Raw genomic sequence first — 72,089 nt, 5'->3', positions numbered from 1 at the left:
AGAAGTGCGGATCTAACAATATTCAGTTTAGGATGGAATTGTAGCATAGACCATTTTTCGCTGAATATCTATCATGGCAGCGCAAAATCTGGCGACTGAATATGTGACTTCTGGGCTTTGTCCTGTAATAATAGGGAGATGTTATGTTGTTCTGAACACCCAGGAAACTTATATAAGATGGGTTGGATAAACCTAGTTTGAATGTCTATATAATACTGGCAATGAAGAAGGGCATGCTCTGTTGTTTTCTGCTGCCCTGCTTGTGATATTTGTCCACTGTTGGAAGCTGGATGTTCTACTAAAATGGCCTCTTGGTCTGCTCAAACAGAATTCCCTTGTTTTTTCACTGTGATTTCTTTTGTTTTTGTTGCTGCTTACATTATTTTTAGTTTAAGGGGTCTCTCTCTCTCTCTCTCTCTCTCTCTCTCTCTCTCTCACACACACACACACACACACACACACACACACACACACCCCATCCATCCATCCATCCATCATTGAGGAAAGAATCATCTATGTCTTCTTTTATTTCCAGAAAGTGAAAAGAGCAATAAGTCTGAAGATGACACATTTGATGTACTTCCTTTCGCTACAGCTCAACTATATAAAAAATAAATAAAGGCTGAATAATTCTCTCTGATCTCATTAGATATGTTTCTGAAAACAGTTGGTTGCAAACTTATCAAAAGCCTGGGATGTCTTAAAAACCAATAGCAACACAGTCCCATACTCAGTTAAAAAGCCCAAAACAGATTAGGAAGGTTGTTGACTAGTAAGAGATGAGCGATATGAAAGGTCACAGGCTGCAGTGGAACCATTCTCTGGCATGTTGTTTCTGCCCACATTCCTGTATTCAAAGATATAAATGCATTTTGTGAACATTTTTTTGTGTGCTTGATAAATAATGCCTTCCTACTTTTGCAGCCTCATCCACAGGTTGCTAAAATTGGAGGGTGTTCTTCAATGAGATGCTTTGGGAGGGGCAGATGGAAATTTAATTCTTTTGCAGGCATGTGCATGTGTGGGGCTTAAGTGTAAATGGTGAGGGCAAGAGCATTGTTCAGTCAGCAGCCGGTGTTTTCGGAACAAAGCTCCATTATCTCCCTTATCCCACAATGCACCTGAAAGAACTATCATAGCATGGCATCATTCCAAGTTTGGTATCGAGGGGAAATGTGGTGATTCAGCTGGCTGCCAAGGAGAATGTCTGACAAAGAGAGAAGTTTTTTTTTTAAAAAAGAGGTGCTTCTACCCACTTTTAATAGTAAATACCTGCCTCTGAATTTTTAAAAACTTTTCTCTGCCCTACCTTAGGAAAAAACAACAACAAGACTCCCACTCATTTTCACCTGCCTCTTCTGAAATCAATGCAGATGTTCCAGTCAAAAAACTTTGGAACAATGCTATATTTAAAAAATGCAAGCAGCTGTGCTGATTTGTTAGAGGCATAAAAAGTTTCCAACCAGGGATTGTTACAGAATACTAGACCAGCTAAAAATCACATAGCAGATATAACATTCAAATGTTGCAGAACTTCTCCACTTGTTTTAAACAAGTGGTTTGTTTTAAACAAAAAATAAGAATAGGTCAGGAGAAGAGAAAAATATGTTGCTAGTAAAGGTCATGGAGGAAGCAGTGATATGGGGTGGTTGTTTTATTTGAATTGGAAAATTTGCTTCGGAAAATGTTCAGTTTGAATAGGATTTTTTCCCGATGTTCTAGAGAGTGATATAATTTGGCATGTTCGCTTTACTTGCATTTGGCAAACAAAGCTAAAAACCTTGAGACTGTCAAACTTGCCTAATATTGCATTTACTGTTGATGTCCATTTAGTGTAGAAATGAATTCATGAAATGGAAAATAGTCTGTGGAAAACTGAAGAATTCAAGTTGTTCCTAGGCATAATGGGGCAAATAAATAATAGGCGCTCTTCTGAAATCATAAAAGCCTGTCATGAGCCAGGAGTCAGCTTTCCCTGCTGAACAGCAGCCTGAAGGGGGAGCAGGTGGAGTGACTCCGCCTGCATCTGATCAGCCTACAAGGACACAGAGGAGAAGGCGCTGATGGCAATCACCTGGCTTCAGTCTTCTTAAGCAGAGCTTCCAGCAGCAGTCTAGTGCTGGCAACAATGCTTGTAGTTCCTGGCCCTAACTTGCTGCTTCCTGCTCGTCTTAACCCTTGACCCCATGATCATTGGATTCCCTGACCCCTAGCCCATCTGACAACATGGTTCACCCAACCCTAAGACTGGACCTGACTTTGGATGCTGACTCTGCCTCCAGGCAAGTGCACCTCAGAGACTCTTCAGGTTGACTGGCCTCCCTTGACTGGCACCTTATTGCTCAGCAATGAGACTACAACAAAGCCAGGGCTTATGGGAACTCCATGTATTCCTTGTAAGGTAGAGAACAGAAGCAAAAAAACCCCAACCGCTCCCTAGTTCAGGGACTGGAAGGTTGGCGTCCTCTAGAAGTTGATGGACTACAACTCCCATCATCTGTGACCATTGGCCATGTTGGCTGAGACAGATGGAAATTAGAGTCCCATGATGTCTGGAGGTCCACAGGTTCCTTAGCCCTTAACTAGACTAGTTTTTGTACAAGCCGGGAAGCCTGGAGATGAAATTTAAATGGCACTCTAAACAAAAAACAGCACCACTGCTTGCGGATGAAATTCCTCCCCACATAACATTTATTTTGCTGTCTTTATATCCCATCTGTCAAGGAACTCATGCCGCATACATAGGATTCCCAGGTGTGTTTCCATTCTCAGCACCAGCCATACATTAACTTCAGCATTGTTTACCACATTATATGCATTTCAGACCATGTTCTGGGATCATAGAACAGGTGTGAGCATACTGGTGCCTGCTGATGGCTGATAGGCTTCCCAGATGCATCTGGCTGACCTCTGTGAGAGACAAATGTCGGAACAATTGGGTCTTGATCTGCAATACTTAAAACAAATTAGCCGTGCAGTTGTTTAAAGGTCTTGAATATATAATCTTCATTTGTAAATTCAAGACACATTGGTGGATCACAGGGATTCTAGGATATATTTATTTTTTTAAAAAGAAGAAAATATTGCAAACCTGGCTGGCCTGTCTTTGTTGTAGTAAATCACATGTAGTAAATAGATCTCATTCTTTACATTTGTCAGTTTCCCACCCAAGTAAAGCACGCGAGTATACAGACAGAAGAAAGATGTGCATTGATTGTAGTGTTGGTTGTAATTTTATATTAGGTAAATGTAGCTGTAACTTCGGCTGGTTGGTTCAAATCGATGTATAAATCTATCCTACTGCGGATATCTTAGCCTCCTCCTTACTGCAGTGACTCTCTGCAGTTGGAGTTTGTGTTCTCTGTCTTCTTTCTAACCCACAGCATGCACTTCTCCTCAGCCTTACTCAGCTTGGGAGGCCCTGATCTCAATCAATGAATGGCTCACATTGTGACAGAACATCAGTGCAATGCCTTTCTGCCTTTTGATGATTTTGAGGGGTGACAAATGACTGACCAAACAATTGTCTGTTTTGGCAACCTTTTTTTATTCCCCAAGACCCTTTCCTTGTGTAATTTATGCAGCATCCTTTGGCTTAGTGTCATGGGTCTTGTGGCATCAAGGGGGCAAGGGCAGTCCTGGAAGGATCTTTCAGCAGATGGTAAGGAGCAGGAAGACTTAAAGCCCCACTTGTGGACATCCTAGGAGAGGAGAGATAGCCAAGTGAACTGGCCATCACCCTGCCTCCTCAGAGTGAGGTAGCCCTGGCAACTGGGAAAGTGTGTGAACCAGAATTGGACAGTGAGCCGACCTAGCAGACTGAGGGCCCATCTCCAAGGAAGCTCTGTTGGATGTGCTGGTGCAGGCAGACCCAGCCCACTTTCAGGAATGCCCACGTGCTAGCCCACTCCCATCACTTGGGATGAAAACTGTACAAATAACTGTGCCCACCCTACTCTTCAGAAGGAGAGTGAAGGGGGCATGTCAGGTGTTGAGACAACATCTTAGCTTGCACCTTTGTCCCGTAGAGCCCTGCTTCTGAACTGCAGAACCTGTATCTTGATCTGTGTTTCAACCATGTACTGGCTTGTGGAGTGAAGCCTTCAAGAATCCCTGGGCTGAGAGTCTGCGTACTAAGAGTGGGAGCCAGGACACTTAGGCTGAAATCCTCTGCACACTTGCTTGCTTGAATTCAGTGGGACTTGGCTCTGAGTAAACATGCTTCGGCATGTAACTGAAGAACCTTACAGGCCTGTTTCCACCCTTTCCACTTTGATCTGCCCTTGAAAGCAAGAGTGCGTACCAATGCCTTGTTGTTATCTCAGCCGACTGGCTCAGACTCTTCCTTGTGGATCCCTGCATGGATGGCATAAAGGCTTGACATGTCAGGCAGCAGCCGAGTGCCCATATTCCACCAGGGAGCCCACTGCCAGAAGCCCCCTGGACTTGTCTTGGTGATGGAGGAGGTATCTTGCCTGAGGGTGTTCCAGAATCTGGAGGTGATGTTGTACTAACTTTCTCCTCCATCACTTGGAATATGAATGGACAGTCACAGAAGCCTGAGGATTTTGTCCAGAGTCTGTTAGCCTCTGATTAAGCCTCTATTTTGCAGCAAATTTAATTTTGTGAAAGGAAAGCAGCCTAGTTTTTCAGACATGTGCATTCAACTTGTGAAATTCTCTAATTGGGTGATCTCCATCAAAGTGCAGCCGTTAAGACATTCCCCATATGCCATTTTGGGTGCTGTTCCAGATGCCATCATAAAGTATTCAGGATCTTGTGGAACCATGGTGTTAGGAAATATGGTTATATTCCACTCATAAATTTCTTTAAAAATTGAAAATTATTTTTATCCACTCTTTTGACCCAAACATCACACAGATGTGTTCTTTTAAAACAAATTGGTTGGTTATTGTAGGGCGTGTGGCAAAACAGATGGCAGAAAAAGCCATGCTGGATTTTGAAGTTGAAATTACAACGAGCAGGGTTCGTGCCAAAGTGAGCTTGTACATTTCCTTCATCTGAAGTTGCTAGTCCCCTTGAGTCAGAGACATCATTACTTTCCCATCACCTTATGCAGAGCTATGGGTAAGATGATGGCAGACACTTTTGATAGAAAATGAATTCCATTGTGAAGCAACAAAATTAGAAAATTGCTTTGGTGTTGGCTACCAGGGGCAGCGGTATTTCATGGAAGTCTACAGAGATGTTAATGCCCTGATGAATGGCGGGTTTTTTATGAGGCTAATTTGGATGCAAATGCTTGGGAATCCTATTACACCGTGGTTACAATGCTTTAACAGTGTGAGATTACAGCGACAGAGCATTTCAGAACTGCCCATCTGAGGGCTCAGGTAATGATTCTATTATGATCCAGAATTATTAATGTGGGGAGACTATTATTATGCAAATCTGTGGCTGTCAACTGATAAAAAAAATCTAGGCTGATTATGCTGCAATTTCAAAAGAGAATCAAATAGAGCATAGTTTTTGTGTTGTTGCGAAAATTAATGTTGGAATACATTTGTGTCAGGGATACCTGAGTCTGCATGGTAGGCAGCCATTTTATGTAAAGGCCTGTTTGGAAATCAAAAGGATTTCCCTTAACATAGAAAAGGAATGAGATATGGAATGAATACCTTTTGTTACTAGGCAAGAAGGTACAAGGCAAAGGCTGGAAACTGGGTAGGGTTTGGGAAATGTCATCTACCTAGGACACCATTTGAAGAAGGTGTGCAATTATGTTCATCTTCTATTGTAAACACGATTCTGCCTCAGAAGCACCTGCTCAGCATTGGTTCTACTCAGTAGAACTTCTACTCATTGAATATCTGTTGTTAGAAACAATGAAATAGACCTCTGGACTAAGTATGACTACAGGGCCATCTTTACCCGGGGCTGCAAGGGGTGCGGGGAACCCGGGCGGTGAATTCTGGGGGGTGCCCAGTGCCTGCCGCTGAAGATGCCTAAGCTCTTAACTATCTACCTGTTATGAAATAATAAATAATTTTGATCAAGCTAGAAAAACAGAATACATATATACCTAGGTGTTACCGAAATGTATACCTACTGTTTCACTAAACGACTTTCAAGTTTGTTTGCTCATTTACCAAAGACACGTCATGCCAGCAGCGGCGCTTGTCATTCTCAATGGTGCAGTGCACGCAAAATTAACTCTTACATCAAAATATTATGTTATGTTTTTGTACTGAGCTGCTATGCAGCAGCGGGGTCAGTGGCACCTTTCACACGACTGATGTTTCTCCTAAGTAGGTTCCTAAACAATGCTTACAAGTTTAAGTGTAGTGGTGTTAATTTGGGGGCTAAACTAAATTTGGGGGTGCTGGGCGGATCTTTGCACCCCGGTGGCGCATATGCTAAAGACAGCGCTGTATGACTGTTACTGGTGACTGGAAGACCTCTCTTATGTTCTTTTTTGAATAGCTTCTAGAGGGATGTGTTTGGCTATCCCTGAGCTAAAAGAATAAACCAGTGTGGTGATCTTCAGATGATGTGAACCACAACTCCCATAATTCCTCACTGTCCTTGCTGGCTGGGGATGATGGGATTTGTAGACCATAATCTTTGAAGGGCTACCTCTGCTTTAGTTGACACCTCTTTAATCTGTAGGTCATTTTTGTGTGTGTGAACATTCAATGCAAGATGGGATTATTTTCTTACCAGGACTAAGAAACTGCTATGAGTAGTTCTTTTTTTGAAGAAAGCAGGCCATTTGCATTGACGTTACAGTTAGTCTGTCATCTGCTCCCCCCCCCCCCGAGGACAGATGATTCCTTTCTATTACATGCTAATGCCAAGAATCTGACAATGAAAAGTCTTAGGACACAATCTGCATAACTAGACAATCATTCGGATATGATATTTTGAAGCATCGCAAGAGCTTAGGAGATCTGCTTTTCAGTTCAACAGAAATAAACACAGTGATGTTCAGCGCCAGCTCCATCAGAAGAGCAGCTGCCATCTGGGAAGAAAATGGAGAATCAGGTTGGCGCATTTCTGTGCGTTATGAATAATGTTCTCAGGAAGCATGCAAGTGACGAAAGTTCTCAGGAAACAATTTAATGGTAGTTCATTGGATGCAGTCCAAAGCCTCCCAATTAAGAAACAATAACACTTCACGAGAGGCATACTGACAATGTGGTAATGTGCCAAGCCCGTGCTTTTGACATATCTTCTTTCTTTTGTGGGTTGGAGTGTGGGGTGAGCAGGGAGGGAAAGTAGCACTTGAGTGGATGAGGGAACACAGGAACATTGGGAGCTACCTTGTTGTTGTCGTTTAGTCGTGTCCGACTCTTTGTGACCCCATGGACCAGAGCACGCCAGGCATTTCTGTCTTCCACTGCCTCCCGCAGTTTGGTCAAACTCATGCTGGTAGCTTCAAGAACACTGTCCAACCATCTTGTCCTCTGTCGTCCCCTTCTCCTTGTGCCCTCCATCTTTCCCAACATCAAGGTCTTTTCCAGGGAGTCTTCTCTTCTCATGAGGTGGCCAAAGTATTGGAGCCTCAGCTTCATGATCTGTCCTTCCAGTGAGCACTCAGGGCTGATTTCCTTCAGAATGGAGAGGTTTGCTCTTCTTGCAGTCCATGGGACTTTCAAGAGTCTCCTCCAGCACCATAATTCAAGAAGCTACCTTATACTGAGTCAAAGCATTGGTCTATATTGCTCAGTATTGTCTACAATGTACATTGACTGACAGTGGCTTTACAGGAGTATCTCCCAGCCCTACCTGTAGATACCAGGGAATGAACCTGGGACCTCCTGCATGCAAACTCTACTGCTGAGCTATGGCCCTTTCTCATGGTTGGTCAGAATTTCTGCTTGGGAAGATGTGGGTGGTAAGAATTGCAAGAACTGGTCAGAATCATCGAGTGATGATACTTGATGGTCATCCCCCCTCATGTGAAAGAAGGTCACTTTTGAACTGATATTCACTTACCTCATTGTACAGGGCAGTCCGAGAGAGATCCCAAATGCTCCAATAATGCACAAAACTGGATGAGTAGCAGGAGCATTTACATAGAATCATAATGGCAAAGCTCACATGGGGAAATGTGCCAAGACTCTGGACCGGTCCTACTGTTAAGGCAGATTGAAGAGGCTATCTCAGGTGGCTGATTTTGAGTGCTATGAAAGGGCAGCAAATGGTTAAATCATTCTTTGCAATGCAATGGGGGGGGGGGAGGTGCTTGTGGCATTGTCTCCCCACAGCACTGTAATTGTATAATCCTTGGGCCTTAAGCACTTTCAGTGTAGGGAGAAGGAGCATCATTTGCTGCTTCCCCTCAGGCGGCAAAATGTCTTGGTCCCAGCCTTGCTAGAGAATACCAGGGGAAAGCTAGCTTTTCTAAAGGTAATGAATGCTAACAGTTTGCACATTCAGTCCCCAATGGACTGACCAGCCTTTATTTACCTTTAGGCAGGGCTATTCCCGCCTCAGGTACTTTTACTTTGTGTGTTTGGAAACTAAACAAAACCATACTGGAATTCAGAGGAAGATTTCTTCATTTTCCAGTGTTTTGGCTAATGTGACAGAAGGAGCAAAAATGTTACTCTCTCCATCTCTAGTCTTTTCATCTGCAAGGCTTACTATATTCCAATTAAGGACACTGTTAGGAGCCTGACCTGCAGTGACTAGGTGCTTATTAAAAGACTTTGGTTTCAGCCCCTGACTGTGATAATACGGGATAATTCCCCCCGCCCTTAAATGCTAATAAGAAACCATTTTCATCCAGAACTTTGAAGTTACGTCTGCTGTGTAGATATGCAATTTTCTAATTTAATGTATAATCACCAGCCTGGTTTCATAACTTGTTTGAAATGTCAGCTTTTCTCTGGCGTTTGTTGCCCCATCTTTAATATGTGCCAGATCACAGGCAAGTCATAGGTACGTAGGGACATGGGAAACTCTCTGATATCAACTTGGACCATTGGCCTTTCTAGCTCAGGACCGTCTGCACTCAGTGGCAGCATCTCCCCAGGGTTTCAAATAAGATATGTTCGCAGCCCTACCAGGAGATGCCAGGGGTTTTGAACCTGGGACCTTCTGCATGCAAAGCACATGTTTTACCACTGAGCCACAGTCCCAGCTCAGTGGGCTACCTTGGAAATCTAAAGAGTAAACCCAGAAAATCCAGGTGTGAAATTGTCATTACCATCTTTCACATGGAGAGATTAGCAACCTGAAAATATTTAACATTAGTACTGTACATTCTGGAGAAAGATCAGGCTGCAATTCTATGTAAGTTTACCTGGGAATAAAGTCCATGCTTCTTAGTAGATACAGGGTTGTGCTTTCAGGCTTTCTTGGAGAGAAAGATGAGAAGAAAGCATAGGTAATTAAGAATTAGTGAAGGTTTTTTTTTTAAAAAAAGACATGCAGATCCCATGACTAAGGCAAGCAGTACATTTGTACAAAAACTCCAAACAGCAATATATTTTCGCTGTGAAATAGCAGTGGGAGGGAGTAATTCTCAGGAGAGAAGAGAGAGGCATGGGAAGTAGCTTTTGACCTCTTTCACCATCTCAACTTACTTCCAAATCCAGATGCCTTCTCCATGATCACAACCCATAACTGGAAATCTGCCTGGGAGAGAAAGCGGCTGGAGGTGGTGGTTGCAAAGGCAGGGCAAAGATTCCAGGAAAAGTTAAGCAATCTTTCCACCCAGTATTTCCCCTCTGCAAATTGCCCACTCCAGATGTCACCTTGCAGAGAAGTACCGGTAGCCATCAAGATATCAGTGCTACCTGTCATGCATGATTTAGGGTTATCTAAAATGGGTTATCTCCCGCTTGGACTACTCCAATGCGCTCTACGTGGGGCTACCTTTGAAGGTGACCCGGAAACTACAACTAATCCAGAATGCGGCAGCTAGACTGGTGACTGGGGGCGGCCGCCGAGACCACATAACACCGGTCTTGAAAGACCTACATTGGCTCCCAGTACGTTTCCGAGCACAATTCAAAGTGCTGGTGTTGACCTTTAAAGCCCTAAACGGCCTCGGCCCAGTATACCTGAAGGAGCGTCTCCACCCCCATCGTTCTGCCCGGATGCTGAGGTCCAGCGCCGAGGGCCTTCTGGCGGTTCCCTCATTGCGAGAAGCAAAGCTACAGGGAACCAGGCAGAGGGCCTTCTCGGTAGTGGCGCCCGCCCTGTGGAATGCCCTCCCATCAGATGTCAAAGCGATAAATAACTACCTGACATTCAGAAGACATCTTAAGGCAGCCCTGTTCAGGGAAGTTTTTAATCTGTGATATTTTAGTGTATTTTTTGTTTCTGTGGAAGCCGCCCAGAGTGGCTGGGGAAACCCAGCCAGATGGGCGGGGTACAAATAATAAATTATTATTATTATTATTATTAGTTGAGATTCCTGCATTTGGTTTGGACTAGATGGTTCTCAGGGTCCCTTCCAACTCTACAAGATGATTGTGTAATGTGTAGCTCTGGCTTAAGGTTCCTTCCTGATGCTGACTTTGCTGTGTGGTGATGTGTTTTTTTATTTTATTTTATTTTATTTTATTGGGTTTTATAAACAAGAATGATGTTATACAGATAAGTATACCAAGTTTTCTCATGTCATTTTTATTTCACAAAAAAAGCATAATAAATTTGGAAAAATATCTACAACATATGTTTCATTATTAGTGGTCGATGTATGAGTTCTTGGTTTATCAATTGGTTTAAACAATTAGGAGGAGGAGGAGGAGGAAGAGGAAGAGGAAGAGGAAGAAGAAGAAGAAAAAGGGGGGAGGGAGGAGTGGCGGGTGGGGTGGTTATGCTTCTATTATTCTACTTAGTATGTGTTTTGACAGGTGACTAGCATGCTAATTCTGAGTATTCATAATTCACAATCCACAAATTATAGTGGGGGGATGGAAGTGATCTCCATGCTATTTTTCTGTGCTTCCACACAAGGAGCAGGATTGGCATGGATGAAGAAGCTACTGTTGCACCTAGATTGTTACACCTATACAGTGATGGTAATTCAACAGAAAGTATATTGATAAGAAGCATGAAAGACTTAGGACGTCAGATGAGTACATTCCGTGAATGTAAGCCTACCACTCCCATAATTAGCCCATGTTTCCATATGGCCCATCACCAGGAGAGACCCTGTCTGAGTCTCCTTTCCCAGAGGAATCAGGATGTGGCAAATTGGCTTCCGCTCAAGTGTGGGAGCAGCGTTGCTAGTATGCGATTGAAACCCACCTGCAAAATAGCGACAGTCTGGTTAAGCAGCCCTAGTGAAGTGCTTGAATTCCATCAATACAAATTAATGAGTCTTTCCTCTGGATTGTGTCCACCGTTAATTTACTGCTGTCTGCTCAATGGTCCATTATTGGCCCATAATAATTCATGTAATTGTCAATTGGGGTTTCTTAGGAAGAGCTCTTTCTCGAGAGCTGCTTACTCTTCTACAGCAGGGTTCTCATTTAGCACTTCCTCAACTCAAGCATGCGACGGAAGTAATGAGTAATTGGGCTTCCAGTGATTGTGCTTCTAAGACTGCAGCTGAGCAGTGTACCTATAAACACGAGCAGCGTGAAGCATGAGAGAAGCTGTTGATCTCAACGTGTACGGCTCATGCGTTTAAGGGTGGATGTGCGCTTGCTAAATGTGAGCGGAAACTTGTAAACAACTGAGCAAATGAGCTGAATGGTGTCCTACATGTTACTGAATGGCTACATTTAGAAAGGGACCATTTGCGCTGCTTCTCAAGCTGCCTCCTGTGCACCAGAGAAAGGGGTTTTGGAGGAGAAAAAATCGACACGTTATTTCATGTGCTTTCTTTTATCACAGTACGCAGCAAACAGTGCATCCCCGTTGCAGGTTGGTCCACATGGAAAGCCTCCAACATATATTTGGTTTATAGTCTGCCATATGAACAACAGCAGCCATCCAGGCTAATCCGGGAGCCTGTTGAGCAGGAAGGGAGATCTGCCTGCAAGATGATTCCATGTTAGGACACCATCGCTTTTAGCAACGTAGGAACACATGAAGTTGTCGTGTACTGATTCATACCATTGGTCCATCTGGCTCAGTACTGTCTACAGCTCTTCATAGTTTCGGGCAGGGAATCTTTTCCAACTGTCCCTGGAGATGCCAGGGATTCAACCTTCTGAGATGCTCCACCACCGATCATCCTCCCAAACACTTTCCTGTTCATTTTGAAGCGTAGAACCTGACAGACACAACAGTGACTCCCCAACTTAACATACTTGTTGTGAGTCTGTGCAGCTATGGAGCCAGAGGTGGAGCAAGCCAATTGGGCGCCTGAGGCGGTGTGCGTGCCCTGCACCCAGGGGCGAGCCAGGGCAGGGCAGGGCCAGGGCAGGATGCTCCATGGGGCCTCCGAGGAGTCTGCCTGCCTCCTCCCACTCAGCCACCCTACAGCTGAGAGGGAGGTGGCGGGCAGACCGTTTTGGGCAGTGCGGAGCCTGCGGGCACTCTGCAGGCCCTACGGTGAGTACCGGCCAGCATTTTGTCACCCCCCTCAGTGGATGGCCTGCCCCCACCCCCTTCCTCCACCCCTGTATGGACCCTCAAATATTTGGCTTTTTGTGAGCAGAAAATTAAACCAGATATGTCCTTCACTTCTGCAGCAGTGTTTGGAGACATGTGTTTCCCACCCACATCCATCAGACTATGGAATTATGCCTATAGTGAGCCATCTGCCAATTGGGTGCGGCATTAAAATACCTGCAGCAGTGTAATAGAGACACCATTATGTTGTCTCAGGCAAAGAGCTAGCTGCCTTTTGTATAACTGGATTACTTGGTAATAGGGATTCGTGGTCCATGTTTTCAGAGTTAGCTGAAGATTCTTGCCCAGTGGCTGGAGTGAGTTTCCCTAATGAACATGGATGAATGGTAGCTGGTAGCGACAACATATCCACCTGTTTGGTTGAGGAGTGGAAAGATACAGCTAAGAAGTTTTAATGTAACCAGTGAAGGAAATAGAAATCTTAAGTTTTGCAGGAGGCTGGGATATAAGCAGCTCTATTTAAGAGTGTGCTTGCGAATGCATATTGCTTGCTTTGTGGAGAACAGATGCTGCTTTAGAGATGAACACGCTGGAGAATCGCAATAGTGGATAGTTTGTCAACATGGTGCTCTCCAGATGATGATGGACTTCAACTCAGATTGATTTCTCCTCATAAATAGGAGACCACAACTACCATACTCATCCCACTGTGCCCTAACTTTCCTCTTAGCATGGTCATTTCAGTTCTTCATTCTGGCTTGAACATCTGTGGAGTGTCCCCATCCTGTTCTTGACACGTGTTTCCAGGTATACAAGAATATTCTTGCAATCACAGTAATGCTCTGGGGGTATCATTCCAGTCCTGCCCTCTTCCCCAGATCCCTTGTGTTCATGGCACCACTTCTTTCTAATTTTCTTAGGTACATTTAGCAATGAGCAATGCCATTGTTCATTACATGGCAAAATCTCATTCATCTAAGCATAAACAGAAAACAGTTTTAAGATCAGCATATCAATAAAGCATGATACAGCAGGTAGAGATCTCACCCTCTCACATTCAAGGGAAGTAAGAAGCTGCCTATGAAAAAAAAAATCCTTCAATTGCCCCCCCTTTTTTGGGTTACTCATGTATAATTGGAAAATTCATTGGAATCTTGCTAATCTTATAGGAAAGCTAACTTGCCCTTTTAATTTGCTAGGTGACTTTGAGAGATGCTGTTGTGTAACCAATGTGATGGCATGGAAGCCATACATATTTTGCCTATGTTTTCAGCGTGTGTGACATACACATTTGCAGAAGTCCCCCCCCTTTTTAATTTCTTAAAGCGATCAGGTGCCCATGACCCTCATTGCTAAGTTTCCCACCAACTTTCATTTGCTGCCCTTGTAAATCACAAGTATTTTGCCCTTAAGCTGCCTACTTGCTCAATGCAAGTTTTCTGGCAGTTGCACTCGCTTTACCAATAGTTCCTCCCCTACAAGCTTAGTTCACCTGGTGCTAGATACATCATTTGTGAAATGTGGCCAACCCACAACATTGCCATTTTACCTCTCCTCAACTGCTGATTAAACAGCTGAGGAGCTGCCTCGCGGTTTGCTGTCTCTGAGGCACCAGGCTATCAGTCACAGAAAGGAGAGGGGCGTGTCTGTGGACAGCGTGGAGGCAAAGCGAAGGGTGACTTGCCTGAAAGGACACAATACTAGAGTACTAAACATCTTCTGGTTTGGGTGGGATAGTTTTGTGGGGCACAGCCCCTTTCACACCACATTTATCAGAAATTTAACACCCAGAACAGGTGGAGGAGAGGAAGTCCTTTTAAAGGGCACCACATCCTTGTTTTCTTTTCCCTTACATTTCCCCCCAGGAACTAAAATCTTAACAGCATGTTTTCTGAGCAGCAGATGGTCTCTGGCAAGCTGACAGCATGGAAATCTTCGGTTGTATGTCAGCTAACATCACCCCACCCCATCCCATCCTACCAAATGTGTCCTGTTATAATACATGGCTATTAAGCACACACAGAAGTTTTAGTGGTGCCTTATGTCCACAAAAACAGCAGCACACCTCTGCTGACTCAGGTTTACATGTACGTTAGAAGCTCAACAAAAGCAGATTTCACTTGTGGCACTTAAACAACTGTTGAGCTGTTTTCTCCTGCTGCTGATTTGTGTGCACGCGAGAAATGTAATTTTAAAATGTGCTTTCGTCAGGTTTCAAAATTATTGTATTTACAAGGACATTTCAGCTTCCGTGTGTGTGTCTCCTGTGAACAGATGCATTCCACCCGGAGCTCAGTTTCAGCCCTGCACCCAATATGTAGAGTTGAGAATACCCCTACCCAATGTTTTAATCTCTCCTTGCTTTGCAGAGGGAAAAGCTTTGTCTCTGTTTTGCTGACACAGATGTACTTCATGGGCCCTCGGGCTTTGCTTATTGGGGGGGGGACATTTCTCCTCTCTTCTGAAACAGATATACATGGGGTACAGGTTTGTCAGTGTGACAAAAACACCTTCATGAAGAGAAATTTAAATGTAAGAACATTCTGTTCTGCACACTGTTTAGAGTCTCTGTGTGACAGGGAAAAAGACGGTTTTTTACTCTTAATTGAATCCAGAGAGATACAATGTATTGGGGTACAGTTGGCAGTCTGCCACAGAGCCGTAAAATGGAAGGCATTGCTGTAGAGAGATGACAATGTCATTCAGTTATGGCAATTTGCTGTAGAATTCAGCTTTTGTATATCATTCAGGGGAATCTGAAAGGTCAGAATGTAATAGGCCCATCTGTGGTCATTCAAGTTATTCTTCCTGGTCCATAAGTACAGGCCAGTTCCTGTGAACATTGGGAGGAGTGCAGGTTGAAGAAACGCCACGATGCACTTGTAGCAGTGAAACTGGATGCCTTCATCTGCCCCAGCTGCAATAAAACATGTCTCTCCCGTATTGGTCTCTACAGCCACAGTAACTCTCCAATGGATTGATTTCACCCCCATGACACACTTTTCCATTGTCTCTCAAGACAGATGGATGCCAGCAACATGTATCTTGGGTATAGCACTGCAGCAGCACTCAGAGATACCCCTTCATGTGAAGTTCAGCTGAGAAAAACCCAGGAATCCCCACTAATCTTATCTATCTTGGTAAGTTTTGAGGACTTTGAAAAGCAACGATTTAAATATGGGATATGCATGCTGATTTAACCTAGTTGAAATACAAAGTTTCCTTTCCTTTCTTTCTTTTTTAAGGATAGGACTCAGGATTTTGAAGTATAATTAAGTACAGCAGCAGAACAATGGAATTACATCGCTAAATGTGTGATATTCAGCCCACAACTGATAATGAAGCCATAATATCACACATTATGTGCGTAGAAGGAGAAAGCGACTCTTATTGCTATTACTAGACGGAAGGCTAGGCCTTTGCAGCTTTGCTGAAAGCCTGCTTAAAGAGGAAATAAATATATAAATAGCAGAGAATCATTAGCTGATGGAGATAATAGATATAACACTGAAGCATTAATACAGAAATCACTGCTTGGCAATTGGTGTGCATTAAATCCACTACGAAGCTGGTTGCACTTCAATTTCAGAGATGCTGATAACAAGGCACCATATTCCTCTACGTGAAAAATGTGAGATATCACAGCAGCCAAACGCTACAATGCCCTGATGGAGCCTTTAGTTAAAGCATAATGCAAAATGCTTCTTGCTTAAGTGGTCTAGAGGATAACATTAAAAACAACTTTAAAATATTTATATTCCAGGGAAAAAAAAAAAGGAAAAATGAAGAGCCAGAGAAGTACTCTTGGGTTATATATGCTTATAGCTCAAGAAAAAAATGTAGGAGAGAAGTGAACTTTCGAAGGCAAATGCTAGCATAAAGAACAGAGCTTGACATTTATACATTTTAAACCAAATTGTCAGTGGCATAGGAAAATAAATTAATCCCTTAAATCTTGCATTCTGGCTCACCAATGGGGGGGGATCTCAGTGCACAAATTGGGGAACAGGTCACGCAGTGCCTTGACTTGTGCCTTTAATCACAGCTAGTTCCTTAACAGATTGTGCCATGCCTACCTCTCCAGGTGCTTGCTTTTGGTTTATTTGTTTTCCGTCTCTTCTCTGCATTCTCTGTCTTTGTACATGGTGTAAAAATGACTTGCAACGTCTCTCTAGGCCAGATTGGCATCACTTTTTTTCTACATCACCCTTGGGCTAGTATGCAGACTGCAGCATTCGAAGATCTAAGGGCAAGCCTAGCGTTCACCAAGTTTGACACGAGTTGTGTGTGCTTCAACCTTAATTGGTGTGCAAAAACCAGGGAACACAGTCTGTTGCTAGGTATAGTTACAGCCCTGCAGGATCTTGCCAGGAAAGGGTGGGCTTCAAAACTGGAGCCTCCTGGTCTTTTCTGTCCCATGTGGTGAGGCAATCACACTAGAAGAGTAGAGATATAAGGGGGAGATTTTGCATTCTCCAAGGTTCCAGCATGGATCCAGAGATCCTAGCTCCCCAACAGGCCCCCTGACCTTTATTTCTGTATTCAAAACTATTTGTATACTACCTTTCATTTCAAATAAATACCAAGGCAGCACACTGAGCAACAACTCAACAACATGTAATAAAATATAACAATACCAATAAAGCAACAGTAAAACCTTGGCGTTGGTTTCCATAGCCAGAGAAGCCAGGAGGCGGTCAGGAAATGCTTTGGTGACATATCTGGAATCACCCTACGTTAATGTAATACGCAATTTGGTACATTATTTTCACTAATATGTGCATTTTAATGCACACTTCACCCTTGCATATACATTTTGGTAGCGATTACTAGGCAGGACAACTGCACTGCAAAATTTGGAGAAGTGTGAATCTTGAATTGCGGCTGTCCTTTGGTTCATGAATTATTTCAGAAAGTGCATTCTCAATATAATTTCTCCGCCATCCGTACTTTCACCTGGCTACTCTATGCAAGTGCATTCTTATATGTTGCTAAAAGAGATGTACATCAGTTCTTATCAAAGACCCCCCCTCCTTTTTAAAGCACAGCTATTTCTGGCTGGCTGATGAAAAGCTCTCATGTTTGTTAATGAAACAGCTCTGCTCCCGTTTCCATTAAACAGGTGAGTTGAGCCGTATCAAAGATGGGAGCAGGGAGCAGTTATTTACTCGGCGGCACACACAATGCTGTGTACTAATCACTAGCTGAGTGCAAACCAGGGCTAGAGCTAATGTTTCCTGTTTTTCTCCTGTAATGGAATGGAGCGTGTTTGCACCTAGATGAAAACAAATCTGTGCTTCAATAACCTGGAGGACTTTTAATAAATAAAAAAAATTCAACTGAAGTACATCTATTTACTGCTGCCTCTCTGAGGTGTACAGCTGGTGTAGAATGGTTGCTCTTTAATTTAGAGGGTTCAACAGCACAATGCTGCAGCACATGTACTATTCATGTGAGCAGTGTAATTACTCTCCGGTAGACTGTTGGACTTCCCATCAGCCCGCCCCCACCTTTTGGGCTATGGCTAGGGATGATGGGAGTTGTAGTTCAGTAGCACCTGGAGGGCAGTACATTGGGTACCTCTGTAGTAGCAGACTATACACAGCCGCAGTGGTGTCTCCCATGAAGGGAACACCAGAAGAAGGTACTTTAGGGAAGTTTATTCTAAATTGTTCCACCTGTCATGCTAGCTCTGATTCTGTAGGACTTTCAACTCAATGTAAATTTCCTCTTCTTGTGTGCTGTGGTCCTGATGAAAATCAGGCCATTCAGGTCAGCTATTAAATAAGATTGAAACAAAACCGAACCGAGTGATGAACTTAGTGTAGCATGGGCTGCTTAATTCTTAGTCTTTGTTACTACTATTAACCCAATTGCTTTAGTCAACTGGAAGGCAAAATTGCTCTGGATTCCTACCCTACTGATGGAAATATTTGGCATATTAATTGGTAGAGAGACTTTCGTTATGTGTTTTCAAAGGACTTGCTCAGATACTGGGCAACAGTCATGAAGAACATTTTTCGTTCAAGAAACTCAGCTTTATTCTTCTGCATGGTCCTGCTTATTTGGTTCTGCATGACCTATAACATGTTATGGCTTTCCAGGTCAAGACAATCAGAACAAGGTTTAAGAAGCTAAACCGCCTTTCTAAGCCACTCAGTAGCTCCTGGGTCAACTGTATGGTTTCCAAAGATAATTCCCCTCTCCTTTGAGTCTAAAATAGGCAGAACTGCCATCCAGTATGCATAGAGCATCTTACTCAGTGCTCCAGGTATACATTAAATAAGCTTTCTTTGATTCTCACAGCATGGCCTGCCTTGACACCAGACTTGAAGTTATTGAGTTGGCTCAAAAAAATGTACTTTATACGATCTCTGTGACTCCATTATGTGTCTTCCACAGACAGAATGGAAGAAGAGAGAATACTTAAAAAGAGTCTCCCCAGGAAGAGACAATCTGTTTGAAGTCTATGTATTTGATAGTTGAATAGTGGGAATGGAGAAAAACTTGGGAGTACGTACAGGCTGGGGAAAAGTGTGCACACCGACAAAATGTGAAATATTTATGCATTATTTTGGCAAAAAGCTTTCTTGCCCATATTTTATGTTCTGATGCACAACGTTAGGGATAGCGCATTTCCTCAGTTTCCCTTGTATAAACACAGATTCAAATATCTGCTGTACTTCCTTTGTTTTCTGTTACCACCAGTTCACTCAAAATGCTTTCAAAACGTCCATGTATGGCTTAAATGTGACATGGACACCAACAGTAGAGACAAGAGGAACTTTAAATTAAGATTGTTGGTTTATTAAATGAATACTGTGGACATAAGGAACATATACTGGGCTCTTAAAGGTGATTGTTCCCAGTTTCTGAAGAATGAAGAGTCACTGTTGCTGACACCAGCCTCTAAGTGGCTTTTACCTCAGGCTAATCTCCCTAAACCTTCAACCCAGTCCAGCTACTGGGGACAATCTGCTTCTGTACACCTAAGCTTTTCTGGTTATACTTCTGGCTGCTTGTGCAGTTTAGCCAACTTAACAAAACACACTTGTGTAACCTTCCTCTGCCAATACTTTTACACAGGGCAGCTTCTTGGACCCACACAGCCTCTGGATCCTTTATTCTGATCTTCACCTGTCAAGTAATTAATAGCACACTGGGTACTAATATAAATTCCTTAGTTTTTTCCTAAGCTAGTCTCTGGTCTAATTCCTCACATTTTTCTCATCAACTTTATTTCTGCCTTTTGTTTTAATGTCCCTGAACAATTTAGCAACAGCAGTCAGCTTGGCCACCTCACTGGCTCATTGCTAACTCTAGATCATATATGAACAATTTAAATAGCAGAGGTCCCAACACCAACCCTTGGGAGACTCCAATTTCTGCGGTATAATGCCCATTTATTCCCACTCTCTGCTTCTGGCAACTTAACCAACTCCTGACATACAAGAGGCCTTGTGTACCCTCTTGTTCCATGTCTGCTATGTTACTCTTACAGATTTCTTTCTTTCCAGGCTTTAACCAATCTTTATTACTCCTGTGGAAGGGAGATTGTTTCTGATTCCCCAAATATCATTTTAGTGGCTATAAGCATATTAAGTATAAAATAAAATAAAAATACCTACCTTTAAAACTACCAGTATCCTTTAAATAGTGCCTCTTCTCCAATACCCACAGGGTATAATCCAAGTACATAACTAAGAACACGATAACTCTGATAATCATCCCCAAATGCATAAGAACCCTAGGATATTCTCAGCAGACATGTATAAAATCTATATCCCTCCATTTCATATTTCCAACATCCTCTGTGCTTATTAACCTTACAAATTCTGTTTAGGTTTTTTAAATAGTAAATACAGTGGTACCTTGGGTAACATACTCTTCAGGTTACATACGCTTCAGGTTACAGACTCCACTAACCCAGAAATAGTACCTCAGGTTAAGAACTTTGCTTCAGGATGAGAACAGAAATCGTGCTCCAGCGGCGCAGCGGCAGCAGGAGGCCCCCCTTAGCTAAAGTGGTGCTTCAGGTTAAGAACAGTTTCAGGTTAAGAACGGACCTCCAGAATGAATTAAGTTCTTAATCCGAGGTACCACTGTACAGGGATGGGCAAATCTGTCAATTTCACTTCCTCTCTATCTTTCATTTTCCCACTCCACTGTTCAGTTCAGTTCTCCTCATTTTTATCTACATCAGTTGGGAAAACCCACCAGCATTTTAGTGCTAATTTTTCCTAATATACACAATTTTGTATGCAATGTTGGTTGCACCGATCTTTGCAAAAGACATTTCCCTTATATTGTATGCTATTTTCACTATTATGTTCATTTTTATGAACCTTTTTAGCCTTTATTTCAGGGAACTGCAAATTTTGAAAGATGACTGTGTTTCAGTTTGCATATTGTTTCAGAGAGTGCAAATTAGGTAATCATTACAGTAACAATAATTTTATTATTTGTATCCCGCCCACCTGGCTGGGTTGCCCCAGCCACTCCAGCATTTATAAAAACATAATAAAACATTAAATTAAAAAAAACACTTCCCTATCCCCGAAGGGCTGCCTTCAGATGTCTCCTAAAGTTTGTATAGTTACTCATCTCCTTGACATCTGATGGGAGGGTGTTCCATAGGGAGGGTGCTGCTGCTGAGAAGGCCCTCTGCCTGGTTCCCTGTAGCCTCACTTCTCGCAGTGAGGGAACCGCCAGAAGACCCTTTATGCTGGGTCTCAGTAGGTTCACCTATACATGCAAACTGAGTAGAATTTCTCTCCATCCCTAGTTAAATATCATAACTCTACATTGTGCTTCATTTAGAGTTGGAGTATAAATTTCTCTGTAGCTTGTACTTCTAAGGGGTTAGATTTTGTCTAACCATCCTTTGCCACTATTCTAGTGAGTCTTACTTTCTTGTATTAACCCAAGTCTCTCATCATATTACCAGTGGCGTAGCGTGGGTTGTCAGCACCCGGTGCAAGGCAAGTAATTTGCGCCCCCTAACCCGTGGATTTGCGCCCCCTAACCCATGGATTTGCCCTAACCCCAGATGTTGCGCCCGGTGCGGCCCGCCCCCCCTGCACCCCCCACGCTACGCCACTGCATATTACCATGAAACAACGGTCTTTTCTTTCGATTTTTATTTATTTATTTCCCTCATTCAATACCTCTCCAAATCCATTATTATTTGACGCAACATCTCATTAATAAAATATGTAATTTGAAAATATGAAAACATGGACCTTTGCCCAGATGTGTGCCTGCTCTTTATTAAATTTATTATACAATGTTACAGTGTCATCTTCAAATCTATAAGCATTTTGCTTCAGTTCAGCCATAATTCAAAGATTCCAAATATTGATCGGTATTGAATGCACTGTGGTGCATCATGGTATCTAAAGGGGAAATTCCAGGGCTGAGTTTAATTACTAGCCAGTGCTTTCAAAATCCTAATTGATTAGCTGGTAGCTTGTCAGTTTTTTCTATACTTTCATATGCATGGCCATTATCCATAGTAATACATCTAAGGCCACTGTAGCTTATTTGGCCCTGCCCCTAGCATTAAATCCATGATGGCTCAGGCCTGTCCCACTGCTTCCGATTGTGTCCCTTCTTGATTTAGGCTGTATTCAGATGTGGGGGGTAATTGTGTTCGTTTTACTTGTTAAAATGCTAGCGCTTCTGTCCTTCTCAGAGGCTGTTCTTCTCAGAGGCTGAGCTAGCTGCTCCGGTGTCCGGAGCGGTGCATGTGCTGTGCACCCGGGGTGGGGCTAGCTGCCCACGGGGGCGGGGCAAGCATCCCAGGGGGGCAGGGCGGCGATGTCACCCCCCTCAGGGATGACACCCAGGGTGGACCGCACCCCCGCACCCCCTTCCCTGTCAGTGCCTAATCTCCCAACTTCACTTCTATACAGTGGTACCTCGGGTTACATATGCTTCAGGTTACCGACTCTGCTAACCCAGAAACAGTACCTCGGGTTAAGAACTTTGCTTCAGGATGAGAACAGAAATCATGTGGCAGCGGGAGCGGGAGGCCCCATTAGCGAAAGTGGTGCTTCAGGTTAAGAACAGTTTCAGGTTAAGAACAGACCTCCAAAACAAATTAAGTACGTAACCCGAGGTACCACTGTATGAGATTACCTTGTGTTGTGGAACTGTGGCTTTTTGAATATGTCAGCATGTCACGCTAATTTTAAATGGTGGGAAAGAATTGTATGCATGTATACCACCCTGAATTTTGCCATTGCAAAATGCCCATGATTTTCTGAGCTAACGGGGTTGCAAATGGATGTTTTTCTGGAAATAATTAGCATGGAAATGAGTACTAAACTTCCACTAGATTCTCAGAAGTAGGAGTGTGTTTTTTTTTTGTCTTATGAAAGATCACATGAAATGAGCATGTAAAGAAACATTAAGATGGAATAAAATGACATCTGACTACAGCCCTGGAACCCCGAATAGGCAGGGTTGTGGCTCTGTGCTATTCTAATATAGGTCAAAAATTATTCTTAAGAGTTGAACCACCTTGTAATTCACACAGTTCACACAGTTTTATGGACTACTAAAAGATTTGGTACAGCCAACCCCCACTTTTTGCCTAGCCATAAAACTACAGTTTGCCAGCTTTTTACTGTAGCTTTAGATTAAAATCTTATACATTATATAGCAGTAAGTCCTACTGATCTCAATGGGATGTTAAACAGAAAAGGGGGAGGATGCATTGTAGGCATTATACTAATTTTAATTGAAAATATTCCTCTCAGCCAAGATCATTTAAGAAATATGTAGCTATCTTTAGAATATTCCTAATAACTGACTCATAATTATAATGTTCTTAAATCCCTGGATACCTTGATATCTTAGTGCATTTTGCATTAAACTATCCTTTCATTCTCTGCCCTTAAATTCCCCCTGAAACACCATCCTAATCATTCTGATTTATTTTTAAAACCTGTGTTTTAAATTATCAAAGAATAGAACAACATCGGCCACAACAGTGGTTTTAAGGGACAATATCTCATTCTGGCAACTGATCTTAATGTCATTAGCATACAAATGAGGCCATAATTTCTTCACCTCAGTTCTTCAGTCCATGTGTATCATGATACTTGTGTAGCTAGAGGTTTCAATTACTAGTGTGAAGAGGAGGTGATAAAGGGCATTTTCTCCTTGCAACTATGGCCGTACAAAACTAGTCTGACAGATTGCAAGGATACAACCTTTACTGAAAATTAGATGATTCAAGATTCCTCCCACACACCATTAATTAAATACTTGACACAGTGAAAGATTCTGGGGGCAACAATGTGCATGAATTCAATGACCATGTCACATGTTGATGCATATATAGTTAATTTCAGTTTGCGACAGACTGGAGGATAATCTTGAGTCTACTAAAAGTTTTGGGCACCAGTGAGATACTTGATAAGCATCCAAGAATGATCATTTTAGTTATATATCTGGAGCAGATATGGCTGACATGCATAGCATGGAGATGCAGTATTGTCTACAATTATCTAAATGCTTGGGAAATGATAATAAATACCACTTATGAGAAGACAACAAAGTTTTTGTTTTCTGACCATTATAAGAACAGCTTTTCAACATTGTTTTTTAAATTCACACCTTTTATTTAATGCAGAATGACCCTAAGATAGGCATCTCTGTGACCTAGATGGAGAGGTGCCCAGATATTGTGATGGTTGGTGGGTTGGGAGTCTTGGGCAGTGGAGCTGGTCCATTGGGGTGAATGGGGCACAGTCCCACCAACCTCTGTCTATCTTCAGACTGCCCCCTGCCACCTGCTGGGTGGTAGCAGCTGTCTGTCAGTTTCCTCCTGAGACTCGGTATACCTATTATGGAACTCAGTAGGGAGTTGGATGGGGGCAAAACTAGAACTAGTCAGCACACACGGAAATGCCGTTTACCTTCCTACTGCAGCAGTACTTATTTATCTACTTGCACTGGCATGCTTTCGAACTGCTAGGTTGGCAGGTGCTGGGACAGAGCAATGGGAGCTCACTCCGTCGCAGGGATTCGAACCACTGACCTTCTGATCAGCAAGCCCAAGAGGCTCAGTGGTTTAGACCACAGCACCACCTGCGTCCCTTACAGCAGGAGCAGTGGCGTAGCGTGGGTTGTCAGCACCCGGGGCAAGGCAAGTAATTTGCGCCCCCTAACCCGTGGATTTGCGCCCCCTAACCCGTGGATTTGCCCTAACCCCAGATGTTGCGCCCGGTGCGGCCGGCCCCCCCTGCACCCCCCACGCTACGCCACTGAGCAGGAGTCTAACCCCTCCCAGAACAGGATGTATACCTAATTCCTAGGTATGGAAACCACCCACCCACAGCACTGCTGGCTTGTCAGGATTCAGCCTCAGCTGTGTAATGTGTACTCTTTTATTCCCAAGTAGCTCTTTTCATGTATAAGAAATAGATGCCATCATGTAACATTCACCTGTAGTGTTCTCATAAAATCGTCCTTATCACCGCACATCATCAGGCAGGCTATGCTGGTACAGGACTGAAATTTCACAAAAAACATGGCCTATTGGCCTATGCTTGTGGTACACCTAATGTTTTTCCTTCTGAAGTTTTTTTCTTTTTTAATAGCTTCTTTATTAATCCACTTACCTTGTTATGTCTGTAGATGGTTTTAATCTCTTCTGTGAGAAACCCTCTCCAGCTATATCAGAACTTGTTTTTAAGAACTGGTGCTGGCAGAATATCTTTGTCACTGTTGATTCAGCGTGTAATTGCAAGATAAGTAAATGGTAGCAAGTAATGGAATACACTTTTTGTTCATTCATCCTTAACTTATACGAGTGGTAAATATATTATGTTTTATGTTGCCTGGAGGTACACGTAGTGCATCTTAAAAACTTTGAAAAATGTAACTTCAAACACAGAAGAAAATGATGGGGTCAAGTTCCACTGGACAACTGGTACTGTGTACCACAGAGGCAGGGAACGTGTGGCCCTCCAGATTTTGTCTGACTCCAACTCCCATCAGCCCCAGTCAACATGGCCAATAGCAAGGGATGATGGCAGCTGGAGTCCAGTAACATCTGGAAAAGCACTGGCTCCTCACCCCAGTATTGAGGTTAAAGTTGAAATCCTATAATATTTACCTAGGAGTAAATTCTGCAGATCTCAGTATGACTTGCCTCTGAGAAGACATGGAAATAATTGCTGTATAATCAAATGAGCTGTAAATCAGGAAGTTCTATGATCAAACCTTGCCTCCTAAGTGGATGGTGTATTGCTGCAACCCACCCCAGTCTCTGGATGGTGCGATATTCTTGTGGTTCAAGTTGCTTAAACAGGGTTTGTGTTTCCTTTGGGAATGAGGCACAGCATAGATTGTCAAGTGTTTATGATATATGGTTTATTTACACATATATGCAACATGAACCTAGGATGCAGGGCTTGGCAGCATTCACACCCCATCTTGTTTCTCCCATAGTTGCAGCCTTGGACAGAAATAGAAATCAAACATTGCACCTGTATATCTGTTTTTTTAGTCATGGCATGTACATGGTTACCATTGTTTGCTTCAACTCTTAAGTGGCTATTTGAGCAGGCAGGCCATGATAAGGTATCTCCTGAGCCCTGTGTCTCCTCCCACTTCCACCTCCTATGGCTTGGCACAAGTTGCCATTCTCCAAATCTGGCCCTGCCCTTGGGAAGCCAACAAACTGTCAGAAATGGGTTGGTCCATATGTGGCTGTCTTATGTGGTGAACCAAGAGCTGCAGGGTAGCAGCTTTCTCAAGTGAAGTGATGTTCTGCCCCTGGACTGACTCTACCAACCACAATGGCCACTGGATCTTCCTGGGCAGGAAGGAGCCCTGCTCCAACTACAAGGCCTTCCTGACCATGGGTGTGCTAACCATTGATGGTCCTTCTCTGACCCTGACCCTTGACTTGTTCCTTGATTTTTGCCTTCTGGTTTGTCCTGTGCTTCTGATTTACCCTTTGGTCCTAAGCTGTTCAACAATGGAACAGACTGTCTCGGAAAGGGTTTTCTTTTGGACGGGTCCTCAGCTAGAGGCTTTTAAGCAGAAACTGAATGGTCATATCTCATGCTATTTCCTGACTAGGCGACTTCCCAACCCAGATTCTGTGGCTACTAGCTGGTCCTGGGTCCCAGGTTCTGGTGTACCCCAGTCTGCTTTTGTAACCTGATACTGGGACTACAAATCCCAGAATCCTTGGCAGGAAGCATACACAATAATCTACACCTCACCTTTTGATACCCCTCCACATCCTGCAGTAGTAGGTGGGACACAACTCTATGATTCTATGGCCCAGGATTGGGTGAGGGCTCAGTGATAGCTCAGAAAGGTGGAGGTGGAAGGGCCATGGCTCAGCAGTAGAGCTTGGAAAAGGCTCCAGGTTCAATCCCTGACATCTCCAAGTGGGGTTGGGGAAGACCCCTGCCTGAGTCACTGGAGAGCCACTGCCACTCAGCATAGACAGATGGCATAGCTAGATGGACCAATGATCAGGCTTGGTTTCTATGCTCCTAGTGGATCATTCGCTTCTCCAAAAGCTGGGAGCAATTGTAAAACTGGTGTAAATGGAGTTTTAAAGGCAAATGGGACACAGCTGTTATTCTCTGCCTAACTTGAATGCACTTTTACTCCATTGTAATTCTTGGGCTTTGGCAGCTGAAACTTGAGTCATGGAAAAAATTGGGCTGCCCATTAACTGGTAACCTCTTAGTCTGAAATGTGTTGCACAAGGGATAAAAATATTGCTTGGATTGGTAGGGGGGGGGAATATTAGATTGTGCCGTAGTCAAAGGAAGCCTCTAAAAATGATTGGCCTTTAATTGAAGCCGTTGGGAGCAGAACAAATATAGGAGAACTGGGATCGCTCCAGGATTAGCAGTGAGTAAAAAGGTTGGTTGGTCTGGAGTGGTCTAGGGGCTTATTAAGACTCGCAAAAGTGCTACTGTGAAGAGATATATTTCTGATATTTCTAGGGTTGCTCTAATACCAAAAAAGTCCCTTCTGCTTCTTTTAAATTGGCTCAAGATAAGCTTTGCTTTTTTGACATCTGCATTTTTAGAGTTTTTTTTAAAATGTTTTTCTTCCTTGAAGTTTTCTTATTAGTTGAAGTGTTCCTGTCATAGGGGAAAGCAAGATTAAAAATGTTCTGGTAAACAAGATTTTGAAGGCCTAGCAGTACGATTTGTTGTTGTTGTTTAGTCGTTTAGTCGTGTCCGACTCTTCATGACCTCATGGACCAGAGCACGCCAGGCACTCCTGTCTTCCACTGCCTCCCGCAGTTTGGTCAAACTCATGCTGGTAGCTTCAAGAACACTATCCAACCATCTCGTCCTCTGTCGTCCCCTTCTCCTTGTGCCCTCCATCTTTCCCAACATCAGGGTCTTTTCCAGGGAGTCTTCTCTTCTCATGAGGTGGCCAAAGTATTGGAGTCTCAGCTTCAGGATCTGTCCTTCCAGTGAGCACTCAGGGCTGATTTAGTACTAACAGGTGGATCCTGTGAAGCCAGTCATTGAAATCTACAGGAATGGAAGGTGTTTTAGCTGTGGCTGGATGGTTTCACACCCTATACTTTTAATCATCTGGAAAGGTCTGTAGACGTCCTTAGTGTTTACTGGAGGACACTTGCCGGTAGGTCATTTCAGCCAGCACAGTGTGAAATGAAGTGGGGAAGGATAGGTCTGGAGCAATTACCAATTTTAATTGCTGCGAGTTGGACAAAACCTCTTTCCACAACCTGAGCAACAACTTAAAACCCATCCACTTAGTTTGGAAGTGAAACACGACAAGATCGATGCATCCCGTCCCTGGAGTAATAAGCACAGATTCGATTTCATAAGGTGCAAGGAAACAGGTTGACAAATGCAGCACCCGCAAGATGAATAGAGGAGACACCTACTTATCAAGCACCCAGCAGGCCAAAATCTTTTCTCTTAGAAAAGGCAAAAAAACAAAACAAAAACAAAAAACCTCTGAAAGAATTATTCAATTAATATATATATATATATATATTTAAAAATCACATTTGGTTTATCATTTTGGTAGATAGGGAAAAGTTGCAGGAAATGTCCTCCTAATATGACATTTGTCATATGGGTTTATCGTATGGGACATTCATAGATGCCAAATCAGCAAACCACACCTATACTTGTTTATTTATAAAAACACTTTAAAACTGCTCTTTTGGCCCAATGAAATTCTTAGCTAGAAAAGCTCCCAGACCCAAAATGTAAATAAAAGTGCAAGAAAACTTTAATGTAATTTCTCACAAACTATGATTTCTAAATGTATTTTTCTCACTCAGTAGTGTTTAAATATAGATTTTCGTGCAGATGTCAAAAGATAAATATGGAAATGGTGTGGAAGAGACTCATGAATGAACACATGGAAAACTGAGGATGAGTAGAAATGGACTGATCCTTTTCCACTAGGGACAGAGTTGTGGGGACTCAGTACATGGAGGAATCGGGGAATTCAATGCAAACAGAGAAGGCTTTTCCCAGAATTAATTCCATAAAAATAAATCCATACCCCAGCCAGCTGCTCATAACTTGTGAAGAGTACACACCATACATTTAAGGCACACGCCCTACTCCCAAGTATCCTGGGAACCGTAGCCTATAACTCAGAGCTACAACTCCCAACACCCTAATCCAGTTACCAGGATTCCCTCTCTCCATCTCTGTGTGTCCATAAATCTGAACCCTCATATAATTAATTTACGCTAGTTGAACACTCTGATTTGAATAGTCAAAGAAGAAGCAATATAACTCTCTTATGCCTATATATGTGTGTTATTGTTTTTCTCTCTCTGCTCCACACCCCCGGCCAAACAAACTTCTCTCAGACTTTTTACATGAGGGAATGCAATGTACAAGCAATCTAATTTGTATTGTGTTGCCTAATTATTGTAATGGAACAAACTAAACAATGTTTTGCGTTATCCTCCCACGGTATATATAATAAGGGGTGAGCTCCTTGGGGCCATCATTTGCTTTCCAAACTGCAATCATTTTTTGGCAGTTAAATAAGCCAACAAATAATCTGTCAATCTTAGTGGCTGCTAATAATGAAATTCATTATTTTAATCTAATGCATCTTTGAACCTGAGCCAGGGAGGAAGGGCCCCTCCAAACTGCTAGCTCTGTAGGGTGTCAGAGTGTTTTGTATCTCCCCAAAACCAGATAAGGCTCAACTGCAGTGAGTTGGTTTATTTATTTTTATTTGTCTCTGTTTGCGTTCTGATTTGTGTTCATGATAAGCCAGTAGCCTTGTTATAGCAAGACACTGGTTCATGGTATCAGCTCCTGATTCATAATTTTGACCCAACAGATACCACATTTTGAACTGGGTGAGTGAGAGGAGAGTTACAGTCCACTCTCTTCTATTTCTAAAATAGAAAAATGCTGCTATTGCGATGGGCAGGATGTAAGTGTGGTAGGAAGGCAAACAGATTGCAAGGATCCCTGGGATACGCAGTGCATCTTCACCAGGTAGGGGGGACATGTAGACTACGACTTCCATCAGTCCCAGACAACATGAGCAATGGCTACCTTTCTTCATTTCAGCTGCCTAAGTTGGTTGGGAAACTCATGTTGTTCTTGCTGTTTTTCAACAAAGAGGGGGGCATAAACCCTCTCTGATCGACTGTAAATCACACCATTAGATCTATCAGTAGATCCTGACCTACCTTCTGTGCACCCCTAGCATAGAGCATGATTATCTATCTGTAAGGTAAAGGTAAAGGGACCCCTGACCATTAGGTTCAGTCGTGGCCGACTCTGGGGTTGCGGCACTCATCTCGCTTTCTTGGCCGAGGGAGCCGGCGTACAGCTTCTGGGTCATGTGGCCAGCATGACCAAGCTGTTTCTGGCGAACCAGAGCAGCGCACGGAAACACCGTTTACCTTCCCGCCGGAGCGGTACCTATTTATCTACTTGCACTTTGACGTGCTTTTGAACTGCTAGGTTGGCAGGAGCAGGGACTGAGCAATGGAAGCTCACCCCATCGCAGGGATTCGAACCGCCGACCTTCTGATCGGCAAGTCCTAGGCTCTGTGGTTTAACCCACAGCGCCATCTGTCCGTAGCCGAGTACAAAATGTTCTCCTCTTCCTTCCCCCAATGTGGGTGGCTGATACTTATTTTCCATGCCCCATCCATTTTTTCTCAGCTTACAGATTTTTCAGAAAACCCTGGTTTTGAACTGCATGGCAGAAACAAACAATATCAACACACACACAGAGGTTCTCTTTTGGCAGGGATGCCAGAAGGAGGAGGCATCTTCTGGAAACAGAGTCTTTGTACAATTGCTTAAAGAAGAGAAACTGGTTGCACAGTTAGGACTGGCAACTTCTGTTCTATCTCCTGGGTGTGGAGGCTATGAAGATTGAGCCAAAAGAGAGAAGGCAAGCAGACGGGCAGAGGTGACCGCAGTGAGGAACAGGTGGGACCACTGCAGGTCTGTTTGCTCTCCCAAAACCTAGAGCATAGGAAGCTGCCCTATACCAAGTCAAACCATTAGTCCATATCGCCTGCTCTGATTGGCAGTGGCTTTCACAGATTTTAAACTGGGCTTCTTCCCAGCCCTACCTGGAGATGCTAGGGAGTTATCCTGGGACCTTCTGCATGCAAATAGGTGTTCTACCACTAAGCTATGACCTTTCCCCAGGCAGCAGCAAAAAAATACAAGAGAAGGAACAGTCTTCCATGAAATGTTGAGTGTTCCATGGAAGGGCAGCCCCATTGTATGTACCTTAGGAAGCCAAGGTTCTCTTGAAGCTTTGATGAAGTTCTTCCAATACCTTTTGAGTCAGCTGCTTGTCAGTGGACTTTAGCAGGGTCAGGACTTACACACGGCCGCATGCTTTGTTTTGGGTAATTCCAGGGGTTGAGAACTTTACAAGAGCAGAGTTTTATGCAGAATAAATATTTTATTCTGTCACACATAAAAATGAAAGAGTGGGCAAATGAATCACTTTTTAAGCACTGCCAGAACCATGAAAAATGTAGCATTCTCAACCTCTGGCATTTGTTTTCTTGAGGACTTATCTGCAAGCATACAGCGCTTCAACAACACCCTTTAAATTAGAAGTGCTGATGATGACCTATATGTTTGCCCATTAGGAAGCCTGATTCTCCTCTCCTACTGGCCACCCACCTCTATGTTAAAGTTATAAGTTTAATGTACATAAAATGTCTCTTCGAATGCATTATATTTAAAATGCTGTTCGAGGGAAGTTTACATTAGGCAAAAGGTTCCACTCTGGCAAAAGCGTCACAGAAGGCTGATATTTTTCCAAAACAATGAGTTAAGCTACCTGATGACTCATTAGTGGAAACATGAGCTTGCAGAGCTCTCACAGCAGGAAGATGAAACTTGAGAAGCCGGTTTGTGTGCTTGTTGGAGATGGTTGGTGGCAACTAGGAGCTCTGCATTGATGAACGAGCTTATGATATCCCTCTGGGACCAGAAAGAGGAAAGTTTACTGAACTGCATAAAGGACTGAACTCATTGCTTGTTTGCATTGTGTTACTTTGTTATTTTGTGACATTTATCTCATTGCAGCTAGTATTTAAGACTGTTCTGCTGTAAAACTTTGAAACTCTTTCTTGTGCTGGAGAGAATTCAGGGATTCCGCTGAACAACTCTTAACTCTCTGCTGCCCCAGCAAGTAGCGTAAGCTGCCTCCCCTACTCTGTCCCCTAGTTTCCATTGCTCAGATTCAGACAAACCATTGAGTGTGTCATAAATCCCCGGAAAGACAGAAAGAGATGTTCCAAATGGCTTTGAAAACATGGTCATTCGTGCATAAAAGGCCTGTAAATTTTAATCACCATATAATTCAGCTGAGTAGAGGATGACAATAATGTAATGGTGTAGGAGAGATGGAGATCGAGTATAAAACAGAGTCCTTCAAATGCTTAGTTTTATGCATGTGTTGAGTGGCACATATATATTCTAACCCATGGGTAGGCAAACTAAGGCCCAGGGGCCGGATCCAGCCCAGTTGCCTTCTAAATCCGGCCCGTGGACGGTCTGGGAATCAGCATGTTTTTACATGAGTAGAATGTGTGCTTTTATTTAAAATGCATCTCTGGGTTATTTGTGGGGTATAGGGATTCGTTCATTCCCCCCAAAAAATATAGTCCGCCCCCCACAAGGTCTGAGGGACAGTGGACTGGCCCCCTGCTGAAAAAGTTTGCTGACCCCTGTTCTAACCCTTCAGCTTCTAGATGCCTTGTCTTGTAATCTCCCATTTCTCTGTTATCAATCTGTTTGATTTTGAGGCTTTTATTATCACCATTTGCTATGGGACTTTCTCATAATAATTTCTCTTTTTTGAGGAGGCCTAGAAAATGCAGTTTTTGTTAAAATGTTGTTGTTATTATTGTTATTGTTATTGCTATTGTTATTGTTATTGTTATTATTATTATTATTGAAGGGGAGGGTAATATAAGGAAGACTCTGGAGAATGACAACAGAGGAGGCAGACAATGTGTGCAAAAATCACCCCAGAAATCTGCCTCCAGTTGTCTGTGTTAGGTCATGAGTTCATATGAGAACTGGGAGCTGAGCAGTCGGAGAAATGGCAAGGCAGGATGAAGAGAGACCAAAGGACACTATGGAGTTTGTGATATATATATGTGTGTGGTGATGTGTCATTGCCGTTATGGTGAGATCAAATTTGGGAGAAGCTTCTTGTGCTTTTTTTGGTGGTGGGGGTAGGGGTAGGGGTGGGCATGCGCCAATACAGCTCCTTGCCAAGGGTGCAAGGGCCTCCCCAAATCTTACTCCTTATATCTTACAATGCCTCCTTAAGGAACCATTAATTAGTCCATATCTTTTCATCCAGGTTTTAATGAATAGCAGAGCAGTCTGTTTATAAGTTAGCTAGAGTTGGTTAGCTATAATAATTCCACATACAAAGAAGTGCTATTTAATGTATTCCACTTCAGGCACTAGATTTGCAATTCTACTTTTGAAAATCATCTCCGCCTTGTGCACTTTCTTTGCTATTGCTCATAATTTCATTGCCCTAAAGCTTGGTAAGCTTCTGCCATATTTTTAAAAGAGTCGGCTAGGAATAAAAATTAAGTTCGCAAATGCCTAGATTGTTTATTTTCTTTTAAAATCAATTTAATTTCACTCTCTGTCCCCGGTTTAATTTGGCACAATTCTACAGCAATAACTGGGCACATTATCATAATGTTGAATGGGTAGTATTGGGGTAGGAGACCTTCAGATATCTGTGGACCTTCAGATATTGTTGGACTCTGCCTCCCATTAGCCCCAGCCAACATGGCCAATGGTCAGGGATGATGGAGTTCAACAACATCTGGAAGACCATAGGTTCCCTACATCTGGTGGTGTGGTTAATCACCCTCATGCGTCAATTTTCCTAACAGTTATCTCTGTTTTTTATGTTAATTATCCTTTGGCTTATTTTCAAGGACTGTAACGTGGGAAGGAGAGATGCCACCATCCTGATTATCAATTTGAGGAAAGTTTCCTTCCTTAGATTTGACTCCACTGTCTACTTCTCATGAAGTGGGACTCTAACTTCTGAAAGCTTGTGCCATAATAAATTTGTTAATCTTTAAGGTGCTGTTGAGCTCCCTTTGTTGTGTTTTTTCATCCATATGTTACAGCAGTGCTCTGTCTCGATTCTTTGTTTGATATCAAACATTCATAAAATGATTGATTCTATGGATTCATCTGGTGGCTGTTTATTTCCTGCTGGGATCCACTGAAAGATTTATTTGTTGTCCAATAACGACCGCTGTTACTGCAAAAGGGCTGTATGTCAGTATTTTTTTTAAAAAAGCAGTCTGTTTCATCCTGCATTGCACTAAGGCCAGATATTTAATTTCTATGGTGACATTGAAATACACAATGTGATCTGCATGACCATAAATCAGAAATATGCAGAGAACCAATCCTGACATAATGGATTGTTCTGTGAACAAATATCAATATTCCATATACATATATGCTCACAGTAATATCTCCAGGAATGGGTGCTTGTCATGGTAAGTAGTGATTTATGGTAGGGTATTAGATAACTCCTGATGTCCTCCTGAGAGACATACAGACTGAGAATTCCAGCTTCTTTTACTTGGTGAGAATCTGTTTTTAAAACAAATAAAAGTATCTATAGAACTAAGGAGTTTATGCTAGCATGTTATGAAGTACCAGCAGTGAAATATTTCCAGGGCATCTCCCCAAGAAAGTGCTTAAGACTAAAATCACCTGAACAATTCAATATGTGAGTGGTCATGGAGGACCTAAGCCATGTCTTGTTTTGATCTAAGCCAGAAATGGGTAACCTCCAGATATGCTTGGATTCCAACTCTCTTAAGTCCCAGCCAGCATGGCCAAATGATCAGGGACATAGGTGCCAACTCCCTGGGGCCCTGGCTGCCCGAGCACCCACAAAATTCCCCATGAAGGGGCCGGGCACCCACAAATTTTGGTGCCAGGGCCATGCATGGCACCCACGGCCCCAGGCACCAACAGTTGGCACGCCTGATGAGGGGAACCATAACACAGAAAAGTCTGGAAGGCCAAATGTTCCCCATCTAGAGCTAGGTAGAAGGAATATCTCTGGCATGATTGTAGCTCTGATATTAAGTGGAAGATTTCTTAAAAGATGCAGGCATTGAACAGGTCCGTTTAGGGATGTGTGTATGTATATCAAACGGATTGCAGATCTAAACATAAAATGCATGTTTACACCGACTTTCCTCTTTCCTCTAGTATGCTATAAATAGGACCCGTCACTGTCAGATCATGCTGGTCATCTAAAACACCGATCGGCTAGTCTCTGTTAATGAATTGCGGATGATCCTTGATCAGTTTCCTAAATGAAATTGATGGAAGGTGGAGACAGCAAAAGGGAAAGCACATAATTAACACATGCAATTCACATTGCCACAACATACAATGATGGATGCTAGCTTAAGAAGGCTTTAAAATGGATTAGACAATTTCATGGAGGATAGTTCCATCAATGGCTATTAGCTATAATAGCTAAAAGCAACCTCCACGTCTAGAAATAGTAATGGTGCTAATGTTCATAATTACATAGTTCCAAATATGAACATGTCCTATGCGTAATGCTTGGCTGCGGTAGTTGTTTTCTGGCTTGGGGTGTAAAATTAGATTTTGCGAGATCCTGTGCATGCATGGTCTGCTTTTCGCCCAACTAGGCAGCCAAAGCCAGCTGCTTCGTAAGCATGTGAGCAACTATTCTTTAATGTTAAATCCCTGGTTCACTGAAACTCTTGTGGATTACTGTAAAATGAGAGATTCTTTCGCACGTTCAACTAATTGCCTTTGTGAGGAGAAGTGGGGTCATGCCTAGCAAGCTTACATGCACATGGGTTTTATCTATGCAGTTGTAGATTCTACTTATTCAGGTGCCTGAAATCCACAGACAAAATCTAGGTATGCCCAATTTGTACATGTGTGTGAGTGTACACACCTCTGCTCAAAAATCCTTTGAGAAAGTTGCCTAATACTGATTGGGGCTATTGTTACCTCCAGCTCAGTCCTATTTATACTGTCTGGCTTTCAAACTGGGCTATTTCCCAATTCTACCTGGGGATTCTGAGGACTGAATCTGGGGGGCCTACTGCATTCAAAATAGATGCTCTACCGGTGAGCTACGACTTACCCTTGCTCTTGCTGAAACACCTGGTGATTGCTGGTGAAGCCATCAGCTTTCTAGGATTACAAAGCTCTTCAATGTTTTTATATTACTCTCAAATAAGTTATCACTGGTTGCCATGCACTATGAAACCTGGAGCTTCCAGCCAATCAGCCTTTTTACTGGTATCTTCTGTATTCGAATCAAGGGTTTCCATAGTTTCTTGCAAGCTTGTTGTGTGGTGGTTGCCCTCCATCCAGATCTGAAAGCTTCTCTTTTTCCTGGGCATTTTTTGGGGCGGTGTTGTGTGTGTGTGTGTGTGTGTGCATTCCCTAATGACTTTCTGTTGGTGAGCTGGTGCTGGAAACTACAATTCCCAGTCCCCAGGGGACAACATGCTGCAGTTCATGCACTCACCAGCATAAATGCACATGCATTCACATGACATGCCAGAAAAGAACTCTCAAGAAACAAGATAGTAGTAGTAGTAGTAGTAGTAGTAGTAGTAGTAATAATAATAATAATAATAATAATAATAATAATAATAATAATAATTTATTTATACCCCACCCATCTGGTTGAGTTTCCCCAGCCACTCTGGGTGGCTTCCAATCAAGTGTTAAAAACAATACAGCATTAAATACTAAAAACTTCCCTAAACAGGGCTGCCTTCAGATGTGTTTTAAAGAGAAGATAGCTGCTTATTTCCTTCACATCTGAAGGGAGGGCGCTCCACAGGGCGGGTGCCACTACCAAGAAGGCCCTCTGCCTGGTTCCCTGTAACCTCACTTCTTGCAATGAGAGAACCGCCAGAAGGCCCTCGGCGCTGGATCTCAAATCTGGATTTGAATTTTTTCTAGGAATGCTGTGAGAGAAGTGGGTAAACTTGTTCTGTTGACGACCACATTCCCTCAAGGCTAACCTCCTGGAGGCTATAGCCAGTGGCAGGTAAAGTCACAGCCAAAAGTGGCCAGGGGACACATTGCTCTCTTTTTCTTCCACCCCTTCTCTCTCTCTCTCTCTCTCTCTCTCTCTCCACTCCTTTCCCTCCATTTCCCCCTCCTTGCCACTAATATTAAATTAGGCTGAGGCACATGACCCTAGGTCTGTAGGTTGCTCAACCCTGTTGTAAATGATAAACTGATTCGGAATCCAATGGAGTGGTGTTCTTCCATCACTGTCCAGAAGCAGTAAATCTCCACAAGCAGCACATTTACAGGTATCTTCTTGGCATCTGGTAGCCATAACCAGAGACAAGAGTGTTGGCTGGTCCAATCTGTGTTGTGACCAGCAAGATGATCCTTACATTCTTAAACAGCTATGGAATTTGGTTGTGTTGATGCATCTGCTTAAAGCACAAACTTACCCCCAAAAGATATTAAATGTCATCTCTTGCAAAGCAACTGTAATTCAGGTGAACACTACATACTAATCTCCAGACAAACAGGTATGACATTTAAGGGAGGGCAAGTGTCAGACTTGATCTGATTATGTCTCTGAAACACTTCTATCTCTGGTCATCTCACTGGTTCGACACACTAACGGACCATTCTGATTAACAATTAAAGGAACTGTGTTCTAAGAAGGCATGTCAAAGCCACAAATCCCTTTGCTTTTCTGCCTTGTGCTCATAACATTGCTATGGCTATCATGAAGTATAAATAAGCAGATAATAAATCACAGCAAATGCTCTTTAAAACACATTGCCTTTTCACAGTGTAACTTTGGATGGGTCTAAGAGTGAGTCTGCAGATTCTTTGCATCTCTCTCCCCCCCCCCATCTGAAATGGCATCCCTGTGGAGAGGAATAAATATTGAATCAAGATGAAGCACTTAATCTTAAAACAATTTCTACTGTGGAGGAGATTGAAGGTTATTTTCACATTGCTGGGCTAATGCTGGTGTGAATGTTGGTGCACAGACTCAAGGTTTGTATTGCTCTGTGCACGTGAATTATGAACAGCGATGGTAAATGCTGAAGTAAACTCTGGCCCTAGCAAGTGGCAGCTTAACACCACAAAGTATTTTGAACCTTTGGAGTTCTGATAGGAACAAAGCATCAAGTCTGCTCAAATTTACATCTCTAGAAACCGTTCACTCAGTCAACTTTTACTCAATTTTACTCAGCTCATTGAAGCGGTAAATATGTTTCACCCCTTCAGTAGGCATGACCTTGGCTGTTACGTGTGAATGTTTTCTCTTTGTCTGGGCTACTAGCCCCTTTTCCAGGTCACTCATCTCTGGAGAACACCAAAGTCACTGTGACAGATCTGTGGGTCTTTGACACAATCTAACTTACAGTACCGACAGCTCCAAGACTGAAATCCTGTCACTACAGTGACTTGATCCTGAATGATCAAAATAGATCTAAGCAGACCAAACAAAGCTAGTGGTTCTTGGCTTTATTTTAAATACTTTGCATCATGCATAATGGGCGGAGTATAAATAAATATAACAACAACAACAACAACAACAACAATTATTACTTCTATTAATATTATAAGGTTTGCCTTTGTGGTTCCGCAGATAGGTGGGACCTCAGATAGAGGTCTCTGTCAAGTCTGTTTTATGGTTCCATATGACAATAAAAAATGTAGATATCTACAACCGTGGGTTTGTTTGTTTTTTGGTTAAAACATTGCAGTTCAACTGTGCAGTGGCATCGTTTTAGGGTGTGGGTCTGGTTCCATCCACTACTAGAATGCAGCCCCTGACAGATTTCCATCATGGTAATGTAGCCCTCAAGCCATCACAAAAAAAGGTTGCCCACCCCGATCTAGTTGTAATCCGTGTGAAGTGTTTTTAACACTTGAAAGCACTAAACAGATGTTAAGCATTTTGGTTATACCAGAAGAGGAAATGAATCTGAACGAAAATTCGTCTGTGCTTAGTGTATATTTTCCAAGGCATCTCATCTATGTCAGTTCAGAAGATGTTAAATTTGTCACTGTTGAGCTATCAGGAGTTATCTGCATGTGAGAAATTTCTCTATCTCTGCTCCATTGCATAAAGCAGAGCACTTCTGGGGAAATCTTAAAATAAGAGAATGTGGAATTTCTGTTATTTAATTATAATTTGAGTTTGTTAATTCAAAGCTACTCGCCCAGTGAATTGGAAAGCTGCACCAAGGAACAATGAAATGAGGGAAGTCGAAATCCTGGAAGCCTAGAAAGTTTGTAATATTGCTCCTGGAGAGGGAAGGTGATTTATAACCTGCTCACAAAAGACTTAAATGCACCCTGGTTAGCATTCTTTTAACACAGCACCAGAGAAGCCTAAGCAAATATTTAACAGTAGTCACTGCAGCCAAGGGACCACTAAATAGATGGCATTGTAAACAGAAGAGCCATAAAGGTTCAAAATCAGTCATGGAAAGGGGAACAGTAATGGGGTTCCTGGAAAGATGGAAGACATCCATGTGGCTCATTCCATAGATTTTATGGCAACTATTTAAGTGTCTAACTGGAATAAACTAGGTTTTTAATCAAAGCTGTAATTTTACTCAATGATGCCACTGGGGCTGGATTTTGAGGCAGAAGACAAGAGCCCCATTCAGGAGAATGATCATGAGGGGACATAGATGCAGAGCCCTCCTGTAAGACCATTAAGTGCAAAGTCTAAAATTACCCAACCGCACCAGTGACTTTACTACTTTACTTAATACAGAGAGTGATTACTAGGTATTGAGCACAATCAAGAGCTATGTAACGTGAATGTCATGCATCTCATGGAAACATTTTGGCGGGACTGGTCCAAAAGGGAGAAGGATTGAAATGAGAGCAGGGATTTCTTTTATTTTGGATTTGTTGAATACATTGTTTTGAAAATGTTACCCTCATGAGCCCTCAGGTTTGGGGCCAGTTATATAGAAATGATTTTTAAAAAAACCACTTTGACATTTGTATCCAGCCTTTCTCAGAGAAAGAGAGAGAGAGAAAGAGAAATATGTACAGGTCCCCTCTCCTTTCCAACCAGTGTGGTGATTCATGTGCTGAGCTAGGGTCTGGGAGACTAGGGTATAAATCCTGAAGCTCACTGAAAGACTTTGGGCCAGTCACATTCTCAGCCAATGCTACCTCACAGGGTTGTTGTGGGCCATTACTGCAGTCAAACCAACAATTCATGTTTTGCCAGATTAGGCACATGAAGGGGCTGAGGCTCACGGAGCCTTCCTGTAAAAATCGCTTGAGAGAACTCTGTGAGATCATGTCCTTTGTCTGCCTTGGCAGGAAGCTGTAACACAACATAGTTCCTGCCTGGGCATGTGTCCCTTTCTTCATCATGCTTCCAAGTTGATCACACATGTATGTCTGAGCTCTACAGCTCAGACACCATTTTTGAGCTTAGATTTTGTACTTTTGTAATTTAGATAGCAGTTGTAAACCTGCCTTCATTTTGCTACTGTAACTGCTGTTTCAAGACCTAGATTATGTAAGCAAATACTATTCTTACTTCTTCACAAAACTATGTGTGTGTGAATGTTATTACAAAGGGGAAGAAAAAGGGTAATACCAGAGAAAAGCCAGTCGGCCTTAAAGCATCCTGGATCATTGTTTCTAAAAGGTTAAATCAGCCTTCCAAGCTGCAAGGGATGGTATTCCCTCAGTTGAACAAGGAAGGATAATAACTAAATAATAGATCCTCTCCTAGGTCCTAAATCTATTCCTACAGTTGTTATGGTGATAAAATACGGAGGGGGAGAACCTGATATGCCAAGATATTTCCTTGAAGGAAAGGTGTGATATAAATGTGATAATAAATAAGATATGTTACCATTTTATCCTTGCACCAGTTCCTGTGATGTAGGTTATGCTGAGAGAGGTTGGCTGGCCTAAGGTCATGAAGCAGACTTCATAACTGAGTAGTTTCCCTGGTATGAGTCCAACTCACCATCCAGTATACTATGCTGCCTTGCATAGTAAAGTCAGTTAAGAGCCAAATCAGATGATTGATCCAGACCAGAGCTCCCTTTTCTTTTAATTTATTGTAAACAACAACAACAACCACCGCCACTGTGGGAGAAAGGCACATTGGATTGGGAACATGATGTTAGGAGGGGATAAGAGTTTTAATCCTTTCCTTCCTGTGATTTTTCCCAACCTAGCTCCAAACATTTATTTGCCCAGTTAAATAAATAGGGCGTTCTTTTCCTCACGAATGCAGTGGTCTTGATCCAATTTACCCTCCTGGATTTAAAATGAATTAAAAGATTAAAAGAGATAGAAACATAGATCTAGTTTGATCTAGTTTGGGCCTTACTGATGAACAGTTTGAGCTCAACCAAGAATGGGAAGCCTGTGGTGCCTCAGATGCTGTTGGACTTCAACTCCCATCAGCCCCAGATAGCATGGCCAATGGCCAGGGATGACGGGAGCTGGAGTCAAACAACATCTGGAATGCTGCAGGTTCCTTATCTCTGACCTAAACAATAGGGCAGAGAATAAGCACAACTTTGTGGCAAATAAATGATCTTCTTTGCAAAGGTGACAGTGAGAAGGCACCTAATGGTGAAGACTGATGAAACAGCTCAAGTGGGAGAAGGCACATATGTTTGTTTAATGGTACAAATAAAAATAAAAAGGACAGAAGTCTCAAGATGCTATATATCTATATATCTATAAAATCAGTTTCATCTTCTGTTTTGGAACCATCCAAGTGTGAGACAATGAATAACAAAGCTGTGCGAGAATACTTGAGAGCGTGGAGTAACGTCAAAAATCTCCTGAAACAAGCACGCCCCTGCAAAGCATTGTTTCTCTAATTTTACGTGATCACAATGCCAAGCGAGTTCTCATCCTCCAGAAGAAATGTGTGTATGTTTGTGTAAGTGAAGCAAAACTCTACGGTGCATCTTAATGACTGTTTACATGGAAAGGTACCTTAGTCAGAAGGAGGGCAGCGTTATCTCCTTTGTTTGATTGCCATTAAAATGGTTTCATTGTAATTGGGCCGATAATGACTTTGATTACATGGCAAGGGAGATGGATGCATTTTATCATCTCCATAGCAGCCTTGTTTATTGTGAAGATTGTCGTTTGTCCTCACCGAAAAGGTTGAAATGTAAATGCAGTATCTTAGGTGAGCCTACTAAAAAAGGAGATGGTTGAATTTGGCTTTCCCATACAATGCAGGGTCTATGCCACATGCATGTGTATGACAAACTGTGTATATTATAAGCAGCATGGAGCAACATGTGGGTGCTAGACACCCTAAATTCCTGGGCCAGTATGTGGTTGTTAGAATTTAATTAAGGCTTGGGGTGTTAAAACTGGGAAATAGCCAGACCCATGTGTATTAAGTGTGCTTATATTAGGCTGTGTGTTAGATACTTTTAAATCCTGGAATCAGCAAGTATTAAAAGCTACTTCAGTCACGCTAGCCTCCTGTGGGAGTTGATAGCCTGGAGTAATGCACCATTAGGACAGCAGAGGATTAAAGGAGCTGTGTGAGACCGTGAAGGGGTGAGGCCCCTTTCACTCTACAGGTGAAACCAAAGGTTAGAGAAATAGGGCGGAGAAGCAATGTGAGTTAGAAGCTTAGAGAGTTAGAGTTAGGAGTTATGTAACATAGAAGTGGGACGCGGGTGGCGCTGTGTGTTAAATCACAGAGCCTAGGACTTGCCGATCAGAAGGTTGGTGGTTCATATCCCCACGACGGGGTGAGCTCCCATTGCTCGGTTTCTGCTTCTGCCAACCTAGCAGTTTGAAAGCAAGTCAAAGTGCAAGCAGATAAATAGGTACCACTGCGGTGGGAAGGTAAACGGCATTTCCGTGCACTGCTCTGGTTTCGCCAGAAGTGGCTTAGTCATGCTGGCCACATGACCCAGAAGCTGTACGCCGGCTCCCTCGGCCAATAAAGCGAGATGAGCGCCGCAACCCCAGAGTCGGCCACGACTGGACCTAATGGTCAGGGGTCCCTTTACCTTTTTAATATAGTAGTAAAGCAGCGATCTGGAGAGAGAGTCAGAGAGTGTGATGCTGATGTCTGTTTTCAGTCCAAGGCTGGGAGAAGAAAGACCCTCCTGGGGTGCTGATGCCGTGAACTACTTCATTGTAGGCTCAGGTAAATAAATCATACATCATAAGGACACGACAGTCTCTGTTATGCTTCATTTCCAAAATGAAACATGAACCCTGGGTACAGTGTGTCTGGAGCCCCTTGCTCCACACAGAGATTGTGGTGGTGTGCAACAGTATTCAAAACAAGCAGCCACTCACTGTGACTCCTGGCAGTATGAAGCAAGACATAAATTGAATTGAACTGAATCCAGAACAGCAGAATGTATTGATAAGCAATCTTACTGCTGCTGAATAAATTAAGAACTGAGGTGGGACTGGAAACCATTGTCTCTTTTCCAGCCCAACAAATAGAACCACACTTTGTTGTTAGTTCTAATTCAGCTTTTTCACCTTGGACCCTCCCTTTTAAAATTCCTTTTAACAGTGAATAGCAATTTCCAGGTCCACAGCAGTGTGTTCAGGGAGATAAATGTTCCCCTGCTGCTTTTTGAATGTTGCCATTTCTGATATCAGATTCTTCACACATTATACGTATGTCCCATATCAAAGCCCCCACCTCTATCCCTGTAGTGCTGTCATGGGATCTAATAGCATCAGCCGCAACCTCAGCTTCCTTATTTATAAATGTAAGGGGCTCATTCACCTGTTAATCTTCCAGCGTGATATCTGCTACCAGCAAAAGCAATGCTCATCTTTTTTTCTTCATAGGGCAAACGGTCAGCCACTATGGAAAAGAACCAAAGGACACCAAGATGCCAAATGAAATGACAATATTCAGTAGGGAAGCTCACTGTAGGGTTGTTTTTCTCCCATGTCAATTTCATCTTAATCATTTTGCATATTTGCATGTTAAGAGGAGCTTTGTTCGATCAGGACAAAAGGCCACCTGGTCCAGCATCCTGTTCTCACCTCAGTCCACCTCAGTCCAATTCTAGTTCTCAGCAACTGGTTTTCAAAAGCATGCTACTTCTGGCAGTGAACATAGAACATAGCCATAGTCCAATCCTGTTTTAAAGCAATTCAAAGAATCATAGAATTCTACAGTGGACGCTCGGGTTGCGAAAATGATGTGTGCGGGAGGCATGTTTGCAACCCGCAGAGTCGTGTCTGCACACACACGGGTTGTGATTCGGTGCTTCTGCGCATGCGCAAAGCACGATTTAGCACTTCTGTGCATGCACAACCGCTGAAACCCGGAAGTAATCCGTTCCAGTACTTCCGGGTTTCGGCTCGTCCATAACCTGAAAAAAGGCAACCTCAAGTGTCTGTAACCCGAGGTATGACTGTATAGTCGGAAGAGGACCCCAAAAGTCATCTACTTCAACCTGCTACAATGCAGGAATCTCAGCTAAAGCATCCATGACAGATCTGCTTAAAAAACCTCCAAGGAAGGATAGTCCACAACCTCCCAAAGAAGAGCGTTTCACTGTCAAATAGCTCGTACTGTCAGAAAGCTTCCCCTGACCTTTAGTCAGAATCGCCTTTCTTGTAACCTGAAGCCATTGATTTGAGTCCTGCCCTCCAGAGCAGGAAAAACCCAGCGTGCTCCCTCTTCCATGTGACGGCTCTTGAGATATTTGGAGATGGCTATCATATCTCTTCTCAATTTCTTCTTTACCGGGCTAAACATACCCAGCTCCTTCAACTGCTCCTCATAAGGCTTGGTTTCCAGACCCTTGATCATCTGCAAACCCTCCAGCTTGTCAACATCCTTCTTAAATTATGGTGCCCAGAATGTTGGTGGTCATCACTATCTCTTGGAACAGGGGTCAGCAAACTTTTTCAGCAGGGGGCCAGTCCACTGTCCCTCAGACCTTGTAGGGGCTGGACTATATTTTTTTTTGGGGGGGGGGGAATGAATGCATTTTTTGGGGGGGAATGAATGCATTCCAAATAACTCAGAGATGCATTTTTAATAATAATAATAATAATAATAATAATAATAATAATAATAATAATAACAATAATAATAATTTTTTATATCCCGCCCTCCCTGGCCAAAGCCGGGCTCAGAGTGGCTAACAACAAGTAAAAATAGCACAGTGTACATAAAATGAAATAAAAGGACACATTCTATTCATGTAAAAACACGCTGGTTCCTGGACCGCAGTGGCGTAGCGTGGGGGGTGCAGGGGGGCCCGGCCGCACCGGGCGCAACATCTAGGGTTAGGGCAAATCCATGGGTTAGGGGGCGCAAATCCATGGGTTAGGGGGCGCAAATCCACGGGTTAGGGGGCGCAAATTACTTGCCTTGCCCCGGGTGCTGACAACCCACGCTACGCCACTGCTGGACCGTCTGCGGCCCGGATTTAGAAGGCGATTTGGCCGCAGACGGCCCCTGGGCCTTAGTTTGCCTACCCATGTCTTGGAATATGTGGTTTTCACAGGAGAAACTGACGAAACACAAACTAGCAGAATAGTTTGTACAAATCAACACTGCTTTCAACGTCACAGAGAAGCTGATTGAGGACAGTCAGGGAGGAGACAGTGTCTGGTGTTGAGAAGCTTTGCTACTATTTAGCTATAATGCTTTTTTTAAAAAGACCACTTTTTCATGTAATGCAGAACAAATGGTTTTGGTTTTTTTTAAGAAGATTCCTATGGCAAAGCAGCTCCAAAATGTTAACTGTCTCCTTTTGCAATTAATATGCCAGTAACACTAAATGAATTCCTCTAAAGCCCATAGGCCCTCAGTAGCTGCCTGACATAGAATATTAAGCATTGTAACTTGGGCAATTCAACTCTCTTTGGCCTGATAGCTTCTGCTTTTTGCAAGATAAGAGCTCAACAAAGAGTCCGTAAATCAGTAGTTAAAGGTGCAACAGCTAAGAAACTTAATTGCTGATGTTCTGCACTGGAGAAACCAATGTGTTCTTCTTGAAAAGCCATTAATAAAATGCCAACCCCTTTCTAATGGTGATTATTCTTTTATTCACCTTGAAATCTGATGAACTTGGAAGAAACGGTAATGTGTGGTTTTAAGGGCGCGTATCGGTCTATGTTTTATGCATTCTGAAATAATCTGTTATGTGCGATACAATCTTACAAGACACCTAGGAAAAACAAAGCATTGGTAAAATTAGCTTTTGTATAACCCCCCTCCCCAAATCTGTCATCTGATACATTAAATGTTGCTGTGTACAGGGAGTTTTGTGTCTGCGAAAACAGAGATAGGAGAAGTAATGGGGTTTCAGAGTCCTAATCCAAATATATGATCCCTGGCACACTACGAGAATACAAGTTGTTGCAGGTAGTAAAATATATGTATCACACACTTCAAGGTTCATGAAGGTTTCTTGATCTTTATTCATTTTTTTTTAAAAAAACTGTATTTATGTCCAGTTCATTGGAGCAAACAGCTTTCATTGATAACTATATGATGCATTTAAATGAGAGAATTAAAGGTAAAGGTACCCCTGCCCGTACGGGCCAGTCTTGACAGACTCTAGGGTTGTGCGCTCATCTCAGTGGCGTAGCGTGGGTTGTCAGCACCCGGGGCAAGGCAAGTAATTTGCGCCCCCTAACCCGTGGATTTGCGCCCCCTAACCCATGGATTTGCCCTAACCCCAGATGTTGCGCCCGGTGCGGCCGGCCCCCCCTGCACCCCCCACGCTACGCCACTGGCTCATCTCACTCTAGAGGCCGGGAGCCAGCGCTGTCCGCAGACACTTCCGGGTCACGTGGCCAGCGTGACAAGCTGCATCTGGCGAGCCAGCGCAGCACACGGAAACGCCGTTTACCTTCCCTATTTATCTACTTGCACCCGGGGGTGCTTTCGAACTGCTAGGTTGGCAGGTGCTGGGACCGAACGACGGGAGCGCACCCCGCCGCGGGGATTCGAACCGTGACCTTTCGATCGGCAAGTCCTAGGCGCTGAGGCTTTTACCCACAGCGCCACCCACGTCCCTAAAAATGAGAGAATTAGGTGGCATTTAAACAGGCAACAAAAGTTGTAATCCTGGGCATGCTAATTTGAGAGAAGAGTCATGGATCTCAGTGGGAACTAAATATAGACTAGGCTGCAAGACAGGTCAGCATTCTAACCTGCATAGGGTTGGGCTCAGGGGCAGCACTGGGAAATTGTTTAGGTTCCCATTTTGCATTGTGATGATGAAGCTAGAGGAGTCCTACTCCTAACTGTAGAGTTCTTTGATTTGCTCTTGATGTACGTACTTATTTGGCCTGTTGGCATTCAGTGAGGGCTGGTAAAGGAATATAAGCACTCAACTGACAGGCACTCTGAGGCATTATGGGGTTTTAGGGCACTCTTGAGTCACCTTCCACAGCCTTCTGCTTGGGTAATTTCTTGGGGCTGTCCTTTAGGGCCTTGTGAACACTGGACAATGGGGTCTGGGTGTGCAAGTTGGGCTCACATTCCCAAGGCTCACTTAGCAGGGAAGGGGAATGCAGCTTACATGTCAGAGGAGTAGAGAGATGCTTCCCTCATAATACATTAATTCAAACCCACCTCCCCATTCTTACATAATTTGGTTTTCGATTGGCGGGGCTTCTACTGTTGCATTTGAATAAATGCGACTTTCTCCCCATTACTCTGTCTCTTGCACCTTCCTCCAGGGTGTGCTGGTAAACACCTCATCCAAAATTCCATACACTTTAACAAGATGGTGACGAGAAAAAGCACGTATGAATGTTTTCGTTGATTTGTTCATAAAATGAGGTTTAGGCCTTTTCTCCTCCCCCCACAAACTTGTACCTGCTTAATTGCCAGATAGAAAATCGCTCTTAATTAGCAAAGCATCCAACATTAATGATACTTTCACTGCATAGTTTCTACCATGTCTCATTTCTTTGGATACCATTGTAATAGGACTCAAAAGGTCAAAGCCTATTACAGTCCCACTCACTGAGTAAACAAGTTATAAAACCCATTATACAACCCATTATGCACATAGTATTAATTACAAGTCATTCCCGCCTTCTCCTTCTTTTCATTTATCATATAGATGCAAGTTTACGAAAAGAGAGATGGCTGGTGTTTAATAAGACCCCGGCAGCCTCCTATCAGATACTTTCCCCATAGAGGCAGAAGTTGAACTGGGACATGTATTCCATCTGCTGTGAGCATTGTAAAAAGAAGTTGAACTATATTATTCTATCATCTATCTATCTATATCTATATCTATATCTATCTATCTATCTATCTATCTATCATCTATCTATCTATCTATCATCTATCATCTATCTATCTATCTATCTATCTATCTATCTATCTATCATCTATCATCTATCATCTATCTATATCTATCTATATCTATCTATCATCTATCTATCTATCTATCTATCTATCTATCATCTAGCTATCTATCTATCTATCATCTATCATCATCATTATCTATCTATCTATCTATCTATCTGTCATCATCTATCTATCTATCTATCTATCTATCTATCTATCTATCATCTGTCTGTCTGTCTGTCTATCTATCTATCTATCATCTATCTATCTATCTATCTATCTATCATCATCATCATCTATCTATATCTATCTATCATCTATCTATCATCTATCTATCATCTATCTATCATCTATCTATCTATCTATCTATCTATCTATCTATCTAATCTATCATCTATCTATCATCTATCTATCTATCTATCTATCATCTATCATCTACCGTACTTTTCGCTCTATAAGATGCACCCGACCAAAAGATGCACCTAGTTTTAGAGGAGGAGAACAAGAAAAAAAAGATATTCTCTCCCTTTCTGTTCAGCGCCTCTCTAGCAAAGCAGGCAGAGAAATGGAAGAGGCTCCGTTTCTCCTGCCACTTTGCTGACGGGGCGCTGCGCAGCTCTCCCTCTCTGCGCAGCACCCCGTCAGCGAAGTGGCAGGAGAAGAGGAGCCCCTTCCATTTCTCCTCCCGCTTCACTGAAGGGGCGCTGAGCACAGAGGGAAAGCTGCACAGCGCCTCTCCAGCGAAGTGAAGCCAGGAGAGCAAGAGGATTCGGTGTGCACTGATCCCTCTTGCTCTCCTGGCTTCAGTGAAAGCTGCGTGGCCTGCATTCGCTCCATAAGACACACACACATTTCCCCTTACTTTTTAGGAGGGGAAAAGTGCATCTTATAGAGCGAAAAATACAGTATCTATCTCTATCATTTTGCATATTAATAACTGGGCTCTGTGTCTGATTAAATGCACGGGTTCGATGATTCTCTAAGTTATGCTTTTGGAGTTATTCAACTGACGTAGAGGGGTGGGGAGAGAGAGAGTGAGAGAGAGGTGCATTGCTTAAGCAAGACTTTGGTCCCAAACATCTAACCACATGTGCATTGGAGAGTCCTTTGAGATTTTAAAGAGTATATTTTGGGGTTCAAATAATATATATCTGAAACCCAGGTTTAAATTTGTATAAAAATAGGGCTTGGAAACTTTGAGGGAAAGGAAATGTGTATATGAGGGAGGGGAGGAATCTCACTAAAATCCTGATGAATTTTCATAAGGAGTTTTAATATAAAATTTGCAAACTGATGAAGAAAGGTAGAGGACTGAATTTAAGATTGGGGGGGGGGGGACAGGAACTGAGAGAAACCAGAACTGACAGATCTATCCACCCTTATGTCAAACCTAGCCAGTGAAGCTGTTGCAGTCCAAACCATCTAAAGGCTCTTTCCTCCAAAGAGGGCAGAAGGACACTTTGCAAGAGGGGCTATGTGGTAGCACCTATCTAAAGTGCAGCAAATCTCAGAATATGCACCGGCCAATATGGTGGCAGCCACTTTCCCATTTGTAGATAGACTCTTGCATTCTTTAGGGAGGGAAGGCACTGTCTTTAGCTAGAGAACGCTGTCCTAAATGGTTTGAGAGACAGATGGCATCTGTGTCATGCAGTGGAATTTAGCTATCCCCTTGAGCCACTGGGATGAAATATTGCTTCCTTTTCAGGGCAATGAATACTTTTCATTCATTTGAAGGATTGATTATGGTATCATCATCTGCTCTAAAGGGTGCTGGCATGATTGTGCAAACTATTAAAATATCAAATGGGAAAAGAGGAATGTGTTGGATTTTCACATTTGGAGATGATTCAGCTTTCAATTGAGGACAGCTTCTTTCTGTTGGCATCTTTTCTTTTGGCACGCACACATGAGCACAGGGTCAGAACTGACTGTCACAGTCAAACAGCTTTCTGAAAATTGTATGTTGAGATTGACAATTGAGACACTGAAAAATTCCAAAATGGTTCAAGTAATGCCTGGTTTTCATTCAGCCCAATCAAGCATGCCAAGCCCTATTTTCAGCAACGCCGTGCTTTTGCTTCCTCTCCCAAACTCAAGGTGGAATTGTAAATAGATGGGGAGTATTCTATTCTGTACCTTTCGCTACACTTAAAGGCCCCTTAATCTGCAATTCTTTATCTATTATGAAGGTGAATTGGACATGGTCCACCGAGATGTGGATTCAAATCCATAGTAGACCTTTGAGATTCATGGCATGGTGTCAGAAAAGCATTTTCTCTTGGCCTAACCTACCTCACATAAAATGGGATATAGTCCTGTGTCAGGGGTCAGCAAGGTTTACCTCACCTGGGCTGGTTCACTCCAGTGGAGATCCCTCCATGGGCTGGATCACACACACAGCCACGATTTCCGGCACCTGCACCTGTTCAGAAGCGATTTCCAGCATCTGAGCATGCGCAGACGCGATTTCTGGCACCGTGAAAGCGAGTCCCCGTGCCTCGCTGCACCGGTTTAGCACAGCGTGCTGGAACTCATGGAGTGGGCGGCTTGGATCGGGGGTGGCTCGGGGGCCGGTTAAATGACCCCTGTGGGCCGCTTTTGGGCCATGGGCCTTAGGGTGCCTACCCCTGTCCTATGTGAATTGCTCTAAGCTTGGAGAGAATATTGTATCCAATATAATACTTTCTGCAGCCCTGATTCCATTGTCTTGCTCTCCCCATTTCTTTGCCCTTATTTCATATTTTAATTTGGTAAACAGTACTGTATCCTGGCCCTGGATGAAACATACACAAACTGTTGGCAGTTCTAAAACTGTAAATGAGTAATTCTGTATCATCAAACGCATTCTATCATGTCTTGTGCCCAGTACTGCAAGCAGGCAAGCACTGGAGGCTCCTCTGTTGGGTAAAGTGGGCCATAGCTCTCCCAATATTCTGAGCCCCTGAAAAACCTTCAAAGCTATCGTCCACTCCTTGTCCTGTCACCCACAGTCATTAGTCTTTTCCACTTACTGAGAAGCTTCCTAGATGATTCCACCCATCTTCCCTGCTTAGCCAATCAAAATAATCACCACCAGGAAGTCTAACCCTTGTCTCCAGATAAGCAGCTCTCTCCCATAGAAATGGCTTGGGTAGAGTGGGGAGATTCTATGAGCAGTGATGATCCTTTCCCTCCCCATTTTGTCCTCTAAAAAGCTCCACAGTAGCCTGTACCAGCCAACTTTAATTCAGCATCATTTGTACATTTGCCTCCTTTCTGAAAACTGCTTTCTCCTCCTCAATCTTCAGCTCTCCTGGTGTCTTGCCCCATATGTGTTCATTCACAATGGAAACAGGAAACGAAGCTCTTTTTTAAAATGAAATTCCCTGACATAATATTTTCCAGGGATATGAATCTGAAAATACCAACTATCAACTAATGTTTAATTTAACAAACTGGGTCTCCTGCTGTGATGTAAATGTCCCTAAGGCGTGTTTGTTCTTACTGGGACAGACAGATGAAAGCAGGTTTTTTTTTTTACACAACTTGTAGTTAAACTATGGAATCGATGCTACCAAAGAACATGTTGAGGGCCACCAACACAGATGGCTTTAAAACGTGATCAGACAAATTCATGGAGGATAAGGCTACTGATGACTACTAGCAACAATGGCTATATGTTCTACATCCACCATCAGATTCCTGACATGGGCTTTCCTTGCATTTCATTGTAAATCCAAACTTGCCAAATACAATGGAAGGCAGAGCTCCTGTACCATGAATAGGGGTGGACATTTTTGGTGGATACTCCTATCCTTACTGCAACATAAGTAACACCTGTCAAAATGTACTCCTTTACTCAAGTATTAAAAAGGCAGGAGCTCTGTCTTATGTTGTATCTACTCACTATAAGCAATCTTGTTTGTGATGACTGCTCACCTGTGTGGTAATCTGTTTTCACCCCAGAACTTTCCTCCTTCCCACTGGGAGGTAGACTATTAATGCTTCAGTTATCTTTCTTGATTATAAGCAAATACTGATCCAATCTAAAGCTGGGATTATCTTGGAAATATGTGCAGCTATGACAGAAAATGACACATGAGAATATAAATATTTGAATAGGTTTAGATCAAAATCCCAAACCAGATTAGGGGACAGGATGCTATAACCTTCTGTCCATTAAAAAACCCAATTCTGTATTTATATATAAACCAATTTTCTTCTCATAAACAGTATATAGAAGGAACAAAGAATCAGGAAAATAACCTCAAAGTAAATAAACAATACATTTCTCAACCAAAATGGGTTGGCTGGCATTAGCTTTGAATCCTTACCTCTGTCCACCCGTGAACACCTGTTATCATTTCTCAGTTCCCAGTGTGAAGATGGATATAATATAAAAAGAGATGTTACTGCAGGTTCTTTACCCATGATGCATCCTTCTGGTTTAGCAGTTTGTATGACAGATGTACATAGCAGGGAACTGAGACCTGGCGCAGCCATCAGTCTTGCCCTTTTCTAATGTTTGAGGTGAGATGCCTGCCTTCTCCTTAATGTTTAAGTGCCACGTATATGCTCATCCTTTGTCACAAAACTTATCCAGGAATGGTTCTCTCTCTCTCTCTCTCTCTCTCTCTCTCTCTCTCACACACACACACACACACACACAGCTGAACAGGGTTATTGTGAGGATAAAATAAGGAGGTGTGTGTGTGTGTGTAACCATGTAAGTTACCTTGAGCATAAACAGCGCATAAACTATGTAATTCACTCTACCACAAAACGTATTGACAGACACCAAAAACACAGGGGTGTAGGAAAGGAGGGTGGTAGAGGCGATCCACCCCGGGTGTCATCCCTGAGGATAAATCCCCCCTGGTGGATCGCCGTGCCACCCTCCTGGGTGCCAATCGCCCCCCTTGACGCTGATTGCCGCACCAATCACTCCCCCTGGGCGCTGATCACTGCGCCGATCGGCCCCCTGGGCTTCAATTGCTACGTTGATCGCCCCCAATGGGTGCTGATTGCCCTGACCCCCTGGGCTGCTCGCCCCGCCCCCGGGTGCACAGCCTGTGCACCACTCCTGGTGCCCAAGCAGCTAGCTCCGCTGCTGCAACAACAGATGGGGTTAAAAGACGATTAGACATACATATGAAGAATAAGGCTTTTGCTGGCTTCTAATCAGCAATGACTATCTCCACTGTTCAGCCCAGACACTGAGATCCAGCTCTGAGGGCCTTCTGGCAGTTTCCTCATTGCAAGGTGAGGCTACAGGGAACCAGGCAGAGGGCCTTCTCGGTAGTGGCGCCTACCCTGTGGAACGCCCTCCCACCAAATGTTAAGGAAATAATTAACTATACAACCTTTAGAAGACATCTGGAAGCAGCCCTGTATAGGGAAGTTTTTAATTTTGATGAGTTACTGTGTTTTAATTTGTGGGAAGCTGCCCAGAGTGCCTGGGGCAACCCAGTCAGATGGGCGGCATATAAATAAATTATTTTTATTATTTTATTTTTCCTCTTTCCCCTTCCTCCTCTACTTTTAGAGGCAATATTCCTCTGAACAGCAGTTGCTAGGAACTTCAGGTGTGGGAAATGCTGCTGCGCTTAAGTTTGGGTTGTGGGCTTCCTATGGGTGTGTGGTTGGTCACTATGAGGACAGAATGCAGGACCTGGTGGGGTTTTCTCCTGGTCCAACAGGCTTATGTTCTTATGGTGGGATTTAAATATAATAAAAATAAGAATAAAAATTGTTCTCTTATTCAAACTCTTTATCATTTTGATATGTCTGTCAGCACTAAGCAGTGAAACCCAGCAGGACTGGAAGAGGTTAGAAATCTTCATCTCCAAATCCTTTCCCCTTCAGTTGATAAGAAGAATATTCCTACGGCCCGTGCAAACTGTTGTGCTGCTTTTCTGACATGTTAGCTCATTACATGCTTTAAATAGACTACAGGCAAAGGGAGGCTGAAGGATGAACATCTCCAGCTTTCATAAACAGGGAGACCTGTAACCCAACTGCTTATGCCTGGCAGAGATATTAATTATTGAGTAAGTCAACAGGAGCCCCTCAAGATCTCTTTGTGTTGTGACAAATAAAGGAAATAATATCCAGGAAGGTTTCTCCTTTGGATATTTAGTTTCTTTTTAGTACTAGAGGGGGAAAAAGAGAATGGGCCAAAAAACAACCAAAATGATTTGAACTGTAAATGTACCCTTACATTCAGAAAGCAAGATTTGCAAACCGTTTTAAAGAGCAAGACAAGCATTCTGCAGGCTGGCTCAGCGTTCTCTTTGGTGAAAAATGTTTCTTGTAGTTTTTAGCTGTATCTGGCATTTAGGGCCCGGTTTTGTTTTTTCTTCCTCCTGCCGGGTGATAAAAGAAATGGGTAATTTGTCTACAAAATAAACTCCAAAACTGCAAAGTAGGAGGAATTTTTATTCATAAATAATTTAGGCTAGGTTATTATCCCTTTTGCTTGTTTTTCTTTTTAAAATCCAGGCTTGAAACAAGAAGCCTTTTAATCTGCAAACAAAGTTAGTTACATATTGCTTTCCCACATACATTTATTGCAGAGCAGCCAGCTGTAAGTGTTGGCAAACATGGAGGAGGCGGGGGAATCAATAAGCTCCGAAAAGTGGAGGCAAAACTTCTGTCCTACAGCTAAAATGTAGATGCAGCACTGTTCCCACTGGCTATAGCAGCTGTTGCCAACCTGGTGCCCTCCATGCTGGCTGGATTTGATAGAAGATGCAATTGGAGGGTACCAGTTTGCCAAAGCCTGGGTTACACAAGGAGGTGACCTGGCTAAGTGCAAACAAGGACAATACCCTTTAGTGGTGGTACATGGAAGGGAATACTGGTGGGTGACTTTGCTGACCCCTGCTGAAATTCCCACCATATATATAAAAGCCCTTTCCTCCTTTGCATCTGGTCACATTAGCTATAGTGTGAGGGCTAGGCACTAAATACAGCTAAAAACTACAAGCAACATTCTTCACCAAACAGAATGATGAACCTGCAGATGGCTCACCTCACTCTTTAAAAAACAGTTTGCAAATTCTGTTTGCCCAGTTTCCCCAGACTGCCGCCCCAGTGAGCCTCAAAGGAACAGGCAGGCTAGGCAGGGACAGATCCACAGCCACCATTCTACTTTGTTGATGCATTCCTCCTTCTTGGCTTCCAACTGCTGAGGATGAAATGGTGGTATTGGTGTGAGAGAAGGATGGTTGTGGGGAAGCTGCCCTGGCTGTTTCTCTACAGCTCATCTGGGGCATTTTCTCACTTGCTCACCTGCCTCCTGTCCTGTTGTCACAATGAGGATGGGGTGGCCGCCAATTGGGAGCCATGCAAACTGAAGTAATAGTAATAGTAATAATAATAATAATAATAATAATAATAATAATAATAATAATAATATAATTTATTTATACCCCGCCCATCTGGCTGGGTTTCCCCAGCCTCTCTGGGCGGCTTCCAACAGAACACTAAAATACAATAACCTATTAAACATTAAAAGCTTCCCTAAACATGCGAAACAGCATTTCCCCCCTTACAAATATATTATGAGAAACTGAAACGGACAGATTACCCATCTGCTGACTGCCTGAGATTGGTGTGTTTACTGATTTTGTCTTTGAGAGAAGTGCATCCATTTACCTTTTTTAAAAAACTGTTTCATTCTGATTTCTTTAAAAGCAAAAGGGTGTTACTTAAAAATAAAAAAATGAATTGTATGAAAAATCAACGTGAAGGCACATAGTATGCAGCCTCCCCTTTCGGGCATCATGCAGTTTTCAGGAAGGGCAGGTGCCAGAAAGCAAGAGCACAGAATGCAAACCACTGGAAAGATGATGTGAACAAATAAAGAAAGGATACCTATAAAACTTTTCAAAAACAAGGTAAGTCCATTGAAACCCTGCATCACCCAGGATAATTTCACCAAGTGTTTCTCTCCTCTTTGCTAATTTTTGAATGCAGCTTCTCATTAATTGATGAAAAGTGGTTTAAAAAAAGCCTATTTCTTACATGTAAGTCTTGTCACTTTTAACCCTAAACCTTGTTCTTTTTGTTTTCTTAATTTGCCAGAACAAGGTTACTTTCCCCTTCCACCTTCTGATAGGTATTTTATGTTCGCTCACAAAAATTAGGGCAGAACCTCGGCCTTGTAAGTGATTTTCAATTAGCAGTTTCTGAAGTTGTGATGTGTGAAAAAGGACAGAACTCAGTTTTCAGTTCAGCCTCAGTTGCAGCCACCCATCTGACAGGATGAAGGTGTTGCATTGTAACAGCGAGATTCAATGATGTTTCTTTTAGTTAAAAGGAAACAGATGCTTCTCTTAGATGACCTCAAAGCTGGGCTGATGTGTTGAATAAGCAGTTGTCATTTTTTATGTAGCTGTTGGGCCAGAATTACCCTTTAAGCAGCTATAATAGCTGACACAGTCTGTCTTTTCGATGGCACAACTTGCTGATAAAACTGTTTTGTATCTGCCTGCTCCTGCATTCTTCATTCAGTTGGGACTCCCAGTCTTCCATCTCTGCACAATGTTTGGACTGATTTATGAGCTATATTCAAAAGACAGTGGTGAAGCTAATTCTACCTCTGGCTTCTACTTCATCCGAAGACTCTTGAGGGACACATTCTCTACTTGGTCTTGTTTAAAATGTGAACTTGTGGGCAAATGACACCTGATCTATAGCCCAATACCTCAAGGACTGCTTCTCCCCACATTGAACCAACATGAACCCTTTGGTCATCATCTGAGGCTCTTCTCTGAGGGAGGTACAGAGGGTGGCAACAAGAGAACTGGTCTTTTCAGTGATGGCTCCCCACTTGCGTAATGCTCCCCCAAGGAGGCATGCCTGGCACCATCATTATCGATTTTCAGGTACCAGGTAAAAATGTTTCTATTGGTTCTTAATCTGGAGTGTTTTAGGTGTTTTGGGCCTGTTTTTAGTGAGGTGGAATCTGTTAGACCTGCATATATGTTTTCAGGTTCTTATTGTACTTTGGTTTTTATACTTCGTAAGTTGTTTTGAATCCCTTTTGTTAAAAAAGTGACTAGTAAATGTAAATACAGTGGTACCTCAGGTTACATATGCTTCAGGTTACAGACTCCGCTAACCCAGAAATAGTGCTTCAGGTTAAGAACTTTGCTTCAGGTTGAGAACAGAAATTGTGCTCCGGTGGTGCGGCGGCAGCAGGAGGTCCCATTAGCTAAAGCGGTGCTTCAGGTTAAGAACAGTTTCAGGTTAAGTACGGACCTCTGGAACGAATTAAGTACTTAACCTGAGGTACCACTGTAATAAGTACTGAAGTATGGGAAGTGTAGGCTAAGGGAAGCATGATCCATGAATAGAACGCAAGACTCTGTTCCTCAAGGTTCTTTCCCACCGAGATTGGTTGTGTTTCACAGGGCATTCCAAGTCCCTCCTGTCTCTCCTCCTCCTCCTCTCTGTTTACCACCTTACTGGGGGAGGGGCCTCAAATTCTCATGAAACACATGCTTCAGTATTTCTTTTAGTTCAGCTAAATAACTCTTTTATAAAGGTAAAGGGACCCCTGACTATTCGGTCCAGTCGTGACCGACTCTGGGGTTGCGGCGCTCATCTCGCTTTATTGGCCGAGGGAGCCAGTGTACAGCTTCCGGCTCATGTGGCCAGCATGACTAAGCCACTTCTGGCGAACCAGAGCAGCGCATGGAAATGCCGTTTACCTTCCCACTGGAGCAGTACCTATTTATCTACTTGCACTTTGATGTGCTTTTGAACTGCTAGGTTGGCAGGAGCAGGGACAGAGCAATGGGAGCTCACCCCGTCACAGGGATTTGAACCGCCGACCTTCTGATCGGCAAGTCCTAGGCTCTGTGGTTTAACCCACAGCGCCACCCGCATCCCTAACTCTTTTATAGCCTTAAGTTATTCTTTCTTGCATTTGTTGCTGAAATTTCCTCATTGCATTTCTATATTAGAAATGGCAGCTGAAGTGACTTGCAAACAAAAGTACATGGGGAAATCCCTTAAAGTTTTCTTACCTGCCCTGCACCATAAGGTTTAGGGGTTCCCTGAAAGGAATTAGCTCTTTCAGTTTGTGTCAAGGTTGCACAAGTTTTGCCTGGATCGTTTATTTTTTATTCTGAATTCTTTGCTCTCTTTTTAATATAATAAAATGTGCAATATGCAGTTGAATCATTACATGACTGGGACGATAAGACAAACGAACAGATGGAAATATTTCATTGTGGTGATATTAGAGATGAATCATTCAAGCATTAAATTTCACTGAGATTTTTGAGTCAATCAGCACATCTCCGAAATCCTGCATTAAGTTCCAATAATATAAATCTTGTCCAGAATGGTTAATCTTCATCAGGAGGTCATGGACTGATCGTTAATATTCATGGCTGTTTCTTAATAATCAGATGGGAGAAAATATTTTCTCTTGCTATCTGCATAATTAATAAATGCATTTTTACCATAAATTATATGTGATCAGTGTTCATGAAATGGACCATAAACTATGGATATGAAATGAACAAAACATCTCATCTACAGACACATTTGCTCAACACTAAATTCAATCAGGCTATAAATTCTTTAAAAATTCACTAAATTCTTTAAAAATAAAGAACCCAAAGGAGGAATGTAAGCAGATTAGGGCCACAATCGACTGGCAAATTCTCTTGTGCATGCTTCAGGGAAATTAATGGAAGTAGTAAAAAATTGCTGTTCTCCTATTCACTGCAGTGGAATTTGTACAGAAGACCTTTTTAAAGTGGGGAATGAAGAGAAGGTAGATCTGAATCTACTGCTAGATTTCTGGGTGATTTGATGTAGGTCAGCCAGGATCTTCTGGTTCCCAGTCATTTAACACTAGTAACAAAAAAACCAAAACAAAAACTGTTGCTGTTTTGGCGGCTGGAATTAGGCTGTTGGAAAAGCTGGGGTGGATGAGGACGAGGAACCAAGAATGGGTTTTTGAGTGAAAGGATTGTGAGTCCAATTTGAGCATCAAAACACAGTTCTCTGGGCTGAGAATGTGCTCAGAGGAACCCTGTTCCTTTATTCTATGTCTGCTCTCACCCTCCTATACTATTATTTTTCTTCTGACTTTGGTTGGTCTATTGGATCCTTGGCTTTTAGAACAAAACCCAAGGTAGGTTCTACCAGCCTGAAGTCTGCCCATCCTCGTTCTAGAGACACATGTTCTAAATTCAGGTGCAAGTACACAGACTTTTAAACATGGTATAAAAGCTGTATTTGAAAGTTATATGTGTGTGAGCGGGGAATGCCCAATTCAGATACACTTGGTGATGGAAAGGGAACATTGAATTTTACCAGACACCATTTTCTCTCTTGAATGATGTCATATTTCTAATAATACAATGTGACATTATTCCAACGGAGAAAAGGTACTTCAAAATTCTGTTCATGTAGAGTAGCCCACCAGCCATGGGTTCTGTGGTACCCATGAAGGTCTTCCCTGGCATCCCCAGGCATCACAAGATGCCCCTGGAACACCAGGTTGGTCACCTTTGGTCGAGAGTTTACTTTATCCTCTAACTACTGTAATCTGGGAGTGAAAGAAAAGAAACAGGAACCTTCCAGTATTACCCCTCACAGGAACATATTACTTTGGGCCTCTATATGGTAAAAGATTGCTATAGTTGACTCTTCAAATTAGTTGGTTTTAGCAATGAAGGCAATGGTGTTCCATCTTTGCAAGAAGTTAAAATAACAACAGCCAAACACTTCTGAATATCCCAAGTGGCACATATTTTTCCTGCTAAGCTTGGCCTAAATTCACATCTTGGCAGAGTAAAGGAAACAAAAAATAGATTTTAGCCACCCAAACAGCATTCCACAAGATTAATTTGGAAGAAAACCTGCCCCCACAAAAAAACAACAACTCAGAAAATGGCATTATGAGCAGAAGCAAAAGCTCCACCAGAAAAACATACTTTGTGTTCAGGCTTTATCTATCTTTCCCACACCCTCTCAAAGATATTATGTTTATGTCGATGCTGGTTTATGCTTTCCTTCCAAAATGTGTGCTGCAAATGTATGAGCACATATTATGATGATGTTTATTTCATTTTAGTGCTGATTGGATGTGATGGACTGAATCAGCTTATTATTGCAGCGCCCAGCTGTAGGCATCCATAAAGTAATGCTTTGGAGATGGAAGCAGAACAATACCTAGAAAACACCAGCTTTTGGGTATGGTGCCTTGATTTCTTTTTGCTGAGTCTCTGTGTACTTCGAAATGTAGGAAGCAGAAAGAGAAGCAGGGGCCGCAGCCCCATATCAGCCCAACCTCTTCAGTAGTGGCAGCCATCATTTGCTCGAGGAGCAGCAGTTTTTATCTAGTCACATAAGATCAGCTGTGGCCAGAGCAAGCAAACCAAACACTTAAAGAAGATAGCTGCAACAACTCAATGGGGCAGGTTGATGCCCTTTCTCTGACTCTTCAGGAAAAGTGGTGATAAGCCAGTTAGCCTCTCTAAGCCATTTGTTTAGAGCACTGTTGGATTGGGACCTTCCTCCTTTTGATTCCAGATTTGTGTGTGTGTGTGTGTGTGTGTGTGTGTGTGTGTGTGTGTGTCAGGGAACTGCCATCGGAACTAGAGGAGGAGGCGAGGCCCCACAGCGATGCTGGAGAGGGGCCAAGCAGGGAGAGAGGCAAGTCTCCTGTTGGGGAAGAAAATCAGTGCTACACCAGGGATAGAGGGGGGCCAATGGGGGAAGCAGAGAGCAGGCTCCGGGACTCTTCACTGGACTCCAGCGGGGAGAGCACAGGTCCTCCGCTACCCACGCCCTCCCTGCGCAGAAGACTTCCGCACAGGGAGAGTAGGAGGAGACTGGGCGTCAAACAACTTTTATGTTGGAAAAGGTTTAAGAAACGCCCACTGACGGATTCTGCCAGCAACTGAACAGCCACGGAGTGGATGGCTGTCCAGCAAGAAATGGTTTAACCAGCCAACCTAGCCCAGAGCGGCGGCTATTTACGCACAAGCAACCCCTAAAGCCATTACAGTGTGTGTGTGTGTGTGTGTGTGTGTGTGTGTGTTGCAGTCAAGCATTGAAGGAAGCAAGAGTCTGAAGGGAAGCCATAGATGAAACACCATTTTCTTTTCTTTTTTTTTAAAATTCTTTTTATTGTCATTTTCCAAAAAAAAACAAAATAAAACACTCTTTACATTCATTCTTAACGTCATCTTATTTACATTGCGCTAAATCGCGCCTCGGCTTCCTTCCCTCCCAGTTGCGGTTTTCATAATGTACATCTCCTCTTACAGTTTCTTCTGCTTTTCTACACACATCACAAGAATTATCCTAGTCCTGCTGTAGTTCTTAAACTTCTACAGTTCAATTCTATATATATCATAAATTTACTCCATTCTTCTGTGAACTTTGACCCTTTTTGGTGTTGAATTTTATTCGTCATTATTGCTAATTCAGCATATTCAAAAAGTTTTACCTGCCATTCCATAACTGTTGGAAACACCATTTTCAAATACCTAGGCAGTGGAAATGTGGAAAAGTACAGGGAACCAAAGTGATAAGTCCATAATAGCAGTGGAAAACTGGGGCTATTCTAACATTAGTGCAAGACAGAAGAGGGGTTTGTTTGTTTGTTTTAAAAAAGTAACACAACGAGATGGCAATTTAAACATGAGATTCTGAAAACTAATCTAGATGCAGTAAAAGAAACAACTTAATGGGAAATCATCTTGTGATCCTAAGGTATTTTGCCATCATAAGTGGAGAGGCACTTTTTGCCAGTTTTGAGAGAGGTTGGTGAAAATTGACCCACATATCAGGACGGAGAAGACTCGCATTTCAAATTGAAGGCAGCTGTGGCATCTCCCTTCCTGATTTCCTTTTCTTTCTAAAAGACTTCTTATCACTGTGGGAAGTGGCAGCAGAACACCTTGCATACTCCTGGGCCATCTCCCTCACAATGCTTCTATGTACAAATGCTTCACGTTTTGGCACAGCATCCTTCTGGGCAAAATGGCTGCCCCTGCTGTCCCACTGGAATGCTCCTGGAAAGATGACATAGCATTGCTTACACAGAGGCATTGTGAGGGGAAATGGCCCAGGAGCCATGCCTTTTGCCATGGCAACCAAAAGCCTTTTGGAAAAGTGGGTGGGAGAAACATCCACTGGTCACCTTCAATGTGAAACACAAGTGCCCCTACATGATGTTTAATAGACAACCAAAGGATATAGATTTCTTTTGGGAATTATAGGGACAGAAATACCTAAATTGTTTAGAAGTTTATTTATCTATGTGACTACAGCAGCCAGAATGTTACTTGCCCCAAAATGGAAAGAAGCAGAAGTCCCAGCAAATTATGCAGAAATGGCAAAACTTACCAGAAGAATACGAAATCAAGATAACAAACTTTTTATAAAAGAATGGAAATGGTTTATTGAATATTTACAGATAAATTGCAAACAGATAAAAACACTGGCAGGATTATTGTAATAACCTGTAGTTTCATAAGAGTATATATTTAAAGTAGATAATTAAATGAGCAAATTAAATGAATTTGGATATGCAGAAGATATTAAAAATAAATTTAAGGAACCGCAGAAAGAGGGGGAAGGAAGTCAAACTCTGAAATGTTAAAATGATTGTAAAATTAATGAAATGTATAAATTTGAAAAGTATATTTTTTAAAAAAATAAAGAAAAAAGAATATAGATTTCTTCCTCCTCTTTTCCTCCCTTCCTATCATCTATGAAATTGTCAGAAATGTATCCATTGATTCCTTTGGCCCATTGCTAATATTTTTCTTAAACGGCAAGTGGCTAAGGATTAAGAGCGACTTCTTTTCTATATGATGGTGGCTCGCACAGCATTGCTCGGTTCTCTCCTCTGAGGCTGGTATTCCGATCTTAGGGCCCACAGAAAATGGGACCACAGCTCACTGTTTCACTCTAGTTTACTGCCAGGGAGCAGCCATGGTGCTTTGACTGTTGGTAAAACCTATTATTTTTCAGACTTGCTAAGCAATATCTGTTTGCTTGAGGAGGCTGAGAAAAATATTTATTAGCTGCATGTTGTTGAGATTGCTGACCCATACAGTGTAGTTAAGTTAAACCTTAACTACAGTGATGGGATCATTTTCACCATGAGTGCATGGAGAGTGGGGGTGGGAAGCGACTGAAGAGAAGTGATTGCTTTGAATGTCAATCTTCTCCTATCACTTTTTGGAGCTTGGTGTTATAGATGAGGTATTTAAGGGATTGAGAAGACTGCCTCTTGTCTCAGTGTGTGGTTCCAGGCTGTTGAGTCTTATACAGGCGACATGACAGCTTTGACTTCTAAATCCTCTAGCTTCTAACTTGTAAAATCACTGATGTTTGGACCAATGTGGTAGGTGAAAAACCAGCATGTATATAAAAAGGTTAAACTTTGCAGGGTTTGCCCAAGACATTTTGCTGCCCGAGGGAGCAAGGAACAGCAATTGATGCCTCAAGTCCAGATGTACCCAAATTATTTTGAGCCAAAAAGTGCCGCAAGTGCCTCTTCTCCCTCCCCTTTCTGTAAAAATGCAGTAATAATTGCAAAGTTGTTGAGTAATAATACGCTACTAACCAAGAAGACCAAAACTTTAACAAAGAATGGAGAAGCGAATATTATGGAGAAAATGGAGTGAATAATATGCAGTTGGAGAGGTTGAGAATAGGACCCACAGAGGGGAATGTGGGAAGTCCAGAGATTCAGAGGAATCTTTAATATGGATGTGTATGGTTGGTGCTGTTATAATTTTATATTTGTAAAACCAAATGATAATCATTTCAGATAATATAAATAAAATAAAATAAAGTCAGGAAATCCTATTTTGTTACCCTCATCTTTGGTTTACTAAAATGGTAATAGGAAATCTGGTGGGACTTTATATTTTATGGTTCAAAAAGCAACCTGCACAACTCCTTACCTGCACAAAGAAATATGGCTCTCCTAATTTATGTGTTAGGTTAATATTCATATGCTGAGTTGTATTTACTACTGTTGTATAAGTATCTCTCTAGAAACTCTCTTGGGTTGCTCTTGGGTTGAGAAATAAAATAATAATAATAATAATAATAATAATAATAATAATAATAATACACCACTAACCTGTTCCCCCCCACCCTGACACTCTGCTGAGCATATTGTCTGCATTGAGCATACAGCCTCCACTACTTTTGTAGGTTCCCTGCTTAACTGAGAATTCTGCAAGACCAGAAAGTGAGAGGCCTACATGAGTAGAAGAGGCCACCCTCTGAAGAAGAGGGCCACAGGAATAGCAACAGGGGTTTGAGTAGCAGGGGCGCAGTATGGGGGGCTGGGGTCGTGAACCAGGCATCCCCACACAGGCACCGGTTTCTTTGGGGATCCTTGTCCCACCCTGGCACGTCCTGGCGGGCTCCCTCCCTCGCGCCCGGTCTTTCCCTGCTTGCTGCTTGGAGTCTCTGGGCCACAGAGCCCAGCCTGACCTCACCATCGCATCCCCAACCCTCTCACTGAATGGCTGCCTGGCTAGCGCTCACTTGCTCCTGGCTTGGCTCTCTCTCCAGAGGAAGGTGGAGAAGGGTTTGGAAAGTACTATTTCCCATTACCTGTCAGAGTTTCTGAAGTGCTGTCCAACATATTAAAAACATTCCCAGATATCTCCATTGGGTCTCAGTTTATGCCTGCCTTGCACTTTGCAGTGCATGCACCTGTTGATGTGACTTACAAATCACGTCCTTATCCCACAGATGTGAAATTTGTGGAAAGGTAATGTTGAGATTTAACATTGCAGAGTGCACTGACCAGCACTGTGGAGAATCAGAAGTTATGGAAAAGGTGCCACAATTAAATGAAAGGAAAACAGAAAATTTAATTACCCAAACTGACTTTAATCTGATCTCATAACCCATGATACTTTTGCAAAGATCACAGTAGACCAAAGATACACAGACTGCATTGCAGAGTCAAGGTTTGACTCTGTGGAGGTGGAAACCTCAAATGAAGGTAAAGTGAAAATATTAGCAATAATGTCAGGTAAATACCAACGAGTGGGAAATGGAAAAGTCTTGTGCATTAATAAACATTTAGAAAACAAGAGGAAGCAATGGAGAAATATTGAGGATTGCCACTTACTCACTTTTTAGAAAACAAGCAAAACTCCTTTCCTACGTTTCCCTGGTTTGGAATTACTCTGAGGGGACTGTTCTCAATTGATATGAAGACGAGTTGAGTGACAGCCCATTAAAGTGGTTCTCCCTCCATGGGGAATGGGTTTGCTGTGAGGGAGAGAAGACTCTGTTACGTTGTGGTTCAAATATCTACCAATCTATGTTCAGTGAATTGCCTCAAATAAGTCCTAGTTATCGAGCTTCAAAAAGGGAATGAAAATAGCCTACTGCAATCAATTTGCTGCAGTATTTTCTTACCAACCTATGGACAACTAGTTTACTGAGTCGGTGGCAGCAGCAGAAGAATGAGTCCTGATTTATATAAGGCATTATTACATTTTTCAGTTGTTTCATTACACAGTAAATTGCAATGACTATACAACATTTTTGCTTCAGAAAAGGCAAACGTTCTGATCATGCTAACACACACACACACACACACACACACACACACACACACACATGCATGCCTGCTTTACATTTTGATGTTTGTGTGTTCAGTAATATCATTCCAACCAACTAGGGCCTTCTGCTGTTAAGGCAGGATATGAACTGAAGGAACTAAGTTAAACAAAATGGCAAGTATTGATTCTGCGACTGCTGAGTCATGTGGTAGCTACAAATACTAGTGGAAAAAAAAATCGGGCACTGATACAAGTGACACCACAAATGCTATGCAGTCAGTCAACTCGTAACAAACTACCGTGTCCAGAATTCTTTCAGGGAAAAATGTGCTTTGAATGTGCTTTGAAGGCATAGTGCGTACACAGCCTGAGGGATATACTAGAGCAGGGGTGGGCTTGAAGATAGATCAGGATCTACTGGAAGATTTAGGAGTGATTTGCAGTAGATTGTGATTCCAAATGGTTTAACAATAGCAGTAACAACAATGCCACCTCCATTCCTGGTTCTTAATTAGGGGCTGAGATGCAGTAAGCTTTAGAGGGGAAACCAGGGTGGGTTTTCATGAGACAGAACTTTGAGCTCTGTTCTGGTATGGAAAACAAAATTGGAAAACAAAAGGGCAACAAATATCCAGTTATTTAATTTCTTATTATTGATACTTTTGCTCTCAGGGAGCTGGAGGAGAGCTTGTGAGATTTTCTGCCATAATAACATGACTTGCCTTGGGTATTATGTTGGAAGTATTGGGTATCTCCTGGCTGGATAGCGTACAAAATTCAGTTGATATATGTGCATTTCCCAATACCTTTTGGAGATTATGTGGACATTCTTCATTAGAACTGGTGAAGGGGCACAATGACCAACTGCTATACTCTTCAATTGTTCAATTTATCTTACTCCTAAAATACACACACACCTGTTTGTAACTTTCTTGAACTGAGGACGTAAGTTGTTTTGGGGTTTTTTTTTTAGCTGAGGACACAACTTTCATCTCACCAAGATGAGCATGCTCCCCTACATCTTCTAGAGAATGGATATTAAATTATATTGCAATCTCTTATGTCTAAATTGCTTGTAGGGTTCAATTCTTCTGGGCCTTGATCAACTGCTAGAGGTGCTGTGTGATTTCAACTCCCTTTGAATTCATTCATCAGATTTGAAAGTGCCCACCCTTGAGAGTGGCTGAAATATTCATACAGTGCAGTAAATGTAAATGTTTAAAAATTGATTTAGGTAAAACTAATTGCTACTTTGAGAATAATTCATGCACCATTTTATATGCACCATGCATATAACCTGCCTCTCTTAATTATGCATAGATTAAATCACAATGTTGTTTATAGGTATTTGCAACATGATAAGACACTAAAAAAATCAGTCAATGGCTACATAATGCTTGAACATTTCAATAGTGTGGGCAACAACTTAGAAGAATTGGTCTCTGGTTGCACATTAATGATTTTCTCTCATTTCAATGGTGACCTCTATAGATGTGCCATTTTACTTATAGACACCTGTGCTGTTTACTTATTTATTTGGCTCTATGAAACACATGAAAGTGCTCCAGCACTTCCTTTAGCCCAGTAAAATAAAACAGCAGTATTTTGCTCAACTTCAGCAGAGGTGAGGGAACCTACCAACCTTTTTTTGAGGCTAGGGTATGTGCACACCCAGAAATAGTTTCTGTCGCTGATCCAGCTACTTGTCACTTACCTAGTCACATTAGCAGCAACTGTGATCAATGCTGATTGTGCGTCATCACATTGACTTATTGAAAATGATTTTGGCCTCAGCAGTTCCCTTCAGATCCCTGCTGTGAGTGAAAATGGAATGTGAAGAAAATGGTCTCATGGTGCCATTTTGGAATGTGAATTGAGGCGAGTAAGAGTTGTCAGTACGAGAAAGAGCCAAGAAAATACATCTTCATATAACCACCCTGCTTCAAAAATCTTGAGGAAAACAGGTGATCTGTGTAGCATAATTTAAGATTAGTACAGTTGTACCTCGAGTTAAGAACTTAATTTGTTCTGGAGGTCTGTTCTTAACCTGAAACTGTTTTTAACCTGAAGTACCACTTTAGCTAATGGGGCCTCCCACTGCTGCCATGCCACAATTTCAGATCTCATCCTGAAGCTAAGTTCTTAACCCAAGTTACTATTTCTGGGTTAGTGGAGTCTGTAACCTGAAGCGTCTGTAACCTGAAGCGTGTGTAACCCAAGGTACCACTGTATAAGGAAAAGACCCGGGCCAGGAGGCCTGAGGTAGAGATACCTTCTGGTGTCTTTAACCAGACAAGGGCCCTTGTGTTCAGAAGCAGAAAACCTGACAAGAAGAGGCGAGAGAGGAGAGCACCCCGGTCACACAACGGTTAAATTTCCCGTGGCCACGCCCTATGCTGGCTCTGATTGGCCAACGGGGCCATGCAGGGTGTGGCTCCACCCAGCACCAGCAATGTGGCTGGGGTGGATACAAGGGGGGTGTCAACTTCCCAACCCCAAGCCGGATCAAAGCAGGGTTCCGGATGCCTGGGTTGCAACACAGCCCACCCAAAAAATGAGTGAACTTACTGGGGCATATGCTGAAACAGCTCCCTTTGAAATCCATTGGATATAAAAGTTCATAACCAGGTCTAGGTGTAACATCATATGCAGAGCTAATTGCCATAGTTGAAACAGAAATAAATCTCACCACCATTGGGTAGAAGACTATGAAGATCTGTGTGCCTGCTCAGTCTAGTATCTGGGTGCTAACTGTTGATGGACAACTTCAGGGCCCCTACTCTCCCTTCTTAGAGTTCTTTGTCTTTGAGCAAGATTTAGAACAGACACAAACAACCTTTCAAATAGCAGGTAGATACAGGGCAAAGTCACCCAGCCATCCTAAGCACATTCCTTTTTGGTTTCGACACCATTACTTCCCCTCTCATCTTGCACTAGATCTTTGTGTATGTTCACTCAGTATGGATAACCCTATTTGGAGCACCCTGAGGGCCAACTCCTCTCTCTCTTGATTGCTGCATCTTCTGTACACGGAGCAGCAATACATGAAGCCAGCCTTGTCTGGAAGCCCTGACTTAGGCTTCACAAGGGGAAATATATAGAAATGGAAAACAACAACAAGAAGAAGCAATGACTCCTCAACTCACAAGCAATTTGCTTTGTGTGCTTGAAGGCAGACTTTTGCAATGTTTTGTGTCAACAGAGAAATTATTGATCTACAATTTGCTTTTGACACATAAGCTTCCTTAGGAAAAAAAAATAGTTTAATTAGACCTCCAGTGACATTGTTATCCATGTTTTATTTGCAAAGATCGTTGTCTATAGTGCTTCTGAAAGACACTGTATTGATGGGTGTGCCCTGCTTCCCCAGATGTAGTAAAGTTAAGAATTGTACAAGGAATTCCCCAGTGGTATCCAGGATGTGCTTTGCTATGACTTTGAGAACCCAACCGTGGGGGTATTTTAGTGTTCTTGCCAATGCGCCCACACAGGTGATTTTCACGGAAGAAAGTCAATGAGTATCAATTCCTTTCGACAAAATCCAACAAAAGTTAAACATTTTCAAGCCCCACATGCTGATTTCAACGAGAGAGGTAAGTATGTGCTTAGCTGTCCCCTATTGATATTGAAAGGGCTTAGATGTGTTTGCTTCTGTCTGAATTGTAGCCCATGTGTTTATTTTTTGAGTGGATACTTCTGCTTGGAAGTATGCCCCGATTCACAGCCATAGTCATCAGAGAACAGTCACATACTTTTGGTTTGCCAACTGAAAAAATATTGATTTTTTAATAATAAAAAATAGTACTCTTTTAATTCAGAAAAAGCAGCAGCTATCAAGAAGTAATATTTATGTTATTTATTATTTCTGGAAAACAATACAGCAGCTTGATCCACTGTATTTTTTGTTGCTGTTATGGCAAGTATTAGTCTACACAAAAATAAATGACGACTTTCACATCTCTTATTTTAAGCAATGAGGCTTTGTTCAATCTGACAGGGCTGTCCAGCAAAGTAACCGGGAGTAACTTGCAACTTCTGGAGACAGTGAAAAGAGCAAGTGACCTGCACTTCTTGTTTTCATTCTTTTCTATGGTGTCTGAAAAGCAGGTCACACAAGAGAATGCACAATATACATCCTGGTATGGAAACCATGGAGCTGGGCACTGCTATTTTTCAGTAGGAAGCAATCACATACTGGCAAATCCAGATTGCACAAATGAAGTTGATTTGGAGGTCTTGGGCAACAAAGCTGTTCTCTCTTTCCCCCATCTCTCATCAGACTTTCAGACTTTTTTTGCAGTAAGGAAAGTGATGGGGAAATGTGCTGGAAAGCATGGGATAATGCTGACTTGAGGCCATGTTGTCTAGTCTCCCCACAAACATATCAGAATGAATGCTCACTATTTAGCCAGCATTGTCTAATCTCCCCTGGAGCTTGGCACAAGCAAATCAGGTTAAATGCTCACTAAGCAAGTCATCTGGAAGTAGGATGAATATGTCACTATTGGTTCCAGTTTCTCATTTTTCTAATGCTGAATTCAGTTCTCCACAGTTCCAGATCAGCTTGTGATATTTTATTTTTAATTTTAAAAAAAGTCCTCATGAAACCTCAGCAGCATTTCAATGTAAAATTGTCCTAATATACACACTTTTGTATGCAAATATGCATATATTTCAAAGCAATTTACCGTTACAGAATACAGTTTTGTTACTGCTTTCCTTAATATATATGCTTTGTGCACACACTACTTTAGTGTATGTGTATGTACATACTGCTTGACTGGATTGTATTGTAAATGTCAGAGAAGTGCACATTTTGAAGGATAGCTGCATTTCAGTTTGTGTGAATTTGCTAAGTTTGCCTATAAATGCAAACTGAATTGAATTTCTCTTCTCCCCACCTGAAACAAATCTGGGGCTCCATTAGCATCTGGTCCAATTAACTGGCATTGTCCTGGTCTGCAAAGTGTGTTTGTGATTATTGTGTTGTTCAGAACTGAAGCAATGGGCTGATCAATTTGCATAAGGGTTGAATATGTAATATAGCAACTAGTCTTGTGATCTGAAGAAAGCACAATATAGCAGAATAAGGAAATGCTCTCAGGTTGAGTTTTTACAGAAAAATCTCACAAGCAGGTGACACATCCCTGCAATTCTCCTCTGATTACTACAGTTTATAAATATTCCCATCGCTAATGGAAAATAGACATAAGTAAACTTGATTTTTTTTTTCTGTTGCAGAAATTCATGGGTTGTGCTTGTGTTTCATCACAGTTAATAAAGAATAACCACTGAAAATTTACTGGGATTAGTCACCTTGCGGTGTAATTTTCCTTTAAAAATAAAGTTGAAAGATCACTCCTAGAGATCAAGAAAACAATCTTTAAGATCCACAACCAAGATGTAGAATGAATAATTGATTTGCCTATATTTAAGCAAGCGTTTACTTGGGTTTATTTTTTTTTTAATGGAGAGGTCTAGATTCTAGATGGCAGGAGAGGGTTTTCTGTGGCCACAGCTAGATTATGAGACACATTGCCCTTTGAAGTTTGAATGGCCCTCTTTCTTGAAATTTTGTACACAAGCATATAGTTCTGAATTACCTGAATGTTGCAATTTTCACAAGGTGTTCTGATCCAGAGCTCCATGTTCCCATGGTGATTTGTTCAAGGCTGGAGCACAGGAACCTGACTTCTGTTGAGTCAGGCCTTTGATCCCTGTAGCTCAGTATTGTCTGCATGGACTAGCACCATCTCTCCAAGATTTCAGACCACAGTCTTTCCCAGCCCAATCTGAAGGTGGGATTGAACCTAGGACCTTGTATATGCAAAGCCAAATGCCCTGCCATTGAGCTACAGCCCTTTCTTCAAGGTCCTTTTGCTTAGTAGTGGATGGAACTCTAGGGCAGATGGAACTCTATGAATGCTTGTTGGACTTGCCTTTGCAGACAGTGGTGTAGCCAGTTGGGACATATAGGACAGCGTCATCTATCTTTGTTGGTGAAGATATTGATAATGTAATCATTATATGGCAATTTTTTAAAAAAAAATTAACCACATTAACTTGTATTTGCAGAGTCTGATTACACTGGATTATCAGTGCCGAATGTCACCCGTCCCTAAAGACACACATTGCCCATAG

This window comes from Podarcis filfolensis (genome assembly GCF_964270895.1).
Source record: "Podarcis filfolensis genome assembly, chromosome: 5".
Taxonomy (NCBI): Eukaryota; Metazoa; Chordata; class Lepidosauria; order Squamata; family Lacertidae; genus Podarcis; species Podarcis filfolensis.
Note: the sequence above shows the minus strand (reverse complement) of the source record.